Source organism: Xenopus laevis, chromosome 8S (genome assembly GCF_017654675.1).
Source record: "Xenopus laevis strain J_2021 chromosome 8S, Xenopus_laevis_v10.1, whole genome shotgun sequence".
NCBI lineage: Eukaryota > Metazoa > Chordata > Amphibia > Anura > Pipidae > Xenopus > Xenopus laevis.
The window spans coordinates 46874083-46946171 of NC_054386.1; the positions used below are offsets into that span (position 1 = coordinate 46874083).

The window sequence follows — 72089 nt, forward strand, 5'->3', positions numbered from 1 at the left end:
TAGTTGTCAGTAGTATTTTCAAGTCTACTCCATTTATGGTCTCTGGAACTCCTACCAGACTTAAATTATTCCTCCTGCTCCTGTTTTCCAGATAGTAAACTTTTTCTGTATTGTAATTTCACGTTGTTCTGTCTCTATGGACGTTTTTGCTTTGTCTAGATTGTCTTCCAAATCTGAGATTCTTTGTTCTGCTTCAGACATCCGTTGTGATTGGTTTGTGAGTTGATGTAGTATTTCTGTAACGGATTATTTTATTCCAGCTAGTTTTTGATCTAGCAGTGGTCCCAGGGCTTGGAGTAGTTCTTGTGTTTGAAGTTGTGGAGCAGAAGTGAAACTTGGGGGCTCCAGTTCTGTTAGTTGTGGGGGTAGTCTAGTTGTTTTTTCACTTTGAGTCTGGTTTTGACTACTCTTTGTGGCATTGTAGAATTTTGCCCCAAGAATTTTTCCATATTATTGTGGGGTATTTGTTGTAGATAATGAAGGGTTAGAGTCCAACAGTGCTGCTTAGGGTGGTCTCCCAATTGACTTCTGTGAAAAATTATCTCATAGTGCAGGAGTGTCTGGTTTTTCTGGGTTCCTCATGTGAGTGGGTGAGGGGTTTGCAGAACTTTTTACATGGTAGGTGAAAAGTAGTTCAAGGAAAAAAGTTTTTTGCTTGTCTTCATGATTTAGATGCACTTGGGTATGACGTAGTTTCTACAAGTTAAAGGATTATAAAGGGTTGTCTCTTTTATTATTTGTTGCATTATAATTGCTGGGGATGTTTCCAGTGGCAGTGTGGTAACTAGGCCTGGTTTGTAATATGACTTGCGTTCATGGAATTAGGGCCTAGGCTTTGCCCATGTGTGTTTAGAGTCTGTTGTGGTGTATTTTGTGCAGTGAGGATTAGGGAGTAGTTGTGTGGGTTCCCTTTTATGCCTAGTTTCTGCACTTTTTCCATCCATATCTGTCACATAGGTTTGGTAATGTGGCTGGTTTGTTTTGTGCACGTTGTGGCCTATGTGCTTTTCCGTGGTTGAAGTATGGGGTATGGCACCAGTATTTGTGGGGAATTCGCCCTCCCGTGACCGATATTGCCCTGATTACTTTACCACTTGGTGTTCTAATCAGGTCTGCTTGTGTCGCAGTTTGGTGCATTCAGAGTAGCAAGATGATGCGCTCGGTTCCGGGGTTGCAGAGTAAGAGTGAGCCAACTGCTGTCTTTAATCTTTCACCCTCAGGTTATCTGATGCCAGTCTGACTGCTCGTTGCTTGCTGTGAGGTGGGTCGCAAGCTTTAAAGTTGTTATTTAGCGCTCTGGCTGCGGAGCTTAATAAGATGCGGCCATCTTGTGGGTCTGCCCCCCAGAACCTCCATTTCAACCTTTTCTATAACTTGGACCCTACCTATAGGGGAATTGGGGCTTTCCTTATCTATAGAATAAATATGTTCTCTTATTTTGTTCAACCAACTTATTGTTTATAACAACTTAGGCTTCAAGTATTTATGCCAAACCCTTTTAATTGCAATTTCCATAGTGTATGATTTTATATTGCTTCTGTGTGACATTAGATTCAAAATCATCACCTTTAAATATAATTTACAAATACATGTTTTGCAAGCCCCTGACCCACAAGGATATGTTCCAACTGTTTGCAACCAGTTTGGCTGTGAATGCACAGGAGAAAAAGTCAGCATACTAGGGGCAAGTTTGTTAGCTAAAGTAGGTGGTTATGGGAAATATATTTAATTGAATGGGTTTGCAATATATGATTTAACTTAGGATCACCATATAGTATTGGAATGCTTTATGACTAATCATTTTATTCTACACATGATATGCAGAAGGCTATTGGTTACAAGAGTAAACCTCTTAGTTCTCATTTAAAAAGCACTTGTACCCTGGGGAATGCTGCACACTGCTTTTTGGTCTTTGCTAAAGCTTTTGGTGCAGTACTACACAGAAGGTCAATGGTTAAATTAAGGAATATTGGTCTGGAACATAGTGTTTGCACTTGAATAGAGAACTGGCTGAAGGATAAATTCAAAGAGTGGTGGTAAATGGAGCATTTTCTAATTGGACCAGTTTTGTTAGCGGAGCTGTGCAGGGCTCGGTCCTTTGCTTTTCAACTTTCTTAATAATGACCTGGAGGTGGGTATTGAAAGTACTGTTTCTATTTTTGCTGATGATACTGAATTGTGCAGAACTATAGGTTCTATGCAGGATGTTGCCACTTTAAGTCATTTGACTAAATTGGAAAACTGGGTGGCAAACTGGAAAATTAGGTTCAGTGCTGATAAATGCAAGGTTATGCACTTTGGCAAAAATAATATAAATGCAAGTTATACACTAAATGACATTAAGGTTGCTACCTTACCTCCCAACTAATTTTGGGTGGGGAGGCGGTCATGATGTAGCGGGAGATGGACCATAATGCAACGGGGGCGGAATGTGATGGGGCCTCATTATTTGGCACAGGTCTTCTGGTTGAGGCCTGCCTCATTTAATTCTTCTGGCTCTAATACAGTTAATTCCAATGCTTGCTGCTTGGTTGGCAAATGTAGTCACACTATTATTACCCCTGAAACGACTGTGGCCAAAAGTCCTGCACCTCAGTCATCATACAAATAACAAATTAACAGTCTGTTTAAACTCTACAAGTAATGCTAGTGTAGTGTTATGTTATATTATACTTGTATTGAAGGTTTGCATTATGTGAAACGTGCAACTAAAAATATAACGGATTCTAGAGACACTCAATTCAATAGCAGATTCATCTTATGTGCCACATAGTTGTCTAATTTCTAACGGTTGGGGTCTGCCAAGGCCCCTAAAAATTATGTGGCTTCCAATAAAGCCGCATTTACTGGGTAATTTTTTTATGCTTCAGGCCTACCTCTACTTCTAATTATAATTTTAATTCTAATAATGCTACTTCTAATAGTGCCACATGGTTAGCAAGTATAGTGACATTGAAATGAATATTTATAAAAAAAAATCAATGTATTTGAGTGTTACAGTAGGAAATTCATCAATTTTGGCGCATTCAAAAGTGCGTCACGCGCGTCATACGAGCGTCAAAAATAGGTGTTGCCATTATAAATACCAAATGCCCTGCCCACTTGTAGGAGTTCCAAGAGATTAAAAGAATGGCTGGACCTGGAATGATGAGGCGAGTGGCACTGAGGTACTTCATCATATACCTGCACCAGGTAGGATATGACAATATCCCTCCCCGAACTATTGGCATACAAGCGCTCCGTAGGAGTATTATGGAGAGACTGAGGCGTTGGCTGCGCCGGCAGTTTGGTTTGCAGCAACCTCTACGTGTGCTCCAACGCATATGGAGCGAACTGAAGAGGTGACAACCTGTGTTGGTGGAAGAACTCCGTATGTAGGTGGAAGGTAGAGTTATTTAAAAAGAACATATATAATTCTCTTGTTAATTACAATAAAGTCACAACTTGTTTTATAATGATTTGCTATTTTAGAACAAAAATGTATTTAAGTGAATACTTTAATTAGGATTTGAACAGTTGACTTTCACTGACTGTCATATAATTGCAGACAAGTTAGATGACAAGTAAATGAGCTGTCAAATGGAGATTATCTGATGCAAAAAACTCTTAATGGTTTTGGAGTATTACTCAAGCTGAAATTGCCAGCGAAGTGGATCCAAGAAGATCCAGATGCAGGAGGGGCCGAGCAAGAGGCCAATGCAGCCGATGATGGTGCAGAAGAAGAGGCAGCAGAGCATGCTGCAGCTGCTAGTCCTCCAGCACCTCCACCACCATCTCCTTCGGGAGAGGAAGAGGTAGTTGTAGTTGCAGACGGAGGCCCACTACCACCACAACCTCCTACCTGGCCTGGTGCAGCAGTTCGCCGAAATGAGGAGGGAGATACAAGAAGTGTATCCTCCTCCCCCTCCTACAATAAAATTTATATTATATATTTATAAATATATTTTTTTGTTAAACAACATTGTGCTTTCAGTTCTTTCAATAAAATGTAATTGCAAACTTTTGTTAAAATCTGTATACTTGGAGTTTATTTTTCATTTAACTATTACTCATATGGACTTGAAGTTGTTTGGATAATATAACACAATTATGACTACTTACATTTACACATAAATATATGGTTCATTGACTTAAATATATGGTTTATTGATCTTAATGTGGGATACAAAGCACCCAGATATTATGTGTTCAGATTAATTATTAATAGTTGAGCCTGTGTTAGTAAGCTATTAACAGTAAGTAAACTATAGACGGTACTTTTTGGTTCAACGGCAAAATAGACTGAGAGTAGTAGTAGATACCTTTACTAGTCAACCAGAGGTAATGTAAAAATGTACAGATGTTATTAAGAAACTGGCAAAATGTGACCACTTTTTTTCTTTTAGAATGATATGAGTGCTCTAACAATGTATACAGGGAGGGCATACGTGTTTACAGGGGAGATCCTGGCCCCTCCGCCGCCTGAGGCAGCAGCAGTTGCTGCTGCCCCCCCTCCCCCGGAAATTCACTCTTAAAGTACCAGGAGCAGCATTTTTGCTGCCCCTGGTACCTAGTGGGGTGCTGCCTGAGGCGACAGCCTCAACTCGCCTCATTGGCGAAGCACCCCTGCGTGTGTAGCAGTTACTGAGTGAAACATAGGTGTGAATTGCTCTTCCCATTGACTCCAAAGCAAAACATGGCATATATACATTTATCACTGTGTACAAAGCTTAAAAGTAAGGGACATGTTTTAATGGTAGCCCCAAAGCCATGTCTCGTCTGGGAGTCAAAATAGGCCCTGACATTCAAATTACACAGAGGCCCAAATAGGCCCCCATCAGCGCACTAAATAGTGGCTTTCTATGGCACCTGATAGCAGCCCCTCTGGCACTTACCAGAACCTACAGATTGCCAGTCCGTGCCTGCCCAAAGCTGAAAAAAGGTGACAACAGGGTTGCCAGGTCTAAGTCAGCTACAAAACCAGCCCAAAACTAGAAAAGAGGCACTTCAAATGTTCAAAATAGCCCAATCTGTGCAGTGAAACAAAAGTAGGCCAAATCCATACCTTGGGAAATTTGTAGTTTCAAAACCCGCGGTCGTCTGGGCTTTAAATTAGTAGCCCAATTTGACTGGAAACCAACCAACCTTGCAACCCTGGGTGACGCAAACATAGCTGCATCTGCTATTTTGCAACTTTCAACTTCACAAGCAGTTTTGTCCCAGTTTGCTGTCCATAACCTTCAAAGAGAACACATGCCATCCTTTGTTTCCAAACACTTTACACAACGTATTCATAGATCCAGTGCAAACCCCTTAAAGGGGTGGTTCTCCTTTAAGGTAACTTTTAGTATGTAATAGTATGGCAAATTCTAAGCAACTTTTAAATTGTTTTTCATTATTTATTTATTTTAGTTTTTTAATTATTTGCCTTTTTTTTCTGACTCTTTGCAGCTTTTAAATGGGGGTCACTGACCCCATCTAAAAAGCAAATACGATGTAAGGCAACAAATGTATTGTTAGTTATTGCTACTTTTTTCTATTTAGGCCTCTCCTATTCATATTCCAGTCTCTTATTTAAATCAATGCATGGTTGCTAGGGGAATTTGGATCAGAATACTACTCTCTACATAATACTAATAATGATCTCAAAGGTGAACAACCCCTTTAAAGGACAAGTAAACACTTTACTCCAAGTCACTAGTATCTAAGAGTCCCTGTACTACCTCAACTGTTAATACTTGTATTAGGTTTAATATTAATGTTTCATTGCTTAAAGAGGCTACAAGGGATGGGGGTTTTTTAAGTAATTTAAAAAAAGAAATTGTCACACGCGCTTCAAAAGCGTGCCATGCATCAAATACCATGCGCGCCTCAAATCCATTTCATAAATTTTTCACAAAATTCGCAAATTTTTTGGTGAAGCAAATCGTCATAGATTCGCCCATCACTAATAAGTCCGCTTCCAAAATCGTAGTCTAATTGTTTCTGGTTTTAATTCTAATTCTAATAATGTTACTTCGAATAGTGCCTATTTAGCAAATATAGTGTGACTTTATATCAAAATTTATTTAAAAAATCAATGTATTTGAGTGTTACAGTAGTCAATTCATCAATTTTGGTGCATTCGCGGCAAAATTCAGAGCCGTCGTGTCGAAATTCGGCGTGCTTCATAGCAGACTCGGCGTGCACGCATCATGTGACGCGCGCATGTGCATGTAAAAAATGGGCATCGCCAATATAAATAGCCCTGCCCTTGCTTACAGTTGTAGGAGTGCACTTACAAAACATGGCAGGACCTGGTATGATGACTGACGAACAGTTGAGGTACTTCATCAGGTACCTGCACCAGGAGGGATACGACAATATCCCTCCTGGGATAAGAGGCATCCAGGCACTCCGCCGCAGCATTATGCAGAGGCTGAGGCGCAGGGTGTTTGGGGTGCACCTAACTCTGAGAGTGCTCCAGAGAATCTGGAGTGATTTGAAGAGGCGCCACATCGAGGTGGTGGAAGAACTGTGGAAGGAGGTTGAAGGTAGAGTTCAGATTTATTAGTTGTATTTATGTTAGTAATCTACTATAAGATATAAAAAGTACAGATGGTACTTTTTGGTTAAACAGCGATATAGAGTAGTAGTAGATACCATTACCAGTTGACCAGAGGTAATGTAAAAAAATCCACAAACGTTAAAAGTTTAAGAAACTTGCAAAATGGTAGCCATTTTGTTCAAGATAGGAGTCCTCTAACAATGCAGGGCATTTGTGTAGCAGTATACTAACTGAAACACGTGTGTGTGTTGGTCTTCCCATTGAGTCCAATACAATTCAGCACATTCAGACACAAAGCAAAAGATACCATATTCATTTATCATCACAGACTACAAAGCTTGAAACTAAGGGAAAAAATGTTATTCGTAGCCCCAAAGGTGAAAAAAGGTGATACAAACAAAACACTCATAGAAGATAGGTTTCATTAAATTGCACTGCGTTGTCCTGACAAATCCTCGCGTTGCGCTGTGAGCGAAGCCGTCGCTGGCAAATTTTCAGAGGTTTGTGAATTTGTCCCATAGACTCTAATTTAGGTTTAACAAATTGCATTGCGTGACAATAGATTCGTGACTAAAAATTTTGACGCATGACTGTTTAGTGAGTTTGCAATTGATCCTTAGCATTCAGCTCAGATTCAAAAGCAACTGTTCTGACCCATGTGGCCCACCCTCAAGTCACTGATTGGTAACTGCTTGGTCACTAGGGTAACCAGTCATTGGAAACCAGAGAGCTGAAAAGAAGGAAGTAGTATTCTGTTCTGTTATGTAAGACATCCAGTCACTCCAGCCTTTATACATTACATTTTTTGCCTAACTAACTATATTACAATTTTTTTATTTTGCACATTTACCTAGTTTTTGTTTTTATACTGAACAGTTCCTTTAAGCAGCTGTCTGTCTGCCTGCACTGCTTCCTTTTATACATATAGCCGGGAGCTGCCAAACCATTTGCTTCTGTGCGAGTAGAACTGGCATCCAGGAAAAACAACCATTAAATTTATTTCCTTTTTCAGAATAAAATGTCCTTATTCCTGAAATATTTGTCCATAGAAACTACAAACACTTTTCTGTCTCTATTCTCCTCAGAGCCAGACTGACTGTGAGCAGTATTTAGACCCATTTAGTATTGTATGTATGTATGTATGTATGTATGTATGTATGTATGTATGTATGATGGGTGAATCTGTGACATTTTGCTTCGCTAAAAAATTCACAAAATTAGCAAACAATTCACAAAATGGTGAAAAATTTCGGTAAAACTGGTTTGACACGACTGCCGATTTTGTCATGCATCAAAATTTTTAGTCACGAATCTATTGTCACGCAATGCAATTTGCAAATTCACTAACCTCCGAAAATTTGCCAGCGACGGCTTCGCTCACAGCGCAACACTAAATTTGACTCTATGGGTGTTTTGTTTGTGTCAACTTTTTTTTTAGCTTTGGGGCTACTGATGAAACATTTTCCCTTACTTTCAAGCTTTGCAAAAAATTAATATGGCATGTTTTGCTTTTTGTCAAAATGTACTGAATTGCATTGTCAATGGGAAGATCAGTTCACAAGCATGTTTCGCTCAGTATACTGCTACACACATTGTTAAAGGACTCCTAGCTTTTCAAAAGAATAAAAATGCTCATATTTTGCCAGTTTCTTAAAAACATCAATATTTTTTTTTACATTAGCTCTTGTTGACTGATAATGGTAACTACTACTACTAGTCTACTACCATCTATAGTTTATAGATTACTTATAGCTTACTAACACAGGCACAACTAATAATAATTAATCTGGACACATAATATCTGGGTGCTTTGTATCCCAGGTTAAAATGAATGAACCATATATTTATGTGTAAATGTAAGGAATCGGAAATACTAGGTAATGTAATGCTACATGACTTAGATTGAGAATAGTCATAGTTGTGTTATAGAATCCAAGCAATTTCTGAGTAGTAGTAGTAGTAGAAAAATAAACTCTAAATACTGTATACAGGATTTGAATATGTTTTTTACTAATAAATAAAACATAAGCACAACAGTGCAGAAAAGAAAACAAATGGCTGTTGGAGGAGGGTTTCCCCTCAAAAGGTTCTTAATCTCCTGCAGCTCCCTCAATATATGTTGCAGCTGATTGTCATCAGTCTATGTGGCTGCATTGGCTGACTGTGGCAGCTGGGGAGCCTCTTTGGGTGAAGCAGGTGGAGATGCTGGAGGACCTGCAGGTTCTGCTGCCTCTTCCTCTTCCTCTGCCCCTTTTGCAGCCGGATCATCTTCTTAGATCCATTCAGCTTGCAATGAAAGAATTTCAGTTTGAGTAATACAGCACTTGCATCATACAGTATGAGTTGTGTCATGTAACTACAGGAAAACCAACATTTTCTAAGGAAGGCAGGTATGGGGTGGTCAACACCAATAAGATTTTTTGCAGCAGATAATCTCCATTTGATTTACTTGTTCTCTGACAGTTAACTGTTACTAATGTTAAACTATTCACCTAAACACACTTTTGCTCAAAAATAATAAAATAAATAGGAATCAAGTGACTTTATTGTAGTTAAGAAGAGAAATCTATTTATTCTGTTTAAATAAATCTACCTTCTACTACTGCCCGAAGCTCAGCCACTAAATCGTGGCATCGCCTATTAAAGGAACAGTTCAGTGTGAAAATAAAAACTGTATAAATAGATAGGCTGTGCAAAATAAAAAATGTTTCTAATATAGTTAGTTAGCCAAAAATGTAATATATAAAGGCTGGAGTGAACAGATGTCTAATAAAACAGCCAGAATCCAGCTTCCTGCTTTTCAGCTCTATAAGTCTGAGTTAAGGTGGCCATACACAGGCCGATAAAAGCTGACAGTCGGCAGCTTATTGGCCCGTGTATGGGGGCCGCATCTGTTCGTTGATGCGGTCCCGCGATCCGACCGCCCGTTTGGCGAACGCTAGGATCCGATCATTGGGCCCTAGGGCCCACGATCGGATCAGCCCGATATTGCCCACCTCAAGGTGGGCATATCGGAGGGAGATCCGCTCGTTTGGCAAAATCGCCAAACAAGCGGATCTATCCATGTATGGCCACCTATAGTCAGTAACTTGAAGGGGGGCCACATGGTACATTTCTGTTCAGTGAGTTTGTAATTGATCCTCAGCATTCAGTTCAGATTCAAAAGCAACAGATATGACCCATGTGGCCCCCCCTCAAGTCTCTGATTGGTTACTGCCTGGTAACCAGGGTAACCATTCAGTGTAAACCAAGAGAGCTGAAAAGCAGGAAGTAGTGTTCAGACTGACATGTTATATATCAAATCACTCCAGCCTTTATACATTACATTTTTGGCTAACTAACTATATAAGAAACATGTTTTATTTTGCACAGCCTATCTATTTACCCATTTTTTATTTTTACACTGAACAATTCCTTTAAGGTCACTCCAGATGCATTGGACAACCTGGAGCCTGAGATAGATTTGGATTTTAGTATTGGAATCAACATTATCAGAATTAGAAAAGGTAGGCATCAACCAGAAGAAATTAACCAAATACACGGCAGTATTAGAAGTAAAATGATTAGGAGCCTTGACACACGCTGTCCCGACGTCTAGGAAAAGATAAACTCTAAATTACAATAGGTGCAGTTCCAGTAACAGACACCAGGTGGCGCCTGGTGGACTCGTTTTCCTCTCAGCAACTGTTTTTTACTGCTGCCGCCTGCCGAGATCCCCCTTGTCAAAAACTAGGTCAACTAAATACCTTAATTTATCAGTACAAAAGCTGACGCCAATGTATTTTTTAGAAGGCACACAGCCAAATCATTATAAATAAATGTGTGGGCATTGTGATTCTAGGTTTTAGTAATCTGCTTCAAAAGACTTAGTTGAGTACTTCACCCTTCCCCCCCCAAAAAATTAAAAAAAAGCATACATTTATGTCAGTTTCTATAAAACCCTTGGTATCATCCAAAATTTAGTCTTACTTTTTTTTTTTTTCGTTTTGATGACTATGTATATTAGCCTTAAGAGACAGTTTAAAGCAAAATTGAAAGGAAGTTGGCTGTATAGCCTAGTGGTTTAGGTAATGACCTTCCATGGAGATGGTTGTGAGTTCAAATCTTGTGAATAGCACTTTTTAAAACTTACTAAAATTCAAATTGTGTCCTCATTCAATATAAAATACTATAAAACTTCCAAAAATTGCATTTGTTTTGCATTTGGTAGGTTGTGGGTAAGATACTTGGCTTTACAATGGAAGACTATGGGTTCTAACGTGCTTGTCAAACGTTATTGTTAATTTAAAAATTATATTTTATTACAGTATGACACATCCACTCTATCACAGTTGCACAGTTTTATACTCATATATTAGATTGCCCTCTAAGGGCCAACAATCAAAATTAATTGATACAAAAAGAGAGACATAAAGGCAACATTGTCAGATACATTATAATATATGGAAAAGTATCCACTTATTTCCTGTAAATGATTTAGTACTAGTATTATTAAAAACAATCATTAAAATACTATCGGTATATGGGATGCAAGTCATATTCGCGATTAAGGCCATGGGGTTCCAGTGTTTCTAGGCGACGTATCCATTGTGCTTCCTTTTTAGCAACATTTTAACACGGTCACCGCCGCGCCGAAGTTTTGGAATATTGTCAATTACCTGAAACTTTAATTGCTGGACCCCATGACCCTTTTCAGCAAAATGACTAGAAACCGCTTGATCTAGTTTTTTTAGTTTCACTGCTGATTTGTGTTCCCGTATTCTGTCTTTTATGGCACGAGTTGTCTGCCCTACATAAAGTCGGCCACATGGGCACTTTATTGCATAGATTGCAAATGTAGTGTTACATGTGTAAAAACCATGGATCTTTATCGGGGTGCCTTTTCGGGGGTGATGTACAACATCACCTTTAAGGACATTCGAGCAACCGTTACACGACAGACAAGGGAAAGTGCCCATATTTCTAGGGCGCAAAACCCGTTCTTCCCTTGAACATCCTCCCAAATCTGATTTTACTAATGTAGATCCTATGGTATTATTCCTTTTATATGACATCAGTGGCATGTTTTGGAAAAATTCCACCTCAGGAACCCCATCCCTCAATATGCCCCAATGCTTTCGTATGATTTTGGCTACTTCTTGGCTCACTGTATTAAATTTAGAGACAAAGGGGATGCGCTTGAGCTCCCCTTTGTTATCACATTGAAGACTTGCATGTGAGGCTTCGATTCCCTCATGTTGTTTTTTGAGGAGCCCTGGGGGATAACCTCTCTGGAGAAAATTTGTTTCCATTTCATCCAACCTCTCCTGTTGCAAACTACTCTCTGTCACTATTCGCTTTACGCGGACAAATTGTGATTTCGGTAGCGATTTCTTAGTTTGTATAGGGTGGAATGAATTGTAATGAAGTAGGGTATTTCTGTCTGAGGATTTGCGAAACAAATCCGTAGTCAGGGTATCCCCCTTCTTTATAATGGAGGTGTCCAAAAATGCAATCTGTTCACTATTAGAATTCAAAGTAAATTTTATAAAGGGTAAGGCAATGTTGATCTCTTGATGGAATGAGTTAAGGGTCCATGGTGGCCCCGTCCATATAGCGAACACGTCATCGATAAAACGAAACCACGCAACGCAATATTGCTTAAATAGTATATTTGGATAGATAAATTTTTATTCAAATTCATTCATGAAAATGTTCGCATATGACGGGGCCACATTCAAACCCATCGCCGTACCCCTTTTCTGTGTGAAGAAACTGTCTTGGAACATAAAATAATTATTGTACAGGACCAACTCCAGACATTGCATTATGAACTTTTTTTGTGATCCATCCATGGTTGGATCCTCCGCCAGTTCGATGTGGACAGCCTCCAAACCCCCATCATGTGGGATGGAGGTGTAGAGACTCTCCACATCAAACGTGACCAGGATCGCATGCGATGGAATATGTTTAAATTTTTCCAGTTTCAGCAAAAAATCGTTTGTGTCCTTCAAATAAGATCTATGTTTCAAGACATAACCATTGATCATTTTGTCGACAAAGATAGAAAGCGGAGACAAAACAGAATTTATACAAGATACAATTGGGCGGCCAGGTGGATTGTCTAGCCGTTTGTGAATTTTTGGCAATATATAGAAAATGGGGGTAACTGGAGCGGTTTGTTGGAGAAATTGTGCTAATGTGGGATCAATTACTTTCAGCTGAAGAGCATCCATAATAAGGTGCTCTACCTTTTCCTGTATGGCAAATAGGGGGTTAACATTAACACAGTCATAAGTATCAGCGTCTTGTAATTGTCGCTTTATTTCGCTAATGTACATAGTCTTATCCATGATCACTATGGCTCCACCCTTATCGGCCGGCTTAACTATTAATGTGTCATTATGTTTGATTGCTGCCAGTGCATTATATTCACTAGCGGAGATATTATAAGGTATTTTATGTAGCTCCCCATTTCTATATTTAGCCTCCAAATTCACCATATCGCGTTTAACTTGAGTTACAAATGCATCAACAAAAACATTACCCTCATCGGGTCTATAATTGCTAGGGGTCTTCAATCCCAAAGAATGTCCCATAAAGGTGTTGATACAAGGGTTAGCCCAATCGCTTGTGTTTTTTACAAATTGTGTTTTTAATTTAATGTCTCTGAAAAAGCGATACAGTTCTAGGTCTAGTTGAAAAAAATCTGGGCCAGTCACTAGGGCATAAGATAGCCCCTTAGCTAGAACTTGTTGCTGGTCTGGCATAAGTGAAATGCTAGATATATTTACCACTATCTCCGCCTGCGGTAGGTTCCCTGTCGGCCTCTCTTTTTTTCTGTGTTTTCTCCCTGCGCGCCTTCTTCTTCGGACGTCGCGTCTGTCGCTTGTGATCCACTTAAAAAAGAGGACGTTGTGGAATTTGAGTCGGATCTAGGGCGTGTAGGTGAATAGCCTCGTGGTGGATGTGCTTTGTGTCCCCCGCGGGTTCCCAGACTGCGCTTATTTCCACCCATACCGTCATGTGAGGGCCTATTCCAACGGTATACATTACCGGTACTATAGTCGCCGGCATCTCTTTGGAACTTGGAGCGCTTCCGCGCTTCCACTTCACTCCGGAACTTCTTTACATGGTCCGCCAGCTTCTCGGTCCCCTCTGCAACAATCTCAGGAGGAAAGGAGTTCCGCATCTCCAGTTCCTGTGAGACAATCTGTTGTTGAATTGCAGGTAATTCTTTTTGGAGACGCTCCATGGTGGCCAGCATTAAATCTAGGGAGCATTTATTAATGATAGCTTCCCATCTTTGGCAAAAATCTTTGTCCTCTGCAAACAAGGTGGGGCGCAAATGGACCCTCAAACCCCTGGGTATACGGTTGATTCTCACATACTCCGATAGTGTTCTCAGGTGTACGTCATATGCCACCGATTTCCTTTGGGAATTTTCCAATTCTCTAAAGTTCTGTTTACAGTCCTTAACGTTAAGGAAATCTGTGGATCCTCCTACAGCCTCAGTAATTCTGGACTTGTCGAGATCACTATATGCAAAAGTCATTGTAGCTGGTGGGGGTGCACAGGACCACGTGGAAATAGAACAATGGAATAATTGGTCAGCACTCACCCAAACCAAAATTTATCAAAATGGTGCACGTGCAGGGTTGTCCACTCCAACCGTATAAACAATGCAGAAACGGAATCACAGCACCATCCAAAGTGTATTTTTTCTTAAAAAGCCTTTATTGCATTCTCTGGCTTGGATCTCAAATAAACAACGTTTCAGGCCTATGTGGCCCTTTGTCAAGTTAATGAATTACTGCTGATTGCACAGTTTTATACTCACATATTAGATCGCCCTCTAAGGGCCAACAATCAAAATTAATTGATACAAAAAGAGAGACATAAAGGCAACATTGTCAGATACATTATAATATATGGAAAAGTATCCACTTATTTCCTGTAGATTCTATTCTTCCTGTAAAGGATTTAATTCTCATAGTATGGTATCCCATATACCGATAGTATTTTAATGATTGTTTTTAATAATACTAGTACTAAATCATTTTGTCCACAAATATTGGTCATTTTTATTGTCTTGCAGATACCATACTATGTTGCCATAAAGGCAACATTGTCAGATACATTATAATATATGGAAAAGTATCCACTTATTTCCTGTAGATTCTATTCTTCCTGTAAAGGATTTAATTCTCATAGTATGGTATCCCATATACCGATAGTATTTTAATGATTGTTTTTAATAATACTAGTACTAAATCATTTTGTCCACAAATATTGGTCATTTTTATTGTCTTGCAGATACCATACTATGTTGCCATAAAGGCAACATTGTCAGATACATTATAATATATGGAAAAGTATCCACTTATTTCCTGTAGATTCTATTCTTCCTGTAAAGGATTTAATTCTCATAGTATGGTATCCCATATACCGATAGTATTTTAATGATTGTTTTTAATAATACTAGTACTAAATGATTTTGTCCACAAATATTGGTCATTTTTATTGTCTTGCAGATACCATACTATGAGAATTAAATCCTTTACAGGAAGAATAGAATCTACAGGAAATAAGTGGATACTTTTCCATATATTATAATGTATCTGACAATGTTGCCTTTATGTCTCTCTTTTTGTATCAATTAATTTTGATTGTTGGCCCTTAGAGGGCGATCTAATATGTGAGTATAAAACTGTGCAATCAGCAGTAATTCATTAACTTGACAAAGGGCCACATAGGCCTGAAACGTTGTTTATTTGAGATCCAAGCCAGAGAATGCAATAAAGGCTTTTTAAGAAAAAATACGCTTTGGATGGTGCTGTGATTCCGTTTCTGCATTGTTTATCCGGTTGGAGTGGACAACCCTGCACGTGCACCATTTTGATAAATTTTGGTTTGGGTGAGTGCTGACCAATTATTCCATCAATAATAATATTATACAGCAGGAACAGCATTTTACAGGTCAATAGCATATATGGTGCACTGATCACAGGAAATATATTACTAAAGATAGAAAATACGAGCTGCACAGTTTTAAAGTCCTTTACAATTGTTTGCAATATATGGAAGTGTTTCTAAAACTAAACACTTTTGTGCAAAATTGAAAAGACACCACAGGATGTATATACTGTGTATAAAAACATTAGGGGCTATTTTTACTGCGTCTTCATCCAACAGTCACCGTGTAGTTGTTAACTCCAACTTTTCCTTCAGTCAAATGATATCTTCTTGCATTCTACTCCATCCGACTAGTCGCGGGTGTTTTGTCGGCGGGCGTCGATCCGACAATAAACACTTGTGGAGCTCTACCCTTACTTTGGGGAGACAAATAATGAAAAGAGCTTCTCAGTGAGCTTCTCAGGGTCTGCATCCCCTGTAGTTACTCAACTGTGTAATTTGCTAGTTGGTTTTGCAATGCCACCACTGTTGTTTTGCTTCATGTATATCATACCAGATATTTGTAAATAATAGTATTGCTCCTCAGCCACAGGAAACTCTTCAGAGGATTGCTTTGCTTTAAATGGGTTCCATATTGGGCATATGCATATCATTTCACCTGAAAACAGGCAACTTTTAAGGACTTAATAAGAGGTCTATTTATTTTATTCTTAAATTTCATGCTGGCATGTGATGAAGCAGAGCACTACTTCATTTAATCCTTGAAAGTTGAGAAAAATAAATATTTGGGAAAAGCTGTTGCTGGGAACGGCAAGTGTTTTCTTTTTCTACAACCTGGTAGAGCAGACTAGCATTTCTTTCCACTCCTCTAATGCAATGTACACCTTGAAAGCCTTAAGACATCTTCATTTGTGTGGTTTAGCCACTCAACTGTCCATTCAGAGATGTAATGTTAAGTGTTACGCAGACATGGGAATTTGCTACTGGCAACAATTAGAAAAGAGAGAGACTGACAAATATAAACTTAAAGCTTACAGGGGAAGAATAGAAAAAACACACCATTACTATTAAAATCCTAAAGGGCAACTTTCAGCTGAGCGAATCCTTGGAAAATGACATCCATTTTCCCTGGCAGTAACAGATAATTGTCAGCCTTGACACTTATTTGTGGATGTCTCTAGAAATAACTTTTGACATGTTGAGGTGTAATCAATAAGGATGGGCTAAGAGCCATTTGAGGTTATCTGGAACTTTGCTTGTTAAATGGGTGGTTCCCCTTTATGTTAACTTTCAGTATGTTACAGAATGGCCACTTCTAAGCAACTTTTCAATTTGTCTTTATTATTTATTTTGTATAGTTTTGTATAATTATTTGCCTTCTTCTTCTGACTCTTTTCAGCTTTGAAATGGGGGTCACTGACCACATCTAAAAACAAATCCTCTGTAAGGCTACACATTTATTGTTATTGCTTCTTTTCTTGTTCAAATCAATGAATGGTTGCTAGTGTAATTCGGACCCTAGCGACCAGATCACTGGAACTGCAAACTAGAGAGCTGCTAAATAAGCTAAATAACTCAAAAACCTCAAATAATTAAAAATAAAAACCAATTGAAATTGTCTCAAAATATCACTCTCTACATCATACTGAAAGTTAAGAACCCCTTTAAGCCAAGCATATAGACAAGTCTAAGCAGATAGACTAGTGCCAGGTTGCACGTCTGTCCTCCATGTTAAAATAGAAAGCAACCAGAAGCTCCAAATAGATATTTCAGAGTAACAGTGCATGACCAGTAGGATCTTATATTAACTTTCTTATGTTGCCATTCTGTTTTCCCTGGGGAATAAACTATTGTGACGATCAGAGACCACCTATCACTTCAGCTAGAATAATGATATCAAAACTATTTTGAGCATGGATTCTACACCGGGACAACGTAATGGTAATGCAGGTATGGGATCCATTATCTGGAAAGCCCCAGGTCCCAAGCATTCTGCATAACAGGTCCCATAACTTTATAGGACATTTAATTTAGGCTTGTGGGTTACTCAAGCAGGGAAAATTTGCAGAATATCATTAAATAAACCCTAATAAGTTTTAAAAAGGGAGTAAGCTGCTGGTGAAGCATTCATACAAATAATGCAAATAATGGCTTCCTGCTGTTATAGTACATTGTATAAAGGGTTGGCAAGCAATTTTATATTTGGATGTGGTTTGCTGTGACTGAAACACTGTTCCCAATAAATATATCTATATGAATATTTATATAACTCACATGGAATGTGCTGGCTTATATTTATAATAAATTCATTTATATAGAAAGCGTCTGTTTTTTTTTTGTCAGATCTGTTTTATTAGCTCCATCATGTCAACTAATAAATTGGGAGGCAGTTTCTGCAAACTGCTGTGTGGTCACTCTGTTAAACAGGAGGTCTGTTTGAACAGACAAAAATCCCTCCGTGGCTGCAGAAGATTATCATGTAAATAAGGAGAGGATGGGGCCACATCTCCATAAAGATCCCCCTTCAAACCAAATGAGAATAACCAGCCAGTGTGTGGCTAGCTTAATCTACTATCATTATTGTTATCCACAATTAAGACAAATAAATTGCATGAATTATTGATTTAATACCCAGATGTGTTAATTTATTTCTGAGTGTTTTTAAAGGGCCAAACTAATGGTGGCAGCTCTGATTTATTGGGGGTTTCTCATGCTCCCATTAGCTTCTGCTTTACTGAATTAGGATGAGGGTTTGAGAGGTCTCTGTGGCACACAGTAATCTGAGCAATAAAGTTAAGAAGAAAAATGCAGAGCCAGCTTTTCTTTTCACACAGATTTTTGTCCCTTGTGGGGTGACAGGATCCTGCCTCAGCATATGTGACTCTTGAGCTGGTGTCTGGCAATCTGTTATATGCTTCTCTCTTGGGTAGCAGGATGTCTGCGTTGCTGAAATCAGCGTTAGAATTAGACACACTCAGATTGTCTCTCTTCTTACTCCACAGGTATCGCATGCACAAGTCACGTATGTACAGTCAGTGCATCCGGCTGCGACACCTCTCACAGGAATTTGGCTGGCTTCAGATCACTCCGGAGGAGTTCCTCTGCATGAAGGCTCTCCTTCTCTTTAGCATTAGTATGTGTCCACTAACAATGGGTAGCATTTGGACATGAAAGTACTCCCTTACTTTATAATAAGATATCAACATGGAAAAATTTATTTTTGGTCATGAAATGGTGTACCTGGTAGCAAAGTTGTATACAATTATTCTTTATACATGTAGTATTAGAATTTAAAACCCCATTATGTAGATCCTCAAATCTGCAATGCTATTCACTACAGTATTCACTACAAGTTTTTTAAATAAGTAATTGGAAATTTTTGATGAACTCATTGTTCCTCCACAAGAATAAGACAATGCTTTGTACCTGGTGATTAGTAACCCATTTGAATATTATTGGGGTTTTCCCTCACATACAAATAATTGTAAGTAGATTTTAAGCATGGTGCTCCAAATTACAGAAAGTCCCTTATTGGAAAAGCCTAGGTGCCATATACAGCATATATGTATATGTGTGTGTGTAATCAAGATGCTAATGCCAGTAACAAAAAATCCACAATCCTTTAGTCTACACGAAAAGAACATTCCTTATTAGAGCTTTAGACTGCTCTACTAAAGAGCCCTAGTCCTATAACAACTTCTACATGTAGGAGATAGCCTACCACTAATTAGTCCCTTTTCATAGGGTCCCTTTTATCAAACTTCCACTAAGATCTTACTTCAGGGCCTTCTTTAACTCAGTCTCCAGGAGCATCCAACCTCCATCCTTAAGAGAACTAAAATGGGAATACAATGGAAATATCCCCACCAACAGAATGTGCCTAGATGGGGAAAATATATATATATATATATATATATATATATATATATATATATATATATATATATATATATATATATATATATATATATATATATATATATATATATATATATATTAGAAAAAATATTGGAGTGTATCTAATGAGTTAATGACATATAATGTGGCCCAGCCCACAGAATCCGCAATACTGAAAATGAAGACCAAGGTAAAATTGGTTGCCATATGTAGATTGTGAAGGGCTTCCTACTCAAGGATACAGTTGTTGCTTCTGTGCTTTGTTATTGTGCCCTACTTGTGACAAGCTGAGACTGACAAATGATGTTCTCTTAGTTCCCGTGGAAGGTCTGAAGGACCAGAAGTGCTTTGATGAGTTGCGGATGAATTATATCAAGGAGCTGGACAGTCATCTCATGCAAGAGGAACAATCCAGCATCCAGCTCTCGACGCTTTTTCCAGCTCACCAAGCTCCTGGATTCCGTGCAGCCAGTAAGACATGGATTATAGGAGAATGCAAACAGTGCCCTTTTGCTTTTTCTTTGTCCACCACACTGCACTTCAGATATTATGTTTTGAAACCAACTCCACCCACCCAAACAGAAAGTATCGTACAATCTCATTATCAGGTAAGACATCTCAACTATAATAAGCCTTATTTAAAATTAATACCAGTTTTGTGAACCCAATCGGAAATTAAGATGAAGAACAAAAAAGTTGGGACTGATGAGATCATCCAAAAGGAGCTTGAGTTTAAATTAAGGCTGACCATACTGCATGACCATCTGGGCATTTATGTTCAGTCGGGGCTATTTCAATAGATAATCCTGAAATCCTAATGGATTGTCTGTCCTAGTGGAAATATCCTTCTTCTGTATGTCATCTGTCTGTTTTGGCTCTCAGACAGATTGGTCATACTACAGATTGGTCCGAGTGTAGACTAGAACCCTTTGGAGTTCTTGGGTTGTCCACCTGGAAAGCAGAAGTGGAAGATAAAAAATATTTGAAATCAGTGAACCCATACAGTTTGTGCTGGTTGATATTATTGTATCTTACAAGCCTTGGGTCCCACGCTCTGTCAAAGCAGGTATGTGTTGCCTGCATGATAGATGAAGCCAAGTTATGGTTCTGTACCTAATTTATGTTTGCCATCTTAGCCATGATCTGCTCTTATAATTAACTTCAGAATTTTTCAGATTGAATGTATGGAATATTCGAGTGGGTTCCTGTTATGCAAGAGCACAGTTTCTGTCTTTCTGTTTTTACTTTTTATCTATAGCACTCAGCAGCGCCAGAGAGGCCTTACTATCAGAAGCAGGCAGATCCTGAATATTCCATATGCTCAAATGCAGAGACTTTGCCCCCGGGCTTTCTGCAACACAATTACTTAAATTACAAAATGGACCCAAAAGCCAACTAGTAGCTTTGCAGTGTGCATACCATTTAAAGAGATACTGTCATTGGAAAACATGTTTTTTTTTAAATGCATCAGCTAATAGTGCTGCCCAGTAGGGATGTCGCGGACTGTTCGCCGGCGAACTTGTTTGCGCGAACATCGGCTGTTCGCGTCCGCCGCAAGTTCGCGAACGTCGCGCGACGTTCGCCATTTTGGGTTCGCCTTACCTGGCGCTTTTTTTTGACCTCTCACCCCAGACCAGCAGATACATGGCAGCCAATCAGGAAGCTCTCCCTCCTGGACCACCCCCACACCCCCTGGACCACTCCCCTTCCATATATAAACTGAAGCCCTGCAGCGTTTTTTCATTCTGCCTGTGTGTGCTTGGAAGAGCTAGTGTAGGGAGAGAGCTGCTAGTGATTTCACTGATTTGAGGGACAGTTGATAGTAAGTTTGCTGGCTAGTAATCTACTTGATACTGCTCTGTATTGGAGGGACAGAAGTCTGCAGGGATTTGAGGGACATTTTAGGGTAGCATTGCTGGCTAGTAATCTACCTTCTACTGCAGTGCTCTGTATGTAGCTGCCTGCTGTGGGCACTGATCTCTTCTGATCTCATCTGCTGACTGCTGTAATAACCCAATAGTCCTTGTAAGGACTGCTTTTATTTTCTTTTTTGTTGTTTTACTTTGCTACAGATGCAGCCACTTTGGTTTGTCTGTTTGACACAGAATAACTAAACACAGATATCCCATTTATCTCATTTAACACAGAAAACTGTGACACAACATCCCATCTAATTAAAGCATTCACCATTGTGAACAATGGTGCTTTGGTATGCTAATGAAAAGGTTAAATGCATTAAATGAGTTAAGATAACTTTAGATAACACAGTTTCTTCAATTAACTCTGAGTCATGACGCATTTAACTCACAAATCCAAGTGGCTTCATCTGTACTTTAACAGCCAAGTGCTATTAGTCCAGAGGTGTTGGGGAGTGGGACTGGTGTGCTACTGTGCTGCTCCTAGTAGTTCAGCAGCACCAACCCGAGAATATTTTTTTTTTTAATATACATATAATTTTTTTTTTTATTTTACTTATCTTACTGTTCTTTAAGGTGTCCAGTGCTGTTTGCTGTTCTTCATAGTAGTGCACCAATAGTAGTGCACTTGCAGGCATTATTTGCCCAGTGGCCATCTAGCTGTGTGAGCTTGTTCACATTCTGTCTAAATATCAATAATAATACCGTCTCCAGAAACACCACCTGAGTGACGTTTTTCAAGCAGCAATAATATATTCCGTATCCACCACTGCTGTAGTGTATACGTTGACCTTGTAGGCATTATTTGCCCAGTGTGTTCTTCATTTTCAAACCACTGCCACTTAGCTGTGTGAGCTTGTTCACATTCTGTCTAAATATCAATAATAATACTGTCTCCAGAAACACCACCTGAGTGACGTTTTTCAAGCAGCAATAATATATTCCGTATCCACCGCTGCTGTAGTGTATACGTTGACCTTGTAGGCATTATTTGCCCAGTGTGTTCTTCATTTTCAAACCACTGCCACTTAGCTGTGTGAGCTTGTTCACATTCTGTCTAAATATCAATAATAATACCGTCTCCAGAAACACCACCTGAGTGACGTTTTTCAAGCAGCGATAATATATTCCGTATCCACCGCTGCTGTAGTGTATACGTTGACCTTGTAGGCATTATTTGCCCAGTGTGTTCTTCATTTTCAAACCACTGCCACTTAGCTGTGTGAGCTTGTTCACATTCTGTCTAAATATCAATAATAATACCGTCTCCAGAAACACCACCTGAGTGACGTTTTTCAAGCAGCAATAATATATTCCGTATCCACCACTGCTGTAGTGTATACGTTGACCTTGTAGGCATTATTTGCCCAGTGTGTTCTTCATTTTCAAACCACTGCCACTTAGCTGTGTGAGCTTGTTCACATTCTGTCTAAATATCAATAATAATACCGTCTCCAGAAACACCACCTGAGTGACGTTTTTCAAGCAGCAATAATATATTCCGTATCCACCACTGCTGTAGTGTATACGTTGACCTTGTAGGCATTATTTGCCCAGTGTGTTCTTCATTTTCAAACCACTGCCACTTAGCTGTGTGAGCTTGTTCACATTCTGTCTAAATATCAATAATAATACCGTCTCTAGAAACACCACCCGAGTGACGTTTTTCAGGCAGCAATAATATATTCCGTATCCACTGCTGTAGTAGTGTATACATTGACCTTGTAGGCCTTGTTTGCCCAGTGTGTTCTTCTTCTTCTTCATTTTCAAACAACTCCCATCTAGCTCTGTGAGCTTGTTCACATTCTGTCTAAATATCAATAATAATACCGTCTCCAGAAACACCACCTGAGTGACGTTTTTCAGGCAGCAATAATATATTCCGTATCCACCACTGCTGTAGTGTATACGTTGACCTTGTAGGCATTATTTGCCCAGTGTGTTCTTCATTTTCAAACCACTGCCACTTAGCTGTGTGAGCTTGTTCACATTCTGTCTAAATATCAATAATAATACCGTCTCCAGAAACACCACCTGAGTGACGTTTTTCAAGCAGCAATAATATATTCCGTATCCACCACTGCTGTAGTGTATACGTTGACCTTGTAGGCATTATTTGCCCAGTGTGTTCTTCATTTTCAAACCACTGCCACTTAGCTGTGTGAGCTTGTTCACATTCTGTCTAAATATCAATAATAATACCGTCTCTAGAAACACCACCCGAGTGACGTTTTTCAGGCAGCAATAATATATTCCGTATCCACTGCTGTAGTAGTGTATACATTGACCTTGTAGGCCTTGTTTGCCCAGTGTGTTCTTCTTCTTCTTCATTTTCAAACAACTCCCATCTAGCTCTGTGAGCTTGTTCACATTCTGTCTAAATATCAATAATAATACCGTCTCTAGAAACACCACCCGAGTGACGTTTTTCAGGCAGCAATAATATATTCCGTATCCACTGCTGTAGTAGTGTATACATTGACCTTGTAGGCCTTGTTTGCCCAGTGTGTTCTTCTTCTTCTTCATTTTCAAACAACTCCCATCTAGCTCTGTGAGCTTGTTCACATTCTGTCTAAATATCAATAATAATACCGTCTCCAGAAACACCACCTGAGTTGTTGTTGTTTTTGTTTTAAAAATAATGCCAGGCAAAGGCAGGCCGCCACGCAGAGGCACTAGGGGCCGTGCTGCTATGCTATCCTGTGGCCCTAGGAAATTGCCCAGTTTTAAAAAGGCAATGACCCTGAACTCCCAAAATGCTGAAGAGGTAGTTGACTGGCTTACACAGCACACCCCATCCTCTACCGTTTCTAACTTTACCACAACATCCTCCTCATCCTCCACTGCTATGGGCACCCCACGTAACACTTCCTCCACCACCGGCGCTCCTTCTTCACTGGAGTCAGAGGAGTTATTTTCACATGAGTTTCTTGAACTGAGTGATGCGCAACCATTATTGGCAGAAGAAGATGAAGGAGATGAGGACGTTACACCAGATTTAATTCTGGCAGAGAACACAACAGAGATGGACATAATGAGTGATGACGAGGAGGTCCCCGCTGCTGCTTCCTTCTGTGAGCTGTTAGAAGAAATTGATGCATCTGAGGAGAATGATGATGAGGAGATTGATGTTTTGTGGGTGCCCAGTAGAAGAGAGCAAGAGGAGGATAGTTCAGATGGAGAGACGGAGAGTCAGAGAGGCAGGAGGAGAATAAGACTTAGAAGAAGCAGGGAGGACAGCTCGCAGGGAACAGTAGGGCAACAACATGTATCGGCACCTGTGGTCAGCCGGCCAACGCACCCGCCAACGCCGCCGACTTCTACTTTTACCGCCAGATTGCCAGCCTCAAAAAGGTCAGCAGTGTGGGATTTTTTTAATGTGTGTGCCTCTGACAAAAGCGTTGTAATTTGCAATGAGTGCAGTCAGAAACTGAGTCTTGGGAAGCCCAACAGCCACATAGGTACAACTTCTATGCGAAGGCACATGAACGGCAAGCACAAAGCACTTTGGGAGCAACACCTCAAAGGCAACAGGCAAACTAAAAGCCACCCTCCTTCTGGTCCAGCATCTTACTGCTCTACCTCTGCTGTCCTTGACCCGTCTGAACCACCCTCCACTCCGCCTTCCACCTTGACCACCAGTTCCCATTCCCAGTCATCTGCCCCCAGCCAAGTTTCTGTGAGGGCCATGTTTGAGCGTAAGAAGCCAATGTCTGTGAGTCACCCCCTTGCCCGGCGTCTGACAGCTGGCTTGTCCGCACTCTTAGCCCGCCAGCTTTTACCATACCAGCTGGTGGACTCTGAGGCCTTCCGCAAATTTGTAGCAATTGGGACACCGCAGTGGAAGGTACCCAGCCGCAATTTTTTTTCAAAAAAGGGAATACCACACCTGTACCACCATGTGCAGAGCCAAGTCACCGCATCTCTGTCACTTAGTGTTGGGCCAAAGGTCCATATGACTACTGACGCATGGTCCTCCAAGCATGGTCAGGGCAGGTATGTCACCTACACTGCCCACTGGGTGAACTTGGTCATGGCTGGGAAGCAGGAAATGTGTGGCTCAACGACGACAGTGGAGTTGGTGTCACCGCCACGGATTGCACGCGGTTCTGCCACCACCTCTACTCCTCCTTCGCTCTCTACCTCGTCTTCTTCCTCTTCTTCGTCCTCTGCTGCTGGGTCCTCCTCCTCCTCCACACCTGTGCACCCCCAGCTCCCCCTAGGCTATTCGACGTGCCAGGTACGCCGTTGTCATGCTGTCTTGGGGATGACGTGCCTGGAAAGCAAAAACCATACCGGATCTGTACTCCTGTCATCTCTGCAGTCACAGGCCGATCGGTGGCTGACCCCACACCAACTGAAGATCGGAAAAGTGGTGTGTGACAATGGAAGCAATCTGTTGGCAGCACTGAGACTGGGCAATTTAACACATGTGCCCTGCATGGCACATGTTCTGAATTTAATAGTACAACGTTTTGTCTCAAAGTACCCAGGATTCCAGGACGTTCTCAGGCAGTCCAGGAAGGTGTCGGCCCATTTCAGACGTTCCTATACAGCCATGGCACGCCTTGCTGACATTCAGCAGCGGTACAACATGCCAGTCAGGCGTTTGATTTGCGACAGCCAGACTCGCTGGAATTCAACGCTCCTCATGTTGGAACGTCTGCTGCAACAACAAAGAGCCGTCAACGAATACCTGTTTGAACTGGGTGGTAGGACTGGATCTGCAGAGCTGGGGATTTTTTTCCCCCGTTACTGGGTGCTTATGCGCGATGCCTGCAGGCTCATGCGCCCTTTTGAAGAGGTTACAAATATGGTCAGTCGCACCGAAGGCACCATCAGCGACCTAATACCCTTTGCTTTCTTCCTGGAGCGTGCCGTGCGACGAGTGACAGATGAGGCTGTAGACCAGCGTGACGAGGAGCAGGAAGCGCACGATTTCTGGTCGGAATCACCAGAACGAACCCAGGCACCTGCTGCAACGCAGGGAGAGGTGTCAGAAGTGGAGTCAGAGGAGGAAGGTGGCTTTGTGGAGGAGGAGGACCAACAGGAGCAGGCTTCCCAGGGGGCTGGTGGTGACCTTTTGGGGACCCCTGGTCTTGTACGTGGCTGGGGGGAGGAGACCGTGGATGATGCAGTCCTTGATAACGAGGAAGCGGAGATGGATACCTCTGCATCCAACCTTGTGAGAATGGGGTCTTTCATGCTGTCATGCCTGTTGAAGGACCCCCGTATCAAGAGGCTTAAGGAGAAGGACCTGTACTGGGTCGCGACTCTACTAGACGCTCGGTACAAGCATAAAGTGGCAGAAATGTTACCAACATACCACAAGTCTGAAAGGATGCTGCATTTACAAACCAGCCTGCAAAAAATGTTGTACAATGTTTTTAAGGGTGATGTCACTTCAGGAACTCATCAACATTCCAGGGGCAGAGGTGCCAGTAATCCTGCCACGAGCGCACCTGCAAGGACAAAGCACTTTGGCCACTCTGTAACGTCAGACATGCAAATGTTTTTTTGTCCAAGGCAGCGGCAGAACCCTTCTGGATCCACCCTCAAAGAACGCCTCGACCGGCAGGTAGCGGACTACCTGGCATTAACTGCAGATATCGACACTCTGAGGAGCGATGAACCCCTGGACTACTGGGTGCGCAGGCTTGATCTGTGGCCAGAGCTGTCACAATTTGCCATGAACCTCTTGTCTTGCCCCGCCTCAAGTGTCCTCTCAGAAAGGACCTTCAGTGCAGCAGGAGGGATTGTAACTGAGAAGAGAACTCGCCTAGGTCACAAAAGTGTGGATTACCTGACCTTTATTAAAATGAATGAGGGGTGGATCTCGGAGGGTTACTGCACGCCGGAAGACTTGTTCTGAGTTTCTGATTCTGACTCCCCATGCAGCTGTCCTTCTCTGCACGCCTCATGACTCCACATACAGCTGTCCTTTAGCGTCCTCCTCCCTCCACCACCGTTACAAACTAGGGTGCAAACCCTACTGGTTTAATTTGAATCCAGGTAAATCCTGAGTTTTTCTGGCCTCTGTGCTTCAGTGGCTGCGACCAAAAAAAACAGAATATTTTCAGCATTTATATGGCATATTTTTTCTGGCCTCTGTGCTTCAGTGGCTGCGACCAAAAAAAACAGAATATTTTCAGCATTTATATGGCATATTTTTTCTGGCCTCTGTGCTTCAGTGGCTGTGACAAAAAAATGAATATTTTCAGCATTTATATGGCATATTTTTTCTGGCCTCTGTGCTTCAGTGGCTTTGACAAAAAAATGAATATTTTCAGCATTTATATGGCATATTTTTTCTGGCCTCTGTGCTTCAGTGGCTGCGACTAAAAAAAACAGAATATTTTCAGCATTTATATGGCATATTTTTCCTGGCCTCTGTGCTTCAGTGGCTGCGACCAAAAAAATTGAATATTTTCAGCATTTATATGGCATATTTTTTCTGGCCTCTGTGCTTCAGTGGCTGCGACTAAAAAAAACAGAATATTTTCAGCATTTATATGGCATATTTTTTCTGGCCTCTGTGCTTCAGTGGCTGCGACAAAAATAAATGAATATTTTCAGCATTTATATGGCATATTTTTTCTGGCCTCTGTGCTTCAGTGGCTGCGACCAAAAAAAAATTAATATTGTTTGCATTTATATGGCATATTTTTTCTGGCCTCTGTGCTGCAGTGGCTGCGACAAAAAAAAATTAATATTGTTTGCATTTATATGGCATATTTTTTCTGGCCTCTGTGCTGCAGTGGCTGCCACAAAAAAAAATTAATATTTTCAGCATTTATATGGCATATTGTTTCTGGACTTCTGGTTCAGTGGCTGCGACAAAAAAAACATAATTTTTCAGGAAAGTACACATGCCTAATTTTTCAGGGTTCTGCAACAGTGGCAAAATCGCATCTTTTATGGTCACCGCAGGTGATCAATAAAGTAGACCAAAACTGGGCCCACACTGCAGAATCAGTGTTTTTTGGTTCACCTCACTGTACATTGAATTACCTCTGCCTGACCGTGCACGTGCGACAAGCACGGTGACTGCTAAACACACCACTACAGAAATATTGCCACCAACAGGACGAACATCCTGGAGGTGACAAGCAACTAGTAATTAAAAACTATTATTTGCTCACTTGACGGTATCATTCATTAAAGCTCTTTGCGTCTTTTTGCGTTGCAGTAAGCACCGCGTTTCGTCTTTGCGTGTGAACAGGCTGTAACTTTTACACGACTTGATTGGCATGTAGACGCCGGACGTTTTAAAGCATTTTATTACACAGGTTTAGAAATGTAGTGTGATTTCTGCCCTTTACAGCACAAAACGCAGCGCTGTGTCAACAATGGATTTTTTAGAAACATTTTTGCCCTTGATCCCCCTCTGGCATGGCACTGTCCAGGTCGTTGCACCCTTTAAACAACTTTAAAATCATTTTTCTGGCCAGAAATGTCTTTTCTAGCTTTTAAAATTCGCCTTCCCATTGAAGTCTATGGGGTTCGCGAACCGTTCGCATTTTTGACGCAAGTTCGCGAATATGTTCGCGAACTTTTTTTCCGACGTTCGCTACATCCCTACTGCCCAGCAGACTTCTGCACAGAAATCCATTTTTTTCAAAAGAGCAAGCTGATTTTAAAAACTGGCATGGGGCTACATATATTGTCAGTTTCCCAGGTGCCCCAGTCATGTGACTTGTGCTCTGATAAACTTAAGTCACTCTTTACTGCTGCACTGCAAGTTGGAGTGATATCACCCTCCTCCCTTCCCCCCCCAGCAGCCCATCAGCAGAACAGTGGGAAGGTAACCAGATAACAGCTCCCTGGTACAGCACTTAATAGTAAAAACCCATGTCCCACTGAGACCCAATTCAGTTACATTGAGTAGGAGAAACAATAGCCTGTCAGAAAGCAGTTCCATAGTGCAGCACTGGCTCTTTCTGAAAGCACATGACCAGACAAAATGACCTGAGATGGCTGCCTACACACCAATATTACAACTAAAAAAATACACTTTGTTTGTATAGGAATGAAATGTTATCTGGTAGAGTGAATTATTTGCAGTGTAAACTGTGTAATTTAGGAATAAAAAGTACACCATAAAAATCAAGACAGAATCCCTTTAATAAACAGGTTGATCACTTGCAAAGATATACCTTATTATGGTACAGTTTTGCACCAACCTTTTTATATCGACTTAATTGGTAAATTAAAGAAGTAAACAGAAGACATCTGGAAGTGGTTCAATATTTAAGCACAATCCAATTTGCAAGGTGTTTATTTATAAATAATGAGACACAAAATATATCCTTTCATTAGTAGCCACTTGATCCAAGAAGATATGCGGGTGACTGAGACAGCTGTGTCTTTAATCTACCCTTATATGGTTTCAGATAAATCCTTTTCTTTTCTCAGATCGCCCGTGAGCTTAACCAGTTTGGATTTGACCTGTTTGTAAAGGCTCAAATGGTGAGCGTGGATTTTCCCGAAATGATGTCAGATGTGTGTGAAAAAATTAGGACACCCCATTAAATATTCAGTTCTTTATTAAGAAATGTTCACATATTGATGTCTTATCTTGTTTTATTTATCTCTGGAAAAGAAAGTGATTTCAATTAACCTTGATTTACTCATTCAACAAATATATCAACAAAAATGTGTATTCTAACAGAGGAAAATGTTAGGATACCCTACCCCCTAATAGCTTTGGCTTCAGCCAAAACTATTAGGGGTGATAACTGCAGTGAGATGTTTCTTGTAGCCACCTACCAGTCTCTGACATTGGTCTGAGGAAAGTTTGCCCCACTCCTCAGTGCAGAATTCTTTCAGCTGTGAGATATTTAAGGGTTTTCTTACATGTTGTCAGGTACTCACCGCAGGACGCGACGATCGGCGCTTGCGACTCCAGCGTTGTGCGTTCCAGCGTGCGTGTCAGTGACATCACGATAAGGCGCTGCACGGATTCCAGGGAGCCAGGCGGCGCAGCGTGATGACGTAGGCGTCTCCATTTAAGTCTGCACAGAGGGGGATTCCAGTGCTCGGACATCGTGTTTCCTGGCTACTTTTGAGTAAGTTACTCTCTTACATATATTTGAACTTGGTTTTTGACTTGCTTCTGCACCCTGACTATTCTATTGAATTAACCCTTGGAACCCTGCTTGGATTTGAATCTCTGTTGCCAACCCTGCTTGCTGTTTAACCATTCTCCTGCATTAACCCTTGGAACTCTGTTTTGGACTTGAACCTCTGTTGCCAACTCTGCTTGCTGCCTGACTATCCCTCTGTGTTAACCCTTGATACTTCGCTGTGGACTGATTATTGTTGCCGACCTTGCCTGCCTTCTGACCACTCCGCTACGCTTATCCTTGATACATAAACTGTGATTTACTGTTGCCGACCCTGCTTGTCTGAAGCCTCCACTACTGTTAACCCTTGTTATCCAGCCTGGAGGCTACTACTCTATCGTTTGGAACGCCTGCCTAATCTCTCTGCGCTGTGAAGTTCGTGATCAAACTTAACTCTGGGCGGATCTTCAACTCTTGTTGGTCTCCACGCCTGAGCCTGTGTTCATCTGACATCAAGGTGCCTTCTAGAACCTTCCCCCGCTACTACAGACCTTCGCTTCCTTTGGCGATCGCCATTAATCCTGTATTCCTTGTACCTTGCAGTCACGTTATCCAGCGCCGAAGTCACACTACAGATCGGTGTATCCAGCTAAGATTACAGGCTCCCATACGTCATCTTCACTGGCATCCCTCCGTACCTATTTGGGGGTAGATCTGGTGAGGGAGCTGTATGGGTTGTCTTCCTCAACAAATTTTATAAAATTATGGAATGGTAGAAATATATACTAATGCTATTCCTTCTCCTTTCAGATAAAAACTTTGTTATGAGATCCCTTCAGGGACAGGTAAAGTGTCCTTTTTTTCCCCATCCCTTTAGGATGCAGGGTTATCTTATTTTAAGTATTTGTTACTCTTTTAATCGAATCTGTCTAGCTGTCACAATTTTAACTTTTTTTTCATGGCCTTTGTGTTGCCATATTGTTTTTTTAAAAAAAATTTCTCTTAGATATTCACCTTTATATTTCATCACTTCCAGCACTACGTGAAGTCAAAATAAAGGACTACCACTTATGGACTTTAACTGATCTTTTATTATGTTCTTTTTGATGGGCATTTTTGATAAAAATATTTTCACTAAATTTTTCTACTAAACAGGTTTTTACTGCAATATCTTTTAACATTGTCCTTTTTAACTGCATTTTCCACTATGAAATTTTATATCAGTGTATTGTTAATTGGCACCTGGATGCATATTTTTTCACTTTAACATTGCATTTTAAATGGCATCTTGATATGTAAAAATCTTTTTCAATGCAAAGTACTTTTTTCACAGCAATGCTTGTTAAATATGCTAATTTGTTAATTGCACACCCTTTAAATCATGTCTGCACTTGTCCACACTATGCTTGACAAAGGGGCGTGACCCCGAAACGTTGCACTACTGCATAATAAAATTGCAAGGGCTTGCCCTGCTACTACAATTCCTGTGTGCCGGTGAAATTCTTCTTACCCTTGTCTTCCTCAACATCTGTGGTTCCACCTGGATCGGTAAGTCTGACACATGTACAACCAGTTTCAAGTCGCTCCACAGCATCTTAATGGGATTAAGGTCTGGGCTTTGACTCGGCCACTCCAGAACTCTCCATTTCTTCGTGTTCAGCCAGTCCTCGTGGATTTACTTATATGTTTTGGGTCATTGTCATGTTGCAGGGTCCAGTTCCGCTTCAGCTTTCATTTTCTTACAGATGGTCTGACATGTTCCTCAAGCACCCTCTCATACACAGTAGATTCTATGATGGCGAGCTGGCCAGGTCCTGCTGCAGAAAAACATCCCCAAACTATGACACTTCCACCTCCATGCTTTACAGTTAGTATGAAGTTGTTTTCCTGGAATGCTGTGTTTAGACAAACATGTCCTCTGTTCTGGTGCCCAAATAATTTAATTTTAGACTCATCTGTCCAAAGAACATTATTCCAAAAGCCCTGGTCTTTGTATGTTCTCTCTGGCAAACTTCAGTCTCGCCTTGATGTTTCTCTTAGAGAGTAAAGGTTTCCTCCTTGCACACTTCCCATGCAAGTTAAAGTTGTGTCTCTTTCTGATTGTAGAGACCTGCACTGTCACATCAACAGTAGCAAGAGCCTGCTGTATGTCCCATCATGGGATGTCTCATCATCAGTTGGTTTGAAAGTCCGCCACTTGTAGACTATTTTCCTGACAGTGGAATGGCTGATTTCAAATTTTTTTACTAGCTTGATAAGCTGCTACAATAGTCTTTCTGAAGGCCTCAGACAGCTCTTTTGATCTCACAATGGTGTTCCCTCTCATCTCAAAAGTTAGGAGCACACCAAATGAAATGTCTGAGGTTTAAATACAAACCTCCTTAAGGGCTCTTACTGACGAGCGGTTGAAACTGTTCTCCCCTGCGTTCTGTTTTTCAGCCACAGGGGAGTGCAGGAATAGACGCATTTAGCTTTTTCCAATGGGGCTGTACTCACACAGGTGCATGTAGGCGCCGAACGAAGGTTGAGACGCAGCATGCTGCATTTTTCCTGCGTTTGGCGCTTACACGCTCCTGTGTGAGTACAGCACCATTGAAAAAAGCTAAATGCATCTATTCCTGCGCTCCCCCGCGGCTGAGTGCAGCTTCAACCGCTCGTCAGTAAATGCCCTTAAAATGCTGAGTAACAATGTTCTAATCATGTGCACCTGATGTGATACACCTGTGTGTGATCTGAGCCATTTTAAGTGGGAATAAATGTGGGGGTGTCCTGATTTATTCTTCACCAGAAATTGAATTTTTTGTAGAATTACATTTTACAGACGATTTTGAAAAGTCCTTTCTTCAGTTTTAATTGTTTAGTTATATTTCTTGAATCTCCCAGAATTATTAAAATTGAGATTAAATAGCCATATGTCCAAGAATGTTACAAAAACATACAGGCTTTAATAGGGTGTCCTAGTTTTTTCACATGACTGTATAACGCACTAAAACCGAGATAGGGTTCCATCATGCCTGTTGCAGTCCCCAACTCACCAGCATCTACACTGTAGGGTGTTGCCGGAGGGTTACAGTTCTGCAACACCTGAAGTGATTGCCTGTCCTTGTAATAGAGTGAGGCATTCCCAACTCTGGCTGAAAAGTGCAGTTCCAAACACAAGTCCTTCTGTATAATTTTTTTTATATATCTTCTGACCTAATTGATACTGACTGTGTGAGCTCCTTTTGCAGCCAGAAGACTTTGGGTAGCAATTTTTATATAAAAAAAAGTTGTGCTAAACTGCTTCTGTCCGGATAGAGTCTGCATATTTTATCCGTAACTCTGTGCTCCTGTTTGTTCCGGCTTCTCCAATGAAGCTGGTGTAGAGCTATGAGCTCAAGAGGTTTGCTCTCCGTTGTCTTATGTAGTAACAAAGTAATCATTTCAACCAAACAGATTTTTGCACAAATTTTTTTCCTAACTGCACTAGACTTAAAAGCCAATTGCTGATTGGTTGCTACTTCAGACGGGGCAAATTAGCACTATGTTACTACATAAGCCTTTAATACTGAGAAACAAACTCTGTGCTCAATATATAAGGAGCCTTTATTTTATAAAGAGATAATGCTATCCCTACTTATGTCATGTCAGCAGTGGCCAGACTATTAAGCTTAGAGGGCATTAAAATAATAACCAGAAGGTGGACTAGTCCTGTAAGAGAGGCACCCCATTTTAATTAGGACATGAGTACAGAATTACAATATATTCTCAGGTGGTTGTGGGCATCACTACACTGCCTCAACCCTGGCATTGCCTACCCCATTATTTAATGCCTGTGTCATTTGGACTTGGTTGCGCCAGTGATTTTCACGTAGACACACAATAGGGTAAACACTCCTTCTTGTTTTTCACCAGTGAGTATTTAGTACAACAGGTAATTCTAAGCCAGGAGGGGCAGGCCTATTACTTAGGAGAGTGACCTTCTATTTGATAGCAATGCATAAAACCAGCCAATGAAAAGACCTAGCATGGTCACACTGTGGAGGAAAAAGAGAAGACACAATTCTGCATAAAACAAAATAATGTTAAAGAGACTATTTATTAGCCATAAGTAAACTTTTTTGTTTGATTTTTGACTTTTCTTTTTTATAAAGGGACGCATGCTAAAACACAGGTTGTACAAAATTATCTATTTATGGATACAGAAGACTTGTTATTGTACTTTAATTGATCACTTTTTGAGCACTTTAAGAGAGAAGGTGCAACATGCATAAAAAGTCTTGCAAAGTCTTGCTCTTGACAGTCATCTTTATAGCTATTGGAGTGGGGCAAGGTGGGCAAAAAACTTGATCTAAACAGAGCTCTGCCTCTGTTGAGGCACACAATAAGGCAGCTTTCCATTCATACCTGTTTCAAGACAGAGACTGAATGTTCTTTGCAACCACTAACCTATGCAACAATTGTTTAGGGAAAATATATAGTAAAATCTGCTCTAAAAATGTTTCCCTCATCAGAACTGCCACCAGAGCCGTTATTAATGGTATGCAAACTAGGAAAAGGCTGGAATGGGCTCCACACATTTATGACTTCTGAAGGATGAGATTGTAGGAATTGCAGGTCACTGGAGAACTGCAGGTTGAATGTTCTATAATGCAGCCACGGGCTCCTGACCCCAACACTACAAGGGACAGCCATGTCTGTCATCCCTTTTTTTTTTTTTTTCCTCCATTTCCTTTTAATAGACTATTACACCTATGGCTACTGTCAGCTACCAATGCCTGTAGTAAAAACCGGTGTGGGGGCAGTTGACCCTAGGATTAATGCAGTACTGCACTAGGAACAGTTGTTGGTGACTGACAGGGTTCAATGAAATAATAGTATGTAATAATATGAATAAGAAAGAAACATAATTAAAGGCCAGCTTCCAATGCGCTGCAATTACTAACCACTATTACAAGCGTTATGTTTTTTCTGAAGGTGGGTGTACTAGAGGTTGTTGGAATGTATTAGAGTTCATGGTGTAGTCCAGTTGATGCAAAGGTTGACTCATGGCAAAGATGTCGGACTCAACAGCACTTGGAGGTCTGAGAATGGAATATCCCCAACCTATGACTTGTAAAACTCAACCGTTAAGAGGGTTTAATGAGTACCATAGGTTGATAATAATAGGTTGTAGGTTGCCTAAGTCTTTATTTTGCTAAGAACAGTAATAATACTTAATTGATAAAATGTGTTGGTCAATGGCAAGCTCTTGGAGGCTTATAGTTTGGTAGACCAACTGTTAACCAGTTCCTGAGAAGAAAGATATTGTTTTCCTCATTCCAACTTGCAGCTCAGGATGACATTTCACATACATTGGGCAGCAGACACAACAGGTTACCATTTATTACCAGCAGATAAGAGCAGAGATACAGCTGCAGGAAACTAACAATGTTGTGTTCTAATGAACAAAGATACTTGTTTGAGCCATAGCTTAGTGGAATGTCTGCTTCTTACAATGACTTCATCCAGCCTTTGATGATGAAAGGCTAATTGACCAAGATGTAAAACCAAGGCCTAAAGCAGATGCTTGCAAGGTCTCCTGTAGCCTCATCTGCAGCCCACAGGGTTAACTCAAGACAGTCCTTCTCTGGCAGGGCTTATTAGAGTCCTGCTTGTGTCAGCACAGATGCTTAGATGAGGTTTCCACTGCCTATACCCCCTGTTTTACTGCATAGAATAAGGCAGTATAGGAATTGCAAGAGACAAAATGTGTTAGGTTCTTATTTAATAAGCTAGTCGCTGTGGGTTTTTTCCCCAGAACGCAGGTCAGAAGCTTTTTTGTTGGATGTTGTTTGGAAGCTGGAGAGTGAGGCTTAGCTCTCCATTTCTAAAGATTCTAAAGAAATATTAGAAGCTTAAAGTTCATTGTTCCATGATCAGTTCATATTTAATTTAAGGCTAGGACATGCACTTGTTTTGAGCACTGGATACTGACATGTGGAGCCACAATGATCTATTGGAGATAAGCTTGTTGCCTTCACAGTATTATTTGGTGGTCACCAAAGTTATTTGGCAAAGCCTGATAAGATATAGTCAGCTTCCAGAATGGCTAGGTAATGATACCAAGGGAGCTGCAATGTTTTGGGGGAGCATTGTCAGGCAAGGAAAAAGACAAATTTACTCAGTTTGGCCAATCTTACTATGTAGCCCTCAGTGACCATGTGCCTTTCCTGCAGTGTCCCCTCACTCATTACTTAATGGCATGCTTTCTCCACAAAAACTTAGGTGAGACTAACGTTGCAGCCATGGGACACTTTAGGGGCCATTTGTGAGCAGGAAAAATGTCTGCAGGTCTTTGTGCCACATTATAGCACAGTAAGTCCTCCAAGATGAATATAGTGATGCATTCATATTGGGAACATGCATGGGGAGGCAAGTACTGTAGGTGTTCCCTCTCCCACCCACTACCCATCCCCACACTCTTGCACCTCTTAGTGCTCCTTTACTTCTTTTGTATTTTTGAGGTGTTAATTCCATTACGAAATCTCCTATCACACCCTATGATATGGCTGGTTTCCTTTGGGCATGGAAATGATTCTGTGATCATCCACCACTGTTGTCTTCCGTGGACGTCCAGGTCTTTTTGCATTGCTGAGTTCACCAGTGCTTTCTTTCTTTCTTTCTTTCTCCGGATGTACCAAACTGTCGATTTTGCCACTGCTAATTTTATAGCAAATTCTCGGATGGGTTTTTTCTGTTTTTGCAGCTTAAGGATGGCTAGTTACACCTGCCTGGAGAGCTCTTTGACCGGATGTTGTCTGTTCACAGCACAACACAGCACAACACAGCACAACACACACACACACACCCACACACCCACCCACACACCCACCCACACACCCACACCCCCGGGCTTTGAGCTGCTTAATTGATAATAAACACCTGCCCATGAAATAGCCTTTGAGTCAATTGTCCAATTACTTTTGAACCCCTGGTCCAATTACTTTTGAGCCCCTAAAATCAAGTGATTGTGTAAAAAAAAAAAGCTTTAGTTCCTCACATTTTTATGCAATCTTTTTGTTCAACCCACTGAATTAAAGCTGAAAGTCTGCAGTTCAACTACATCTGAGTTATTTCATTTAAAATTCATTGTGGTAATGTACAGAACCAAAATTAGAAAAAAAAGTTGTCTGTCCACTGTCATTAATGCTTAATGGAAGCAAAACCAGCCTATTGGGTTTTTTTAATGTTTACATGATTTTCTAGTAGATTTAAGGTATGAAGATCCAAATTACACAAAGATCTGTTATACGGAAAGCCCCAGGTCACAAGCATTGTGGATGAAAGGTCCCATACATGTACTATAAAATAAATTAATTTAGTGAAAAAGCTACAACTTGTGATATTGCTCTGCCAAGAAAATGATTTTAGAGAGCAGAGAAAAGACGTGATGTTTTTCTGGTCAGTTCTAAGCTGAGCAGCATCAGAAAAACTTCCTTTCTACTTTTTATTGGCACATCCAAATAGCAGAAATGAATAGCAGACATAAATAATATAAATGGTAAAACTGCTCAGAAGAGCAATTTATTTGCTTTACATTTCCTTAAAGTCAGGACTGATAAGGTTGCCTTTAAGATGTTGTTTTGTATGTGGTACAGTGTGCTCATGCAGCATAGCTTCCTATGTAATGAGCTGATATATAGCCATATATAGCGGAGGAGCACAATCATGAAATCTATGGAATAAGCTCTTGTACACAATGGTCACATTAAGGATTTTCTAAATAAAACTGTTAAAAAAAATGTTATTTTTCTAAGGCTCCAAAAAGGCTTTTTACACTGATTAGCGTTAATTCAAACAATTCTTGTGGTGATTCCTTGGGTGCTCCGCCTCTGGCATCCCTTATACATTCGATTTATAGTAGCAGTTGGAAACACTCATTTTTCTAAGGCCATAGACAAACTTAACAACAATGTTATTTTTCTAAGGCCATAGACAAACTTTCCGATGCCAGTCAGGTTTATAGTAAATGAGTTATTCGAATAAGAAGAAAACTCATTTCACCAGAGTATGCGGTTGAGTGGAACTGTACTTGCCTAGCGTACAGTGCTAAAATAACACGGTTTTGCCTATGTACCAGACATGTTGTTCCACTTAGTAGCATAGGCTTTTTCAGCGGTGCATAGCTTCACAGCTCTGCTCTTTTTTTCCTTTACTTCGCTCAGCCATCTCCACAAAAGCCGCACAGTGCCAAATAGACTACCTAAGATGTAAATATTTATGAAAGCATTTAAATCGCCTACCTACAAGATGCTAGCAGCCACTCAGCATACAGCAGTCACCTACCTACAAAGCTCCAGCTCGCCTCTATTGCTTACAGTGTCTAAGTTCTAAGCAGTAACCTAGAACTGCCTGAAGATTCTATTACATTGTATTGCACGTTACCTACCTGTGTTCATTGCATTTTATCTACCTGACATTATATCCCAGGAATGTTGATGGGGTTCTTTCAAGCTACATGTACCTAAGTAATCCCCACCTGAGGTATTCAGTTCAGCTAATAAGACAGAGATATTACTTACACCATTTGGGTAACCCAAATCTAGCAGTACAGAGCCTGAGGTCTGTGTAAGGTATGAGACTTAAGTGTCAATCATCTGAACCCATGCAGTGCCTTATTCCCAACTGCTAGCAAAGGGAGCCTGTTGGGCAACAGTAAAGAAGACGTAATGATGACCTTGGTATTGTAATGAACTGAAAAAAACCTTTTGTTGACATTTTCTTTTGTGCTGTTTGTGTATTCTGCTCAGTGGATGATACAGCCGATAGTGAAGACAAGTGAATGTTTCATGGAAGCCATGTTTCATTTGTTTGGTACCCGAACCCCAGAGCCAAATGCTAATGACCTGAACCAATCAGATGCCCGTGTAACATGACCATTCCTGATCTCTCTCTCTCTCTCTCTCTCTCTCTCTAGAATCCTTTCACTGCACAAGGTTAATGCTGGTCAAAGAATGGGTTAAAAACAATAGTATAAGCTGTTAGTGTATAGATCCTGGGGAATATCTGCTGCTTATTTTCTTCTTATAATTTGTAGATGGACAAAAAAAAAAGCAACAAATAAAATGTTTGTTTTTTTTTGGTTTTTATTCGTTTTTAAAAATGCTACAGCTGTCATTTTATAATGTATATAAAATTCTATGTATATGTATAAAATGTATATGGATTGATATATCGCAAGCAATCTGCATCTTGTCTTTCTTTTTGGTTTGGCTTGACACACCTATAAAGTTGAGTGTGATTGTGTGTCCTGCTTGTAAAATGTTTTTGTGTGCCAAATGGGGCAGCAGTCAGGGTAATCTAATCATACCGGGATGCGCAGAACAAGTCACCGTGACCTCTTTGCAGATAAGGGACGTTCCACAGGATTCACATGAAATAAAACATGATGGAAATTGGTGAGAAAATTACATGATTATGAAGAGGTAGAGATATTCAGTGAACATGTACCTTGTATTGTGTGTGTGTGAGATAGCACCAATCGAACTTCAATTTAGCATTTGTAATGCTTTACCAGTCATTGTCCCGTTTCTCATCTTCCTATTCTGTCATTTAATAATTCAAAAGGACATTACTTAAAAGTAAAACTACTATAGAAAAACCTAAATTTTACATTTCCTGATTTTGATCTTTTTCTCACTATATGACTTTATTCGTGGGCCTACCTATACAGTATATAAAGCATAATGCATTTCTTTGATTTTATATTTTCCTGGATTTTGCATTATTTTTCTGGTCCCCTGAAAAAACCTAAAATGAGGTTTCTATTGTTATATATCCAGAATGCTTGGGGCCTGGGTTTTCAAGATAAGGGATCATTTTGTATTTTGGAACACCCTGCCTTAAGTCTGATAAGAAATCATTAAAATATTAAATAAACCCAATAGGATTGTTTTGCCACCAATATGGATTTATGCAGCTTAGTTGCCCTCAAGTACAAGGTACTGTTTTATTATTACAGAGAAAAAGGAAAACATTTTTAAAAATGAAAATGGTTTGCTTAAAATGGACTCTATGGGAGATGGCCTTTTTGTAAATCAAAGATTTCTGAATAAGGGGTTTCTGGATAAGGGATCCATACCTGCACAAATACATTTCAGTTTTCATGGGATACTGTTTATATATAATTCACCCCTGCCAACTGTGCCAGGCCACTTTCATATAAATCTAGTAATCTTTTAAGATCATTTACTCTACATGATGGAGGCCACAAGTCCATTAGACCTTTTGATGAGGTCCTTTCCTTGCCAGTAGAACCTGTGTGGCATTTCCAATTCCAGGTATGTATCAAATGCCAGTATGTAGATAGATAGATAGGTCTAGATAGGTTAAATACAGAAAACAGTGTATTTCTCTAACACTGATCAAGTCAAATGATAGGCACTGGTAAGTATTTGGCTTAAGGAAGAAGAAGAATCAGCTTGGTGTCATTTACAACATTAGAAAAGGCAAGTTAAATGCTGGAGATATTTGTAATTTTTAGGTTTTTCAAACATAGCAGATAAACTGGTACTTGTATTTGTGCAACAGCTTGACTTGTATCCAATGCCTATCCTTGCCATAGCAGGGGGTGAGGAAAAAAAAGGGTTTCTGTTGCATGTGAATTAGAAGATACACACCATCATAGTCGCACCAAGGTGCTGAAAGGTATGTGGGCATAACACAAGCCAGAAAAGGAGAGCTGAAGACAAGTCTCTGTACCTGCTCCATATGACTGCAAGAGCAGAGGGTCTGTGTGTAGGAGGGAGCAACTGAAATATAATGTACATCTTCCAGCCAAACTATCAGCTATTTTTTCTCAGCTGTGTAATGGGCTAACAAGTATGATGCAAGTATGATGAGACATTTCCTGATACAGAGCAGAGAACAGATACGACTTTTTACAACTAAACTATAAGATGCTCCTATATGAAAAGTGATCATTTAGTTGGGCTCACAGAAACCAAAGAGAAGGTACAATATTCACATAGTTCCTAATGGACTCGCACAGCATTGCAATATAAAACCATTCTAACTGCCCCTTGTACTGTATATCCCTACGAATATCAGAACTGTTAATATAGAAGAGCAGATTATTTTCAGTCTCATTTCAGCAACCAAGGTGTTGGAACCGAGGAAACAGTCTTGGGACATGGATAAATAGGTGCATTAAAGTGGAACCTCTAAAGGGTGAATTTCAGCTTGACAAAAATAAAGTTCCAGGCCCACAATAATAGGAAAACAGATGAAAGTTTTATTATAGATAATGTAGAACTTTTAGATAAATAGCCAAACAAGCTGTCCATTACATACCTTCAGTGCTACCGAGCACCCTTACTGGGTGGGATGTGGTACTAGTACATGGTCCTTTAAATAATCATAACCTGGCCTCTCAGGCCCAACTTCTTTCCATGATTGATAGTTAATATGGTGCTTTTTAGTGGAGAGCAGCTTTTCCACTGTGAATTCTCATTATTAAGAGCTTAAAACGTATACTGGCCTATTAGAATAGGATAATTTCCATCAGCTTATCCTTATTTCCACTGTGCTTCTATACACAGTACAAACATACAGTATACCATTTGGCGCTGTATATTTAATTGCTGTGTTGGGTTCTGTTATGAGTAGAAGAACAGTAGATCCAGTGTGGTCTAGATTTTTACACATACTAACAATCACATTTATAGGAACATATCTCTTTAAGAGCTGAGAGGTATAAGCCCATGATAATTTCCTATCTTTACCTCCCTGTGCAAGTGTGAGAGAGGTTCATGCTCTGGAAATAACAAATGTCAGTAGAAAATGCCTGCAGTCCTGCACTCCCTTCTTTAGCAGGGTGATGTTTCAAGACATCAGGAAACACAACACAAAGCAAACTGGAATGTTTGTATCTGCTACCACACTGCCCGGCAACACCCCAAACTGAGCACTAACTCCCCTTTAATGAGTCAAGTTGACAACAGATGGTGTATTTTTAATTTCTATAGACACTTGCGCAAGCACCAATGGTGCCATACTTTACAGAACATTAAACAAACTACTAGACCAAAACGAACCTGGGATAACCTTGGCAGCACACACATGTGAGCCTCTGAGCAGCTGAAGGCAGAGAGTTATTTAAGCAAATCATTTAGGCTTAATATTAAACTGTAGGAACAGCGGAAATCAAAGTGAAGTTCCCTAAAAAAATGGGGATATTTACTTGAATCAAAAATAGGTAAATATATCAACTGATGTTGATCTTAGATAATGGTAAATGTTGATTTTTTTCTATATAAACCATCATATATCCTTAGTATGTAATAAAGTTATGTCATAGTGCTAATTATTAGTATAAGTAAGCCTAAGAAATACTGTAGCTGCAATGTTGCTCAGGATACTTTTTAAATTATTTAATTTTTTTGTGAGTTTTAAAGTTAAGCATTTGTTAACTGCCGTATAATGAATTTTGTAACAACAGTACCACCTGCAGATCAGTTCCTTGTAGGATTGGAGAGATAGAGGAGCAATATGTTTAGAAGGTAAACAGAGAAATGGTCTGATGTTGCTCTGCTCAGGAAAGAGATCAGAAACCTCAGAAGCCAGTAACCATCTTTTCCTGACCAGAGAAACATCAGAACAGTTTTCTGTTTAACTTATGAACGTTACACTATTGTTTTTCTACTTTGCTACAACTGAACTAAAAGCCCTTATAAATACTGGAACAAGTACTTTTTCTCTGTAATAATAAAAGAGTACCTTGTACTTGATCCCAGCTAAGATATAATTAATCCTTATTGGAGCTAAAATATTCATATTGGGTTAATTTAATATTTTGAAAAACAATTTTGAAACAAATTTCCTTTTCCCAGGGCAGCCCGTCCTGTCAGTGCAGACGTATGGGGTTAAACCTGGATATCTCCGGAGGCAGGACAAAAGAAAAAACTTTAAGCCTTTAGGTTCCGCCTTCTCCCTTAATTAACCAGCTCTGGCCTTGCCACTTCAGTTTTTTTCTTTTGTCCTGAGTAGGAGGTAGGACCAGGGGTTATTCCCCTTGTAATTAATTAGAGTAGTTAGCTCTTTTAGTTTTATTTTTCAGGGAATGTGCGGAGCCATTCCCTAGGGGTCTGGGCAGGGCTCTCCCTCCTTGCCAGCAGTGACTGCCAAGTGGAGAAGTCTGAAAACATTTCTTTTTTGGGATATTAAAATTACCAGTTGGTAATTCGCCCAGACAGACAGGCCCAGGAGGCACAAAGAATTCTATGGCCAGACATTGGTTACTGCCAGGTGGAAGGCTACACATTTCCAGCAGTTTGGATTTCCACTGCAGTGCGTGTATACACAGGTTTCCCCCTACTGAAGAATTAGGGGAAGGTTGCCACAGGAGGATTCACCTCGCACGGAGTAGGTATGAGGCAAGGGGCTATACAAGCCAGAGCCCGCCCCCCAGTTCTGTCGTGACCCTGCCTATTATTCCGGGCAGCCCGCCCCGCAGGAGGAGGTAAGTGCGAGTTACTTACGAACCGCTGGAGAGCGGTGCTGTCATGTAGCGGCGTTCCCTCGCAGTGAGTGCGGAAGTCACGCTGACGTCTGACGCTGTGACGTCAGCTCTCGCGTGAATTGGAGGCGCATCCTAGCTGGGACGCGGTTGGAGGCCTAGGCGCAAAGAGAAGCGCTACGCTGTTGCGGGGGAGGCAGAGGTTATCTGCGGTGCAGGGGTGAGTGTTTAACACCCATTATGTCGGTTCCAAGTCTGCCCGACACGTTGCTTGATCTTATTAAGGATATGCCGCAAGGGGACAAGGCAGAGGCAAAATTGAGGAAGTGCAAAGCTAAATCTAAGCGCACAAGGTTGTCTCTTAAGGGCATCCATTCCCCACCAGAAGTAATTGATCAGAGAGGTGCAAGTTTAAAAGGGAATTCGGATACAGAGGTCGTGCCTTTCATGCTGCCTGAGTCAAATCCCTTATTATCCCAGGAGGCTTGTCCTTTAGCACAACATTCACCAGTAGGGCAGTCTGCTGAGGAGGATACAATTAATGCAGGAAATTCATCTTCACAGCAGCAACAATTTTCGGAACTTATTAAATGGGTCAAAACAGCTGTTCATCAGTCACTTCAGCAGCAAACAGTGCAGAAAAGGAGGCATAGATCCCCTTCTTTTTTATCTCCTAGTTCTGACCAATCCAGAAGCTCTGACCAGTCACAGGATTCTTCAGAATATTATTCCTCAGATTCTGATTCAGAAGGGCCAGTTTTTGTCCAGCAGGAGCAGGTTAAACGCCTTTTAAGAGATATGCTGCAGACTCTAGAGATAAAAGACACAACAACAGCCACTTCTAAGGCAGATAGAGTGTTAGGTTTGCAACCAAAAAAGCATAAGTGTTTTCCGGTGTTTAGATCTATTACTCAAACTATTGATTCTGAGTGGAATCATCCAGAAAAAAGAGTGAACATTAGTAAAAGATTCTTTACTAAATACCCTATTCCTGAAGAGTACAAATCTAAGTGAGATAAACCACCAAGGGTGGATTCGTCGATTTCTAGATTATCCAAGTTTACAACACTTCCTACAGAGGATGCCATGGCATTCAGAGATCCTATGGATAAACGTATGGAGAATGCACTAAAAAGAGGTTGTGCAAGCACAACGGCAATTTTCAGACCAGCTACCGCAGCATCAGGTCTGGCACGTACTGCTAAGTTCTGGACACAAGAATTGTTACAACACTATGCACAAGATTCGTTTCTTACAGCTGAACTTAACCGAGTGGCCACAGCTTTTGACTTTCTAGGTGAAACAGCAATGGAGATCATAAGATTAGCAGCAAGATCGTCAGCGAATGCAGTGGCTGCTAGGAGAGCTTTGTGGCTTAGGCATTGGTCAGGAGACAATGCGTCAAAGGGGCGATTAGTGTCATTGCCTTTTTCAGGGGAGCATCTTTTTGGACCTGAATTGAAACAAATTATTTCAGAGGTAACAGGTGGAAAAAGTTATTTTTTACCACAAGGACGGAAGAACCGTACAGATCAGTATCGAAGACAGTCAAACCGATCTTGGGGATCTTCGTCTAGATCCTTTCGTCCATTCAGACGTAACTCATATAACCAATCTAGTTCATCAAACTACGCGGCACGTAAGAGAACAACCTGGCCCAGCCAGAACAAGCAAATTAGAAAACCAAACGTGCTCAAGACCTCAGATGCATGAAGGTCACCAAGCACCGGGTGGAATCGAAGCAGTTGGCGGGAGACTTCTAAGTTTCTACCCAGTGTGGGAAGAGCTCGTTCACGACGAGTGGGCACTAGAAATAGTAAGAAGTGGTTACAAAATTCCTTTCGAATCCCTTCCTCCTCGAAGAGTGTTTGTTCCTTCTTCTCTACCACGCAATCCAGTAAAAAGGAAAGGCTTGCTAAACTGCATCTCAAACATGCTGGAAGCAAAAGTCATTGTAGAAGTTCCTCACCAATTCAGGTTCAGAGGTTTTTATTCAAATTTATTTTTGGTAGAAAAGAAGGGAGGGAGTTACAGGCCTGTCCTGAATCTCAAGCCTTTAAATGTTCATATAAAAAAGCAAAAATTCAGAATGGAGACGCTAAGATCAGTGATCAATGCCATGGAGCCTCAATATTATATGACAACCATCGACCTGCAGGAGGCGTACTTGCACATACCGATACATCTGGGTCATCAGAAGTACCTGCGGTTTGCTGTGGGTCAGAATCACTTCCCGTTCAGGGCCCTTCCTTTCGGATTGACCACAGCACCTCGGGTGTTTACGAAAGTATTGGCTCCAGTAATAGCCATTTTAAGAATGGAAGGGATAAAAGCAACTCCATACCTAGACGACATCCTCATTATGTCTCCCACGGCGGAATTGGCAGAGGAACAGACGCGCCAAACGCTCAGTACACTCCGTCACTTTGGGTGGCTGATCAATGCCAAGAAGAGCAGCTTGTTACCAAGGCAATCAATCAAGTTTCTAGGAATGCAGTTCGATTCCAGGACAAGGTTGGTGGCACTGCCAAACGACAAAGTAACAGGGTTACAAGCAGCGACACTAAGGTTTCTGCGAATGATGCAGCCCACAGCAGAAGACTTCTTAAGGCTGTTAGGGTTGATGGTGTCGACTCTGGAGACAATTCCTTATTCACGTTTTCACCTAAGGCCGCTTCAAAGGCATTTTCTGGCTCATTGGAACAGGGATCACAAAGACTTGTCTCAGAACATTCCACTCTCAAATGGTCTAAGGGAAGAACTGAGTTGGTGGACAGAGGAGAGAAATGTTGCAAGAGGCTGTCTGTGGTCACTGCCACCTTGGATAGTAATCAGCACGGACGCCAGCTTATCGGGCTGGGGGGCAGCAATGAACGACAAGACATGTCAGGGAGAGTGGCTGCAGAAAGAATCCCGGCTGCACATAAATGTGCTAGAGTTGAGAGCAGTTTACAAAGCACTGAGAGTTTGGTCACACCAGCTAAAAAATTGTCCAATAAGAATACAATCCGACAATGCGACTGCAGTGGCATATATCAATCACCAAGGAGGCACAAGAAGTCAGGCAGCGATGAACGAGGTATCCAAGATATTTTGGTGGGCAGAAAACCAGGGCTCAATCTTGTCAGCAATATACATCCCAGGTGTGGAAAATTGGGAGGCCGATTATCTCAGCAGAAACAAGATCGATCAGGCCGAGTGGGCTCTCCATCCAGAGGTGTTCCAGCTCCTGATACAGAAATTCGGAAAGCCAGAGATAGATCTCATGGCATCACACAGAAATAGGGATGTAGCGAACGTCGGAAAAAAAGTTCGCGAACATATTCGCGAACTTGCGCAAAAATGCGAGCGGTTCGCGAACGGTTCGCGAACCCCATAGACTTCAATGGGAAGGCGAACTTTAACATCTAGAAAAGACATTTCTGGCCAGAAAAATGATTTTAAAGTTGTTTAAAGGGTGCAACGACCTGGACAGTGGCATGCCAGAGGGGGATCAAGGGCAAAAATGTATCTGAAAAATCTGCCTGTGTGTGCTTGGAAGAGATAGTGTAGGGGGAGAGCTGTTAGTGATTTCAGGGACAGATGATAGTAAGTTTGCTGGCTAGTAATCTGCTTGATACTGCTCTGTATTGGAGGGACAGAAGTCTGCAGGGATTTGAGGGACATTTTAGCTTAGGTAGCTTTGCTGGCTAGTAATCTACTGTTCTCTTTAAACAACTGCCATACGTTGACCTTGTAGGCATTGTTTGCCCAGTTTTTTTGGACGCAGCCACTGAAGCACAGTTGCCATAAAAAATATGCCATATAAATGCTGAAAATAGTAATTTTTCGCCATACGTTGACCTTGTAGACATTGTTTGCCCAGTTTTTTTGGTTGCAGCCACTGAAGCACAGTTGCCAGAAAAAATATGCCATATAAATGCTGAAAATAGTCATTTTTTGCCATACGTTGACCTTGTAGGCATTGTTTGCCCAGTTTTTTTGGTCGCAGCCACTGAAGCACAGTTGCCAGAAAAAATATGCCATATAAATGCTGAAAATAGTAATTTTTTGCCATATACGTTGAGTCAACGTATGGCAAAAAATGACTATTTTCAGCATTTATATGGCATATTTTTTCTGGCCTCTGTGCTTCAGTGGCTGCGGCCAAAAAAACTGGGCAAACAATGCCTACAAGGTCAACGTCGTTGACCTTGTAGGCATTGTTTGCCCAGTTTTTTTGGCCGCAGCCACTGAAGCACAGAGGCCAGAAAAAATATGCCATATAAATGCTGAAAATAGTCATTTTTTGGTCGCAGCCACTGAAGCACAGTTGCCAGAAAAATTATGCCATATAAATGCTGAAAATATGCATTTTTTTGGTTGCAGCCACTGAAGCACAGAGGCCAGAAAAATTATGCCATATAAATGCTGAAAATATAAATTTTTTTGGTTGCAGCCACTGAAGCACAGAGGCCAGAAAAAATTATGCCATATAAATGCTGAAAATATGCATTTTTTTGGTCGCAGCCACTGAAGCACAGTTGCCAGAAAAATTATGCCATATAAATGCTGAAAATATGCATTTTTTTGGTTGCAGCCACTGAAGCACAGAGGCCAGAAAAATTATGCCATATAAATGCTGAAATATAAATTTTTTTGGTTGCAGCCACTGAAGCACAGAGGCCAGAAAAATTATGCCATATAAATGCAGAAAATATGCATTTTTTTGGTCGCAGCCACTGAAGCACAGTTGCCAGAAAAATTATGCCATATAAATGCTGAAAATATAAATTTTTTTGGTTGCAGCCACTGAAGCACAGAGGCCAGAAAAATTATGCCATAAAATGCTGAAAATATGCAATAGTATGACTGTTTATGTTGATACCGTTATGCCTTGCATGTTTTCCAAGTTTCTCCTATCCAGGGCTTTGGTACGCAAACTGAAGTGGCAAGGCCAGAGCTGGTTAATTAAGGGAGAAGGCGGAACCTAAAGGCTTAAAGTTTTTTCTTTTGTCCTGCCTCCGGAGATATCCAGGTTTAACCCCATACGTCTGCACTGACAGTACGGGCCCGGGAGAAAAGGATTTACCGGTAAGAAAATCCTGTTTTTCACTGCTACTAAAAAATGCCTTACCCTTTAAACAAAACAGGGATTGTTTGTCCATATATTGCAATATATTTAAGCTGGCCAACTATGAAAATTGAGCAAAGGACTGACCAGATATGGGATGACTTTGACGTAGTTGGCCAGCTTAAATATATTGCAATATATGGACAATATATATGTTTTGTTTAAAGGGTAAGGCATTTTTTAACTAGCAGTATGCACAAAATGTCTGTGTCTTAAATATATTGATAATGGGTTGAGTGCAGAGGACTCTTGTATTTGTCATGAAAACTTTACACACTGTATAAAAAAGAAGAAATTGCAAAAAAAAAAAAAGTATAAATGTTTGTTGCCAAAAAGCAAGCATTAACCCTTTAAGTGCAGAATTTCACATTTTGGTTATGCGAAATGCCAGCCGTTTTTAAGCATTTTGTGCTCTCTCACTTTAGGGGCATTTTCTGAGGGGAAACCTATAGTTTACCTAGGAAAACTATACATTGTGTTTTTCGGTAGAAACTGAGCTTTCTAAATCTGCCTGAGTTTTCATGTATTTCCACCTGTGCAAAAAAATTTATAGTGCTAAATACCAAAAAAAAATGAAAAATTACCATAAATTAAAATTTATACCAGAAAAATATTTCATTTTACAGATGAAAATCCAACTGATTTGTAAAGCCTTATGTCTCTCGAACGTGCCAATACCAGATATGTATAGTTTTAGGGAGATTTAGGACTTCTGTACAGCAAAAACTCCCGGCAGTATATTACTGAATTTTGAAAGCACTAAGGCAGAAAACGGCATGCTTTAGATTCCAAGGCAAAAAATCCTGAAACCGTAGGTTTACCCCAGAAAACCATACATTTTTGAAAAGTACACATTCTGCCGATTACAAAATGGGTAACTATGTCTCTCTACTCCCAACTACCAAACAGAAAAGCTTGTCTGAACATAGCGGTTTTTCAAAATAAAATTCAAAATTCTGAAAAATCATTTCAAAGGTTTTATTTTGCTGCTCCGCATATCCCAAACTATATTAGGTACCAAGAAAAAGCACCTGAAATATGATTGCCAGGGGTCCACTGAACAGTTTGATACCCATTATGCATAGGTTTACCAAAATATCTGGCATTTAGAGACACCAATATGAAGTTAGCACATCCAAATTGTTCAGGACTTTACTTCAGCTACTGAGAAATCAACACATTGACTGCATTTTTTGTGGGGTAAAAACACAGAAATATATGTTTACCCCCCAAACCCATATAATTTTGGAAAGTACACATTCTACAGAATCTAAAATGGGTACCCATGCCTTTCTGCTCCAAACTACTGAGTCGCAAGGCTTTCCCAAAATTGTCGGTTTTGGTGAAATATCTGAAAATTGGCTCAAAGCTTCAACTTCTCAGCACCATATCACCCATGTATCGTTACGCACCAAGAAAAAACACCCTAAATATGATTGCTGGGATTCCTCCAAACAATTTGGTGGCCATTGTTCATAGGTTTACCAAAGTATCTGGCAGTTAGAGGCCTCAAAATGAAGTTAGCGCATACAAATAGTCCTGTGGGTAACTTCATCTAATGAGAAATCAACACATTGACTGCATTTTTGTGGGGTAAAAACACAGAAATATATGTTTACCCCCCAAACCCATATATTTATGGAAAGTACACATTCTACTGAATCTAAAATGGGTACCCATACCTTTCTGCTCCAAACTACTGAGTCGCAAGGCTTTCCCAAAATTGTCGGTTTTGGTCAAATATCTGAAAATTGCCTCAAACCTTCAACTTCCCAGCACCATATCACCCATGTATCATTACGTATCACAAAAAAGCACCCAAATTGTGATTGCCAGGGGTCCTCCAAACAGTTTGGTGCCCACTGTGCATAGGTTTACCAAAGTATCTGGCATTTAGAGGCCCCAAAATGAAGTTAGCGCATACAAACAGTCCAGTGGGTAACTTCAGCTATTGAAAAATCAACACACAGGAGAAAGCCCTCTGTTTAGTGCTGAATTAAGCATTGAAATTCCTGTTTGAGACAGGATTTTTTTGTTATCACTTGGTGTGTGAATGTGTTGTCCACTTGGTGGGTGCAATTTGGGAAGTTTTGAGTTGATTTTCTTTACTAAAAATCGATTTTTCTTTTGACCCTGAAGGTGAGTGATTCCTAGCCCAGTTCCCTTCACTTGCTCTGGGCTACAAACACACTGTTAGATCCCCTACCCCTCCCCCGCACCTGGGTGTCAGTTTCATTTGCATTTTTCTGTTGTTTCAGCACAAATTGTTTAATTTTTGTACAGATTGAGTGGGTATTTTGATTTTGCACTGAGTTCTGTGAGGAGAGAAAGCTACAGGGAGAAGGATTTAATATATATATAAGTATAAATATAAAATCTTTTCCAGCAGCAGCAGTGCAGCTCCCAGGCGCCTGCTCACATTAATCCTCTCCCTGCCACAGCTTCTCAACTTAAAACTTACTTTTTTGTTAATCAATAGTATAAAGCTTTCTTTTTGTGTGGTGTTGTGTAAAATAATGGGAGGGAATAAAAGGAAAGTTATAAAAAAACATCTCTTGGTTCTAAAGCAAAAGGACCTGAAAAACCCAGCTGTAGCTCTGCAAGGAAACACCAGTCAGAGCCCATGTCAAAAAGCCCCATTGCCTCTACTTCTGCTGCTGCAGCTAATGTGACCCCTGCTAAAACATTTGCACATGCGGTAGCTACTGGCAGCAACCCAAGCCAAGTCACTGCTGGGGTAGAGAAGCTTACAAGGAAGCATGGGGTCAGATGCCTAATGTCAAGCACTCATGGCATAGAGGCTTATATAAAGGCTGCAGCTGAAGTGGTGGGCCACTCTGCAGTAGTGGCAGCAAGTAAAATGTATGTGAAAGCCATAATCTTTGCCCGTACGCTAACTGCAGTGCATGCTCTGGTACAGAGGGGTATCACAGTGGGAGGGAGTTATGTCCCTGTAGAACCCCTAGAAGGATTGGGCACAAGGGTGGTTTTATCTAATGTGCCCCCCTTCCTGCAAGACCACTTATTGTACCCCCACCTGCAAGCCCTTGGGGAGTTAAAATCAAATATGTCTAGAATTCCCCTGGGATGTAAGGAGAGCAGACTGAGGCACGTCCTTTCCTTTAAAAGGCAGGTGCAACTACTTTTACCTCGGGGGCAAGACACTATTCAGGGGTCTTTCGGGGTTCCATTTGAAGGGGTGCTGTATAAAAATTTTTACAGCACAGAGGAAGTGAGGTGCTTCATTTGCAAGAACCTGGGGCACACTCGCCAGAGTTGCCCCAAAGGGCAAATTAAGACCACAGCCCCTGTTCCTGCTCCCATTGCCTCAAATAAAACATCTTATCCTGCTGGGACTATTTCAGCAGGGTCCTCAAAGGGGTTATCTCCTTCACTAAAGAACCTCAAGGTGGCTGTTACACAACCCACCTCTACAACATCCAAACCTCCTCCTTCACTGAAGACATCTAAGGCTGCAGCATGTCTTACAATTGCGGCAAAAGAGAAGGGGGGAAAACATGTCAAAGCTTCCCCCAGGGTCACAGTTGTTCCTACCACAAAAAAGTGTACCCCTGTTATGGGCACCCCTGAAGGTGTGGGGGTACCCATGATTGCAACACCTGTTGGGGTTGGGGCAGATACTGTAGTGGCCTTTCCTCTTCAGATGCCAAGAAAAAGAGGAAATTTAAATCAAACTGGCTGGTACCTGAGGAATGGGCATCAGTGGTTAATGATGGGGCACCCCCATCCAAGGGTAAAAAGGGCAGCAAAACTTCTGCTCCTCATGTGGTGACATTGTCTGGGCCAGCTGTTGGTCACGATCAACCGGTGTCAGACCATGCACTCTTGCCTCCAGACCAGGTGGGGAATAATGAGGTTAATGGTCTGCATGGCCTTGAACATGGCAGTGTTGGTTTCCCCACAGAGTCAGGGGTGCAGTATCTGCCTCAAAATCATTTGGAAGATCTTCCCTTGGAGTGTAAAGAGACACCTAATGAGACTCCTGCAGAGTGGGCAGTCAGTGTTCCTGAAGTGCTGAGATTTGGGAACTGCAACTAGCCTCAGTTTTTAGTGCCTCAGGGTATTTCACTCCAGGAGGGGGAGAATATTGGGCTAACCCCCATACAGGACCCTGCAGATAAAACTGCTGGGAAAGATGGTGAGGGTGGAGTTGTAAATACGGAGGAGGGTAGCCAGACAACCTCTACTGTTCATGCTAAAATCTCTCCTCCCTTGTCTTCAACTGACCCAAATGTTATTGCCATCCAGAAAGCACAGGAGGTAGTGGAGAGGGCAGAGGCTAACCATCGAGCCTCCAAAGCTCTACCTGTTGCTGGGGAGCTAATTAGTTCTGTTGCTCCTGTGTCAAACACTTCCAAATGTGTTTAAAGTGAAGTTGAGGGAACACCTGAGCCATTGCAGGGTCTCCAGAAAAGTGATTCTGATACTTTTCCTGTAACAACTTGTGGAGAGATTCTCAAAGCTCTAGTGGAGAGGGGAGATTATCAATCCCTTAGCCAGGAAGAGCTCATGGATGAGGGGAACATCGAAGAGGAGGTTGACATAGGACTGGCAAATCCTTCTACTCCAATCATCCCTGCTGAGGAACTAAAAAAGTTTCTTGAGAGCACCCTTGGTGTTAAATTAGAGAAGAAGATGAACATGGCTCTGGAGAAGTGGCATGATTTGCCTTTAGTTATCAATTCTGTGGACAATACATTAAGGTCATAAAAGAGGCCAAGAACTATGGAACAGCGGAATATCTCCGTATAATGAAGTTTCACAAAAAATGTTTGTCTCATCAGACCTTGATGAAGGTTAAAGCACTTCCTAAGACTCAGTAATGGCCTTGAGTATAAGCACACTTAATACTAATGGCTGTCGGAATCCTTTCCGAAAGTTTCAGGTACTCTCCTTTCTTCGTCAAGGAGGGTACTCTGTGAGTTTCCTCCAAGAGACCCACACCACTCCAGAGCTTGAAGCAAGCTGGAATCTGGAGTGGAAGGGAAGGGTCTTTTTTAATCACCTCACTTGGACATCATGCAGGGTGGTGACCCTTTTCTCAGATTCCTTCCAGCCAGAGGTCCTGAGTGCTACCTCTGTCATCCCTGGCCGTCTATTGCATCTTCGGGTCTGGGAGTCAGGTAGAACATATAATCTAATGAATGTGTATGCTCCTACTAACGGACCAGAGAGGGCACGGTTCTTTGAAAGTTTGTCAGCCTACATGGAGACAATTGACTCTTGATGAAGCCTTGATTAGTAGGGGGTGATTTTCAATTACACCCTTGGATGCTCGAGATCGCAACATGTACCCAAGAATAGAGACTCGTCTGAGTCCGTTTTGGCAGAAACTAATTGCTCATTTCTCCTTGGTTGATGTCTGGAGAGAACAGAACCCAGAGACGGTCTGCCTTTACCTATGTCAGGGTGAGAGATGGTCATGTTTCTCAATCCCGGATTGATAGGAATATCTATATCGAGGCCATCCTCATGTCACGAGCCCAGTCGAGCACCATTAGATTGGCAACCATTCTCAGACCACAATTGTGTATCCCTGAGAATGTCAATCGCACCATCTCTGCCAAAAACTGCTTACTGGCACTTTAACAACAGTTTATTAGAAGATGAGGGTTTTGCAAAGTCAGTCCGGGATACATGGAGAGGCTGGAGGGCCTTTCAGGATGAATTTGCCACATTGAACCAATGGTGGGATGTAGGCAGGGTTCACCTAAAGCTCTCGTGTCAAGAGTATACCAAAAGTGTGAGCGGGCAGCACAATGCAGAGATTGAGGCACTGAATTTGGAGGTGCTTGATCTTGAGCAAAGGCTATCAGGCTCTGAAGACCAAGCCCTTCAGTGGTGAATATCTAGAAAGGAAAGAAGCGCTGCGTAACATGGAACAACGACAGGCTCGTGGTGCCTTTGGTGCGAAAGCCGGATCCAGTTACTTTTGTGATATGGATCGTGGTTCGCGATTCTTCTATGCTCTGCGAGAAGAAGAAGGGGAACCGAAAACAAATCACATGCCTTTTTGCGGAGTATGGAACCCCCCTTGAGAGCCGCGGGTCCTTCTATCAAACCTTTTTCTCCAAGATCCCATCTCTCCAGATGCCTGTGAAGGAGCTATGGGATGGGCTTCCAGTGGTCAGTGAGAGGAAGAAAAGAGAGGTTGGAAACACCAATCACTCTAGATGAACTCTCTCAAGCACTCCGTGTAATGCCCCACAATAAATCTCCTGGGCTTGACGGACTGACCATAGAGTTCTTCCAGTTCTTCTGGGATACTCTGGGCTCTGATTTCCATAGGGTCCTAACTGAGGCCTTCAAGAAAGGTGAGTTGCCACTTTCGTGTCGTCGAGCAGTGTTATCACTACTTCCTAAGTAGGGATGTAGCGAACGTCGGAAAAAAAGTTCGCGAACATATTCGCGAACTTGCGCAAAAATGCGAGCGGTTCGCGAACGGTTCGCGAACCCCATAGACTTCAATGGGAAGGCGAACTTTAACATCTAGAAAAGACATTTCCTGGCCAGAAAAATGATTTTAAAGTTGTTTAAAGGGTGCAACGACCTGGACAGTGGCATGCCAGAGGGGGATCAAGGGCAAAAATGTATCTGAAAAATCTGCCTGTGTGTGCTTGGAAGAGATAGTGTAGGGGGAGAGTTGTTAGTGATTTCAGGGACAGATGATAGTAAGTTTGCTGGCTAGTAATCTGCTTGATACTGTCTGTATTGGAGGGACAGAAGTCTGCAGGGATTGAGGGACATTTTAGCTTAGGTAGCTTTGCTGGCTAGTAATCTACTTTTCTCTTTAAACAACTGCCATACGTTGACCTTGTAGGCATTGTTTGCCCAGTTTTTTTGGACGCAGCCACTGAAGCACAGTTGCCATAAAAAATATGCCATATAAATGCTGAAATAGTAATTTTTCGCCATACGTTGACCTTGTAGACATTGTTTGCCCAGTTTTTTTGGTTGCAGCCACTGAAGCACAGTTGCCAGAAAAAATATGCCATATAAATGCTGAAAAATTAGTCATTTTTTGCCATACGTTGACCTTGTAGGCATTGTTTGCCCAGTTTTTTTGGTCGCAGCCACTGAAGCACAGTTGCCAGAAAAAATATGCCATATAAAATGCTGAAAATAGTCAATTTTTTGCCATATACGTTGAGTCAACGTTATGGCAAAAAATGACTATTTTCAGCATTTATATGGCATATTTTTTCTGGCCTCTGTGCCTTCAGTGGCTGCGGCCAAAAAAACTGGGCAAACAATGCCTACAAGGTCAACGTCCGTTGACCTTGTAGGCATTGTTTGCCCAGTTTTTTTGGCCGCAGCCACTGAAGCACAGAGGCCAGAAAAAATATGCCATATAAATGCCTGAAAATAGTCATTTTTTTGGTCGCAGCCACTGAAGCACAGTTGCCAGAAAAATTATGCCATATAAATGCTGAAAATATGCATTTTTTGGGTTGCAGCCACTGAAGCACAGAGGCCAGAAAAATTATGCCATATAAATGCTGAAAATATAATTTTTTTGGTTGCAGCCACTGAAGCACAGAGGCCAGAAAAATTATGCCATATAAATGCTGAAAATATGCATTTTTTGGTCGCAGCCACTGAAGCACAGTTGCCAGAAAAATTATGCCATATAAATGCTGAAAATATGCATTTTTTTGGTTGCAGCCACTGAAGCACAGAGGCCAGAAAAATTATGCCATATAAATGCTGAAAATATAAATTTTTTTGGTTGCAGCCACTGAAGCACAGAGGCCAGAAAAATTATGCCATATAAATGCAGAAAATATGCATTTTTTTGTTCGCAGCCACTGAAGCACAGTTGCCAGAAAAATTATGCCATATAAATGCTGAAAATATAATTTTTTTTGGTTGCAGCCACTGAAGCACAGAGGCCAGAAAAATTATGCCATATAAATGCTGAAAATATGCATTTTTTTGGACGCAGCCACTGAAGCACAGTTGCCAGAAAAAATATGCCATATAAATGCTGAAAATAGTCATTTTTTGCCATACGTTGACCTTGTAGACATTGTTTGCCCAGTTTTTTTGGTTGCAGCCACTGAAGCACAGAGGCCAGAAAAAATTAAACCAGTAGGGTTTGCACCCTAGTTTGTAACGGTGGCGGAGGGAGGAGGAGGACGCTAAAGGACAGCTGTGGTGTGGAGTCATGAGGCTTGAAGAGAAGGACAGCTGCATAGAAGTCAGAACAAGTCTTCCGGCGTGCAGTAACCCTCCGAGATCCACCCCTCATTCATTTTAATAAAGGTCAGGTAATCGACACTTTTGTGACCTAGGCGAGTTCTCTTCTCAGTTACAATCCCTCCTGCTTCACTGAAGGTCCTTCTGAGAGCACACTTGAGGCTGGGCAAGACAAGAGGTTCATGGCAAATTGTGACAGCTCTGGCCACAGATCAAGCCTGCGCACCCAGTAGTCCAGGGGTTCATCGCTCCTCAGAGTGTCGATATCTGCAGTTAATGCCAGGTAGTCCGCTACCTGCCGGTCGAGGCGTTCTTTGAGGGTGGATCCAGAAGGGTTGTGGCGCTGCCTTGGACAGAAAAACATTTGCATGTCTGACGTTACAGACTGGCCAAAGGGCTTTGTCCTTGCAGGTGTGCTCGTGGCAGGATTACTGGCACCTCTGCCCCTGGAATGTTGATGAGTTCCTGAAGTGACATCACCCTTAAAAGCATTGTACAACATGTTTTGCAGGCTGGTTTGTAAATGCCGCATCTTTTCGGACTTGTGGTATGTTGGTAACATTTCTGACACTTTATGCTTGTACCGAGGGTCTAGTAGCGTTGCGACCCAGTACAGGTCCTTCTCCTTAAGCCTCTTGATACGGGGGGTCCTTCAACAGGCATGACAGCATGAAAGACCCCATTCTCACAAGGTTGGATGCAGAGCTATCCATCTCCGCTTCCTCATTATCAAGGACTGCATCATCCACGGTCTCCTCCCCCCAGCCACGTACAAGACCAGGGGTCCCCAAAAGGTCACCACTAGCCCCCTGGGAAGCCTGCTCCTGTTGGTCCTCCTCCTCCTCCTCCACAAAGCCACCTTCCTCCTCTGACTCCCACTTCTGGCACCTCTCCCTGCGTTGCAGCAGGTGCCTGGGTTCGTTCTGGTGATTCCGACCAGAAATCGTGCGCTTCCAGCTCCTCGTCACGCTGGTCTACAGCCTCATCTGTCACTCGTCGCACGGCACGCTCCAGGAAGAAAGCGAAGGGTATTAGGTCGCTGATGGTGCCTTCGGTGCGACTGACCATATTTGTCACCTCTTCAAAAGGTCGCATGAGCCTGCAGGCATCGCGCATAAGCACCCAGTAACGGGGGAAAAAAATCCCCAGCTGTGCAGATCCAGTCCTACCACCCAGTTCAAAAAGGTACTCGTTGACGGCCCTTTGTTGTTGCAGCAGACGTTCCAACATAAGGAGCGTTGAATTCCAGCGAGTCTGGCTGTCAGAAATCAAATGCCTGACTGGCATGTTGTAGCGCTGCTGAATGTCAGCAAGGCGTGCCATGGCTGTGTAGGAACGTCTGAAATGGGCCGACACCTTTCTGGACTGGGTGAGAACGTCCTGGAATCCTGGGTACTTGGAGACAAAACGTTGGACTATTAAATTTAACACATGTGCCATGCAGGGCACATGTGTTAAATTGCCTAGTCTCAACGCTGCCAACAGATTGCTTCCATTGTCACACACCACTTTTCCGATCTGCAGTTGGTGTGGGGTCAGCCACCGATCGGCCTGTGACTGCAGAGATGACAGGAGTACAGATCCGGTATGGTTTTTGCTTTCCAGGCACGTCATCCCCAAGACAGCGTGACAACGGCGTACCTGGCACGTCGAATAGCCTAGGGGGAGCTGGGGGTGCACAGGTGTGGAGGAGGAGAAGGAGGACCCAGCAGCAGAGTAAGAAGAAGAAGAAGACGAGGGTAGAGAGTGATGGAGGAGTAGAGGTGGTGGCAGAACCGCGTGCAATCCGTGGCGGTGACACCAACTCCACTGTTGTTGTTGAGCTACCCATTCCCTGCTTCCCAGCCATTACCAGTTCACCCAGTGGGCAGTGTAGGTGACATACCTGCCCTGACCATGCTTGGAGGACCATGCGTCAGTAGTCATATGGACCTTTGGCCCAACACTAAGTGACAGAGATGCGGTAACTTGGCTCTGCACATGTTGGTACAAGTGTGGTATTCCCTTTTTAGAAAAAAAATTGCGGCTGGGTACCTTCCACTGCGGTGTCCCAATTGCTACAAATTTGCGGAAGGCCTCAGAGTCCACCAGCTGGTATGGTAAAAGCTGGCGGGCTAAGAGTGCAGACAAGCCAGCTGTCAGACGCCGGGCAAGGGGGTGACAGTCAGACATTGGCTTCTTACGCTCAAACATGGCCTTCACAGAAACTTGGCTGGTGGCAGATGACTGGGAATGGGAACAGGTGGTCAAGGTGGAAGGCGGGAGTGGAGGGTGGTTCAGACGGGTCAAGGAGAGCAGAGGTAGAGCAGTAAGATGCTGGACCAGAAGGAGTGTGGCTTTTAGTTTGCCTGTTGGCCTTTGAGGTGTTGCTCCCAAGTGCTTTGTGCTTGCCGCTCATGTGCCTTCGCATAGAAGTTGTACCTATGTGGCTGTTGGGCTTACCAAGGCTCAGTTTCTGACTGCACTCATTGCAAATTACAATGCTTTTGTCAGAGGCACACACATTAAAAAAATCCCACACTGCTGACTTTTTGGAAGTGTGCGATCTGGCGGTAACAGTAGAAGTTGGCGGCATTGGCGGCAATGGCGGGTGCGTTGGCCGGCTGAACACAGGTGCCGATACATGTTGTTGCCCTACTGATCCCTGCGGGCTGTCCTCCCTGCTTCTTCTAAGTCTTATTCTCCTACTGCCTCTCTGACTCTCCGTCTCTCCATCTGAACTACCCTCCTCTTGCTCTCTTCTACTAGGCACCCACAAAACATCAATCTCCTCATCATCATTCTCCTCAGATGCATCAATTTCTTCTGACACATCACAGAAGGAAGCAGCAGCGGGGACCTCCTCCTCATCACTCATTATGTCCATCTCTATCGTGTTCTCTGCCAGAATTAAATCTTGTGTAAGGTCCTCATCTCCTTCATCTTCTTCTGGCAATAATGGTTGCGCATTACTCAGTTCAAGAAACTCATGGGAAAATAACTCCTCTGACCCCAGTGAAGAAGGGGCACCGGTGGTGGAGGAAGTGTTACGTGGGGTGGCCATAGCAGTGGAGGATGAGGAGGATGTTGTGGTAAAGTTAGAAACGGTAGAGGATGGGGTGTGCTGTGTAAGCCAGTCAACTACCTCTTCAGCATTTTGGGAGTTCAGGGTCATTGGCTTTTTAAAACTGGGCAATTTGCTAGGGCCACAGGATTGCATAGCAGCACGGCCCCTAGCACGGCCTCTGCGTGGCGGCCTGCCTTTGCCTGGCATTATTTTTAAAAAAACAACAACAACAACAAAACTCAGTTGGTTTTTCTGGAAACGATAATACACACAGCTAGATGGCGGGTTGAAGAAAACAGTGTGCAAATAATGCCTACAAGGTCAACGTATACACTACTACAGCGGTGGATACGGATTACGTAAAATATATTATGGCTGCTTGAAAAAAGTCACTCCGGTGTTTTTTCTGGAGACGGTAATATTATGGATATTTAGACAGAATGTGAACAAGGTCACACAGCTAGATGGCGGGTTGAAGAAAACAGTGTGCAAATAATGCCTACAAGGTCAACGTATACACTACTACAGCGGTGGATACGGATTACGTAAAATATATTATGGCTGCTTGAAAAAGTCACTCCGGTGTTTTTTCTGGAGACGGTAATATTATGGATATTTAGACAGAATGTGAACAAGGTCACACAGCTAGATGGCGGGTTGAAGAAAACAGTGTGCAAATAATGCCTACAAGGTCAACGTATACACTACTACAGCGGTGGATACGGATTACGTAAAATATATTATGGCTGCTTGAAAAAAGTCACTCCGGTGTTTTTTCTGGAGACGGTAATATTATGGATATTTAGACAGAATGTGAACAAGGTCACACAGCTAGATGGCGGGTTGAAGAAAACAGTGTGCAAATAATGCCTACAAGGTCAACGTATACACTACTACAGCGGTGGATACGGATTACGTAAAATATATTATGGCTGCTTGAAAAAAGTCACTCCGGTGTTTTTTCTGGAGACGGTAATATTATGGATATTTAGACAGAATGTGAACAAGGTCACACAGCTAGATGGCGGGTTGAAGAAAACAGTGTGCAAATAATGCCTACAAGGTCAACGTATACACTACTACAGCGGTGGATACGGATTACGTAAAATATATGAATGCTGCTTGAAAAAAGTCACTCCGGTGTTTTTTCTGGAGACGGTAATATTATGGATATTTAGACAGAATGTGAACAAGGTCACACAGCTAGATGGCAGGTTGAAGAAAACAGTGTGCAAATAATGCCTACAAGGTCAACGTATACACTACTACAGCGGTGGATACGGATTACGTAAAATATATTATGGCTGCTTGAAAAAAGTCACTCCGGTGTTTTTTCTGGAGACGGTAATATTATGGATATTTAGACAGAATGTGAACAAGGTCACACAGCTAGATGGCGGGTTGAAGAAAACAGTGTGCAAATAATGCCTACAAGGTCAACGTATACACTACTACAGCGGTGGATACGGATTACGTAAAATATATGAATGCTGCTTGAAAAAAGTCACTCCGGTGTTTTTTCTGGAGACGGTAATATTATGGATATTTAGACAGAATGTGAACAAGGTCACACAGCTAGATGGCGGGTTGAAGAAACAGTGTGCAAATAATGCCTACAAGGTCAACGTATACACTACTACAGCGGTGGATACGGATTACGTAAAATATATGAATGCTGCTTGAAAAAAGTCACTCCGGTGTTTTTTCTGGAGACGGTAATATTATGGATATTTAGACAGAATGTGAACAAGGTCACACAGCTAGATGGCGGGTTGAAGAAAACAGTGTGCAAATAATGCCTACAAGGTCAACGTATACACTACTACAGCGGTGGATACGGATTACGTAAAATATATTATGGCTGCTTGAAAAAAGTCACTCCGGTGTTTTTTCTGGAGACGGTAATATTATGGATATTTAGACAGAATGTGAACAAGGTCACACAGCTAGATGGCGGGTTGAAGAAAACAGTGTGCAAATAATGCCTACAAGGTCAACGTATACACTACTACAGCGGTGGATACGGATTACGTAAAATATATGAATGCTGCTTGAAAAAAGTCACTCCGGTGTTTTTTCTGGAGACGGTAATATTATGGATATTTAGACAGAATGTGAACAAGGTCACACAGCTAGATGGCGGGTTGAAGAAAACAGTGTGCAAATAATGCCTACAAGGTCAACGTATACACTACTACAGCGGTGGATACGGATTACGTAAAATATATTATGGCTGCTTGAAAAAAGTCACTCCGGTGTTTTTTCTGGAGACGGTAATATTATGGATATTTAGACAGAATGTGAACAAGGTCACACAGCTAGATGGCGGGTTGAAGAAAACAGTGTGCAAATAATGCCTACAGGGCAAATAATGCCTAAAAGGTCAACTTATACACTACTACAGCGGTAGTAAAATAAAAAAAGTAAAATAAAAAAAAATGAATATTAAAAAAAAAAATTAAAGTTGGTGCTGCTGAACTACTAGGAGCAGCAGATTAGCACACCAGTCCCACTCCCCAACACTGCTAGACTAATAGCACTGGGCTCTTATAGTAGTAGTAGTAGTAGTAGTAAAACAACAAAAAAATAAATAAAAGCAGTCCTTACAAGGACTACTGTTATTGCAGCAGTCAGCAGATGAGATCAGAAGCAGGACAGCTGCCCACTGCAGCTACATACAGAGCACTGCAGTAGAAGGTAGATTACTAGCCAGCAAAGCTACCTAAGCTTAAATGTCCCTCAAACCCCTGCAGACTTCTGTCCCTCCAATAACAGAGCAGTATCAAAACGATTACTAGCCAGCAAACTTTCAACTGTCCCTGAAATCACTAACAGGCAGCAGCTCTCTCCCTACACTATCTCTTCAGCACACACAGGCAGAGTGAAAAAACGCTGCAGGGCTTCGGTTTTTATAGGGAAGGGGAGTGGTCCAGGGGAGAGCTTCCTGATTGGCTGCCATGTACCTGCTGGTCTGGGGTGAGAGGGCAAAAAAAGCACCAACAATGGCGAACCCAAAATGGCGAACGTCGCGCGACGTTCGCGAACTTCCGGCGAGCGCGAACACCCGATGTTCGCGCGAACAAGTTCGCCGGCGAACAGTTCGCGACATCTCTATTCCTAAGAAGGGGGATCTCCGTCTTATTAAGAACTGGAGACCAGTCTCACTGCTTAGCACAGACTATAAGATCGTGGCCAAAGCTATCTCACTTAGGCTCAAATCTGTGCTGGCAGAGGTGATTCATCCTGACCAGTCCTATACAGTCCCCGGTCGGGGACAATTTTTGATAATGTCTTTTTAATCCGAGACTTACTACATTTTGCGAGAAGGACTGGTCTATCTCTTGCTTTTCTCTCTCTGGATCAAGAGAAGGCATTTGACAGGGTAGGTCACCAATATCTTATAGGCACTCTGCAAGCCTATAGCTTTGGCCCACAGTTTGTGGGCTACCTGAAAACAATGTATGCCTCTGCAGAGTGTTAAAATCAACTGGTCTCTGACTGCACCTCTGGCCTTTGGACGAGGAGTTCGGCAAGGATGCCCCTTGTTGGGACAACTGTACTCGCTGGCCATTGAGCCCTTCCTGTGTCTCTTAAGGAAAAGGCTTACGGGACTGGTGCTCAAAGAACCCGACATGAGGGTGGTTCTCTCAGCCTACGCTGATGATGTAATTCTTGTGGCCCAGGACCTAGTTGATCTTGAGCGGGGACAAGAGTGTCAAGAAGTCTACGCTGCTGCCTCATCTGCCCGGATCAACTGGTCCAAGAGCTCAGGCCTTCTGGAGGGTTCTCTAAAGGTAGATTTCCTGCCTCCTGCTTTTCGTGACATCTCGTGGGAGAGTAAAATCATTAAATATTTAGGCGTCTACCTATCAGCTGAGGAGTATCCTGTCTCACAGAATTTCATTGAACTTGAGGAGTGTGTTCTAACGCGCCTTGGAAAGTGGCAGGGTTTTGCTAAAGTACTTTCTATGAGGGGGAGAGCTTTGGTGATTAATCAGCTGGTGGCCCCTCAATCTGGTACCGGCTGATATGTCTTAGCCCAACCCAAGAATTCATTGCTAAGATCCAGAGAAGGTTACTGGACTTTCTATGGATAGGAAAGCATTGGGTTTCTGCAGGTGTCTCAAGCCTCACGTTGAAAGAGGGAGGGCAGGGAGTCGTGTGTATACGTTCTCAAGTGCACACCTTCCGTCTCCAGCAAATACAGAGATACTGTACTTGTATGCAGATCCTTCTCCACAGTGGTGTACTCTAGCATCGAGTTTTTATCGCCAGGTACGAAATATGGGATATGACCGGCAATTGTTTATAATTGAACCTGAGGGTTTCCTAAGAAACCTTTCAACCCTGCCGGCTTACTACCAAGACACGCTAAAGACCTGGAGCATGGTATCCGTGTTAAGGCAAGGAGCCATTGAAGGGGAAGACATTCTAAATGAGCCCCTACTTTACAATCCATCTTTTAAGACTAGGATGTTAGAATCTATCAGCATGCGACGTCGCCTTTGCCAGGCTAGGTTAACCAGAGTTGGAGATCTCCTGGATTTTGAGAAATCAGATTGGGTGGACACTCAAGCAGTTATGCAACGCATGGGATTCCTCACCACTAGGGTTCCACACCGTCTTCTCAAGTAAATCAAGGACACAATCTCTCCTGATTCTCACACCTTCATTGATGGGGTTTTACAAGCTGGAGAGCCACGTCCACCTTGGAACTCCTCACCTCCAGACATAATAATAGCACCTAAAACCCGTCAATCCCCCCAAGTACCTCCTTCCCCCAACTTGAGACAGTTGGAGAATTTTCCATTGACACGCTTTCATGATATAACAAGAAAGCTGTTGTACTCTCTAATGCTTCACACTGTACACTTCCTTGCCCTCATCTCCTGATATGATACCATCTGGAGACGTGTGCTTAATGAGGGTGAAAGATCTCAGTGGCGAGGTCTCTATTCCAGTTTGGTGCCTAGACCAACTGGAGACTTGAGTTGGAAAGTGCTGCATGGTGCATTGAGCACGGGAGAGTATTTAGCTCGTTTTACAGACTCCCCAGCTGCTTGTCCATTCTGTGGCAAAGGAGAGTCTGTGTTTCATGCTTATTTTACGTGTGCCAGACTGCAACCTCTATTGGCTCTTTTGAGGAAGCTTTACCTGCAGTTCTGGTTACACTTTTCCCCTCATGTTTATATTTTTGGACGCCCAGTATCCCGGGACAATAAAGAGAAAGACCTTCTCTCCAACTTGCTCCTGGCTTTAGCTAAATTAGTCATCCATAAATCTAGAAAGCAATGTTTGGAAGGTGGGAATCCTCTGCCAGCAGAGGTCTTGTTCCGAGTGCTGGTGTGTTCCCGCATCCGAGCAGAGTACACCCAAGCAGTGTTTACTGGTCGGTTGAAAGAATTTGCTGCCAGTGGGCAATAGATGGGGTACTTTGCTCAGTATCCCCAGACCTGGTTTCTGTTCAGACAATTCTCACACTCCATATTTAAGTGCACTTTAATTTAAGTGACAGTTGTATTTTAATCAGTTAATTATCTCCTTTGAGATGCAATCACTCACCTGCAATTTGAATAATATATCAGCTAATGAAAAATCAACACACAGGAGAAAGCTCTCTGTTTAGTGCTGAATTAAGCATTGAAATTCCTGTTTGAGACAGGATTTTTTGTTATCACTTGGTGTGTGAATGTGTTGTCCACTTGGTGGGTGAAATTTGGGAAGTTTTGAGTTGATTTTCTTTACTAAAAATCAATTTTTCTTTTGACCCTGAAGGTGAGTGATTCCTAGCCCAGTTCCCTTCACTTGCTCTGGGCTACAAACTCACTATTAGATCCCCTACCCCTACCCCTCCCCCGCACCTGGGTGTCAGTTTCATTTGCATTTATCTGTTGTTTCAGCACAAATTGTTTGGCACCTGCTCACATTAACCCTCTCCCTGCCACAGCTTCTCAACTTAAAACTTACTTTTTTGTTAATCAATAGTATAAAGCTTTCTTTTTGTGTGGTGTTGTGTAAAATTATGGGAGGGAATAAAAAGGAAAGTTATAAAAAAACATCTCTTGGTTCTAAAGCAAAAGGACCTGAAAAACCCAGCTGTAGCTCTGCAAGGAAACACCAGTCAGAGCTCATGTCAAAAAGCCCCATTGCCTCTACTTCTGCTGCTGCAGCCAATGTGGCCCCTGCTAAAACATTTGCACATGCGGTAGCTACTGGCAGCAACCCAAGCCAAGTCACTGCTGGGGTAGAGAAGCTTACAAGGAAGCATGGGGTCAGATGCCTAATGTCAAGCACTCATGGCATAGAGGCTTATATAAAGGCTGCAGCTGAAGTGGTGGGCCACTCTGCAGTAGTGGCAGCAAGTAAAATGTATTTGAAAGCCATAATCTTTGCCCGTACGCTAACTGCAGTGCATGCTCTGGTAAAGAGGGGTATCACAGTGGGAGGGAGTTATGTCCCTGTAGAACCCCTAGAAGGATTGGGCACAAGGGTGGTTTTTTCTAATGTGCCCCCCTTCCTGCAAGACCACTTATTGTACCGCCACCTGCAAGCACTTGGGGAGTTAAAATCAAATATGTCTAGAATTCCCCTGGGATGTAAGGAGAGCAGATTGAGGCATGTCCTTTCCTTTAAAAGGCAGGTGCAACTACTTTTACCTCGGGGGCAAGACACTATTCAGGGGTCTTTCGGGGGTCCATTTGAAGGGGTGCTGTATAAAATTTTTTACAGCACAGAGGAAGTGAGGTGCTTCCTTTGCAAGAACCTGGGTCACACTCGCCAGAGTTGCCCCAAAGGGCAAATTAAGACCACAGCCCCTGTTCCTGCTCCCAGTGCCTCAAATAAAACATCTTATCCTGCTGGGAATATTTCAGCAGGGTCCTCAAAGGGGATATCTCCTTCACTAAAGAACCTCAAGGTGGCTGTTACACAACCCACCTCTACAACATCCAAACCTCCTCCTTCTTCACTGAAGACATCTAAGGCTGCAGCATGTCTTACAATTGTGGCAAAAGAGAAGGGGGGAAAACATGTCAAAGCTTCCCCCAGGGTCACAGTTGTTCCTACCACAAAAAAGTGTACCCCTGTTATGGGCACCCCTGAAGGTGTGGGGGTACCCATGATTGCAACACCTGTTGGGGTTGGGGCAGATACTGTAGTGGCCTTTCCTCTTCAGATGCCAAGAAAAAGAGGAAATTTAAATCAAACTGGCTGGTACCTGAGGAATGGGCATCAGTGGTTAATGATGGGGCACCCCCATCCAAGGGTAAAAAGGGCAGCAAAACTTCTGCTCCTCATGTGGTGACATTGTCTGGCCCAACTGTTGGTCACGATCAACCGGTGTCAGACCATGCACTCTTGCCTCCAGACCAGGTGGGGAATAATGAGGTTAATGGTCTGCATGGCCTTGAACATGGCAGTGTTGGTTTCCCCACAGAGTCAGGGGTGCAGTATCTGCCTCAAAATCATTTGGAAGATCTTCCCTTGGAGTGTAAAGAGACACCTAATGAGACTCCTGCAGAGTGGGCAGTCAGTGTTCCTGAAGTGCTGAGATTTGGGAACTGCAACCAGCCTCAGTTTTTAGTGCCTCAGGGTATTTCACTCCAGGAGTGGGAGAATATTGGGCTAACCCCCATACAGGACCCTGCTGTTAGGAATTTAATATGATAGTTGAACCCTGTATTGTGCAGCAATAAGAACACCGTGATGAATTCAATTAAACTCTTTATTTTCAGGTCTCACAGAAGGACAATCCCTGCACATCCCAAGAAGGAAAACCCGCAGTAGTTCTGGAAATAAGCAGGAGCTTCTAGGAGAGTGTACTGTGTTAGGAAAGTCCTTAGAAAGTAACAGTCTTTGAAAAAGTAGTTTTCTTCCCACAGGAAATCAGAGGAGCAGATTTGACCTTGAATAAGTCCTCTTTTAGGAAAGGAAACTTGACTGTACATAGAGTGAGAGCAAATTAATACTAAAGGTAAATAGCAATACACACGGTAACTGGAACAAGCATGAAAGTCTTGGATTGGGGAGTAACCATCTGTACCCCCGTTAACAGAAATAAGCAATAGATCAAAGGTTAATGAGCACAGTCTTGGTGTAGACACAGGCAGGCTGCAGACAAGGGTTAATGAGCACAATCTTGGCTGGATGCAAGCATGAAGTAATGAGCACAGACTTGATGTAGACACAGGCAGGGTGCAAGTAAAGATTCAATACACAGTCTTTGATATGGATATCAAGCAGGGGTGAAATAACAGTCTTTGTAGCAACAACAATGCAGTCGTAAATATAAGCTTATTATAACTCACGCAGGTAAAGAGGGATTGCCATGCGGACCGTTGCTATGGATGTTGCCGGGGAAGAATAGTTGGTGAAGAGGAAACTGTTAGCAATGGCCTGGAGACTGAAGCTGGACGTTGATTACTGAAATGAGGAGAAGGAAGCTGTGGTTGCTAGGGTAGATCTGTCTAGCAACGGATCGAGCAAAAGTTTGAAGATGCCGGTTCAAGTGAGGTGCTGGAGCAGGCCAGGAACTGATGAGGCAAGGCTGAGAAAAGGTAGAAGGACTGGGAACAGGAGACTGCAGGCAAGATGATTCTTGACATGAAGATCTTGGAGCATGAGAGACACCAGCCTTACTTCCAGATAGAGTAAGTATAACTGCGCATCGTTACTGCACCTGTGCAAACTTAAGTAGGCTGAGGGGGAGGTGGCCGCAAACTCCATGACAGAGCTGCGGTGCCTTACACTACCCCCCCCCTTCATTGAAAAGTGCTCCTGCACTTCACCTGGGTTTATCTGGAAATCGTCTGTGAAATTCTTTAAGAAGGCGGTCAGCATGTACATATGCTGCTGGTTCCCAAGAATCTTCTTCAGGTCCGAAACCTGCCCATCTGACCAGATACTGGAGTTTTCTATAAAATCTCAGAGAATCTAGAATCTGTTCCACCACAAACTCCTCATGCGAATCAACCTGAACTGGTTGAGGTGGTTCCTGAATTCTCCCTTCAAAAGAGTTCTCCACAAAAGGTTTGAACAACGACACATGAAAAACTGGATGAATTTTCATGGACCTAGGGAGCTTTAAACGGAAAGCCACAGAGTTAATTTTGGTAAGAATTTCAAAAGGACCGACGAATTTTGGTCCTAACTTTGCAGTGGGTAGCTGTAAGGAAAGATTCTTCGTTGACAAATACACTTTATCCCCTACCTGATACATGGGAGCAGGTCGTCTACGCCGATCAGCGTGCAATTTCTGAAATCTTTGAGTCTCATTCAACACCTCAGACAATTTTCTATGACTAGACTGCAACTTTTCAAGATGTGACTCCACTGCCGGCATTGCTGTGACAGAATTGCCAATGTTTGGAAAGATTACAGGATGATATCCGAAATTCAAAAAAAAAGGCGTGTTAGAAATAGCTTTAGAGAAAGAGTTATTGTATACAAATTCGGCTAAAGGTAGCAGCTCTACCCAATCATCTTGCTGATAACTCAGAAAACAACGAAGATATTGTTCCAGAATCTGGTTTGTGCGTTCAGCTTGGCTGTTAGTCTGTGGATGAAAAGCAGTGGAAAGATTAATCTGCACCCCCAATGCATTAAATAAATTCTTCCAAAAACTCGAAGTAAATTGTGAACCTCTATCTGATATAAATTCATCTGGCAGACCATGCAATTTAAATATATTTGCCAAGAATGCCTTTGCCGTTTCCTCCGCTGTGGGTAATCCAGGCATGGGTATAAAATGTGCCATCTTTGTAAATCGATCTACACAAACAAATATCGTGGTCATTTGGCTGGACATAGGAAGTTCCACAATAAAATCCATTGCCACTGAACCCCATGGGCGAGTTGGAACTGGTAACGGCTGAAGTAACCCCACCGGAGATGCACGGGGTACCTTGGTTCGAGCACACGTGTTACAGGATGAAACAAACTTCCGCACGTCTAATCGACAGAAGGGCCACCAAAAATTTCGCAGAAGTAATTCATAAGTTCTAAACTGCCCCTGATGACCTGCTACTGGAGAATCATGAACAGCCTTAAGAATCTCAAGTCGTAAGGAAGATGGAACATATAATTTTCCTTGAAACTTCCAAAAATTATTCACAGATTGAACCTTACGATTAGAAATGAGGTCAGTAAGTTGAATATCATGCTCATAAGCCACCTGAATCTTCTCGGAAATCGAGATACAATTGATATGATCAGAGAACCTTTGAGGGGGAATGACAGTAGTCTCAGAATCCTCTTCCTTCCGATCAGCTGGAAATAGTCTGGATAAGGCATCTGCCCTGGAGTTCTTAAATCCTGGCTTGAAAGTGATCTGAAAATTAAATTTTGTAAAAAACAATGCCCAACGAACCTGTCTCGGTGAAAGCCTCTTTGTCTTCTTGATGAATTCCAGGTTCCTGTGATCTGTAAAGACTGTTACTGGATAAATAGCACCCTCTAAATAATGCCTCCATTCGGAAAAAAGCCTCCTTAATTGCTAAAAGTTCTCCTTCCCCACATCATAATTTTGTTCTGCTGCTGATAATTGCCTAGAAAAATAAGTGCATGGATGCACATTGCTTCCCAAACCCATTCTCTGCGAGAGAACTCCCCCAATCGCTGTTTCCGAAGCATCCACTTCCAGGAAGAATGGTTTGAGCACATCAGGATGAATCAGAATGGGTGCTGAAGTAAAAGAAGACTTTAAAAAGGAAAATGCTTGTTCTGCAGCAGAAGACCAACCCGGGAATCTGCCTTTCTTGGTAAGCGTCGTGATAGGAAGTACTATTTTGGAAAAACCCTTAATGAAGCGTCTATAAAAATTAGCAAACCCCAAAAAACGCTGCACTTCTTTCAAAGTTGATGGAGAAGGCCAAGACATAATAGCTTCAATCTTTTCTGGATCCATCTCTATCCCTGTACTCGAAACAATATAACCCAAAAACTGAATCCTGGAACACTCGAATTCGCATTTTTCTGGTTTGATGTAAGAAATGCTCACGTAATTTGAGTAACACTTGACGAACCTGCACCCGATGTTCTTGAAGAGTTTGAGAAAAAATTAGTATATCATCCAAATATGCAACAACAAAAATATCCAAAAATTCTTTTAAAATGTCATTGATTAGGTGTTGAAAAGTTGCGGGTGCGTTGCTTAAACCGAAAGGCATTACGCGATATTCAAAATGTCCATACCGTGTACGAAACGCTGTCTTCCATTCGTCACCAGAGCGCCCACGCACCAAATTGTAGGCACCCCGCAGATCCAATTTGGTAACAATTTTTGCAGAATGGAGTCGATCTAAGAGTTCTGGAATTAGGGGCAACGGATACCTGTTCTTGACTGTAATCAGATTCAGTTCCCGATAATCAATACACGGCCGTAAAGTACCATCCTTCTTCTTGACAAAAAAAATCGGTGCCCCTGCTGGTGACGTCGACCGTTGAATAAAACCTTTTTGCAAATTCTCCTCAATATAATCTTTCAACACCTCAAGTTCAGGTCCCGATAATGAATAGATTCTCCCAAAAGGAATTGGAGCTCCGGGCAGTAGGTCAATAGGGCAATCATACGGTCTGTGTGGTGGCAAACAATCCGCATTCCGCTTGTGACAAAGGTCTTCGAAGTCTTGATATGGATCCGGTAATATGGAAGAAATTACAGAAGAATGATGTGTAGATGTAGCAGAAACTTCGTCAGAAGCATAAAAATTTCTCTCTTTCGGAAAAACCATCGTTAGAGTTTTCCAATCTATTCTTGGATTAAACGACATTAACCATGATAATCCCAGGATCACTGGAAAATGAGGAGAAGCAATGGCTAACAGGTTAATATTACATTCAAAATTACATGGAAATTTCAATAGTAATGATTCAGTTTCCCATTTCACAGGCCCAGAGCTAAGGGGTGACCCATCAACTGTCTTCATAAAAAGAGGT

At 42.0% G+C, this 72089-nt stretch overlaps 1 protein-coding gene and 1 long non-coding RNA gene across 3 annotated transcripts; both read left to right on the top strand.

The window, feature by feature from the left end:
- The first annotated feature begins 18426 nt into the window (after nucleotides 1-18426).
- Nucleotides 18427-20732, top strand: LOC121397736 (androgen receptor-like). The gene is made up of 2 exons (XM_041575067.1): nucleotides 18427-18554; nucleotides 19634-20732. Exons 1-2 carry the CDS (start codon nucleotides 18431-18433, stop codon nucleotides 19978-19980), a joined length of 471 nt encoding a protein of 156 aa, XP_041431001.1. The 5' UTR covers nucleotides 18427-18430; the 3' UTR covers nucleotides 19981-20732.
- Nucleotides 20733-29270: 8538 nt separating this feature from the next.
- Nucleotides 29271-40180, top strand: LOC108700049. 2 transcript variants are annotated; one of them, XR_005963855.1, is made up of 4 exons: nucleotides 29271-31144; nucleotides 31306-31847; nucleotides 32045-32166; nucleotides 39238-40180. It is a non-coding gene; the product is annotated as an uncharacterized LOC108700049 (long non-coding RNA). The 2 variants fall into 2 exon arrangements; XR_005963856.1 differs by having other exon boundaries at nucleotides 31336-31847.
- Nucleotides 40181-72089: the final 31909 nt, after the last annotated feature.

Coding starts and splice junctions, on each gene's coding strand:
- LOC121397736 (XM_041575067.1), top strand. CDS start 18,431: ATGCACAAGTCACGTATGTACAGTCAGTGCATCCGGCTGCGACACCTC. Junction 18,555..19,633: donor TCTCCTTCTCTTTAGCATTA/GTATGTGTCCAC, acceptor ATGTTCTCTTAG/TTCCCGTGGAAGGTCTGAAG.